The 60974-nt window shown below is 52.4% G+C and overlaps 2 protein-coding genes across 2 annotated transcripts; both read right to left on the bottom strand.

Annotated features, from left to right (window-relative positions):
* Positions 1 to 10787: 10787 nt before the first annotated feature.
* Positions 10788 to 16100, bottom strand: BCDIN3D (BCDIN3 domain containing RNA methyltransferase). Its single transcript, XM_063147828.1, has 2 exons — positions 15882 to 16100; positions 10788 to 13312 (listed from the first exon to the last, which is right to left on the bottom strand). Exons 1-2 carry the CDS (start codon positions 16065 to 16067, stop codon positions 12716 to 12718), a joined length of 783 nt encoding a protein of 260 aa, XP_063003898.1. The 5' UTR covers positions 16068 to 16100; the 3' UTR covers positions 10788 to 12715.
* Positions 16101 to 23153: 7053 nt separating this feature from the next.
* On the bottom strand, positions 23154 to 52284 carry FAIM2 (Fas apoptotic inhibitory molecule 2). Its single transcript, XM_063147865.1, has 12 exons — positions 52101 to 52284; positions 48501 to 48681; positions 42360 to 42463; positions 42183 to 42247; positions 41370 to 41423; positions 36756 to 36806; positions 35640 to 35679; positions 34771 to 34808; positions 33323 to 33410; positions 29628 to 29723; positions 28509 to 28562; positions 23154 to 26614 (listed from the first exon to the last, which is right to left on the bottom strand). The coding sequence occupies exons 1-12, from the start codon at positions 52113 to 52115 to the stop codon at positions 26465 to 26467; spliced, it is 936 nt and encodes a 311-aa protein (XP_063003935.1). The 5' UTR covers positions 52116 to 52284; the 3' UTR covers positions 23154 to 26464.
* Between the last annotated feature and the right edge of the window lie 8690 nt (positions 52285 to 60974).

Raw genomic sequence — 60974 nt, 5'->3', positions numbered from 1 at the left:
AGGGGAACCAGCCCAGCTCCACCACGGAGCCCAGCTCCTCCAACTCCTTACAAAGCCTTTCCTGGCCGAGCCTGCCCTGTGTGAGTCAGCTCTGCACAACGCCCGAGTCAGCACTTCCCACAAAGCAGCTGGAGCTGGGCCTGGAAAAACGGAGCCACATCCCCAGGAGGGACTGGCTGGGACCTGCTGGGCTGGCACGGGGCACGGGGAATGTGCTGGTGACAGCAGCAGCCAGAAACGCCCAGCAGGACAGAACAGGGAGCAGCTCTGCCTCACCCCCAGGCACAGCGCCCTGCCTGCGACATGGCAGAGCCTCCTGGGAAAGCTGAGCCAGCCCAGCCTTGCCCAGGCTCCTCTGGGATCCCCCGGGTCAGGTCTGGGAACCCAGGACATCCCTTTGGCTCCAGCCCCTGCCAGGGGGCTCAGAGACCCTGGCACAGAGCCCAAGACCCCTGTCTTGGGTGGGAAGGGACGTTAAAGCCCATCAAGTGCCACCCCTGCCATGGCAGGGACACCTTGCACTGTCCCAGGTGCTCCAAGCCCAGCACCATCTCACACAGATCCACGGAATGGTTTGGGTGGGAAGGGACATTAAAGGGACATTAAAACTCATCAAGTGCCACCCCTGCCATGGCAGGGACACCTCCCACTGTCCCAGGGGTTTTTAGAATGGGGGCTCGGGGTGCCAAGATGGAGGAATGTGGGTGTGCCTTGTCCTTCTTTCTCTTTCTTCCCAGCCTCCATCTTCTAGGGGATGGTGGCACTTTTGGATTGGGTTAGGGTAGAGACAGACTGTCTAACATAGGTGACAGGTATTGGAAAATAACCGTAAATAAAGTTCATGTAGTTTTTAGTATAAAATACAGGTTGCTTCAAGCCCTGTCCAGCGTGGCCTTGGGCACTGCCAGGGATGCAGGGGCAGCCACACCTGCTCTGGGAAATCCATTCCAGCCCCTCCCCACCCTCACAACCAGGAATTCTCCCTCATCCTGGCACTCCAGGCCATTGTTTCCAGTCCCTCTCCAGCTCTCCTGGCGCCCCTTCAGGCCCTGGAAGGGGCTCCAAGCCTTTGATTTTGATCCATGGAAAAAATGACCAACCTTATATGAGGATTTACAAGCCACGAAAGTTTAAGTAGAATGATAGTTAGTTTGTCACAGAGCGAAAATGTAGAATTTTGGGGTTTTTAGAATGGGGGTTCAGAGGCCAAGATGAAGGGATTTGGGCGTGTCCTGTCCTTCTTTCTCCTTCTTCCCAGCCTGCATCTTCTGGGTGATGCTGGCACTTTTGGATTTGTTAAGGGTAGGAACACACTGTCTAACATAGGTGATAGGTATTGGAAAATAACTGTAAATAAAGTGCACGTAGTTTTTAGTATAAAAAGACAACACTGCCCTGAGGGCAGTCAGTGTTCCCCAAAGTGACCTGCTGAAGGGACCTCAGCAGGAGAGAAAGAATGTGATAGATAAGAGAAAATAAACAACCCTGAAAACCACAGCTGAGGAATCCTGACTCCTTCCTCGGTTGCCAGGCTGGGAAAGAGACTCTGACACATCTTGGGGTCATCCTGACCACAGAGACCCCTGAGAGTTACCCAGGCCAGGAGAGATCCCAGCCCCAGCACCCACAGCAGGCCTCTGTGAGGGGGAGAAGGAGCTCAGCAGGGCACGCCCAGCAGGAACCCCAAGAATTCCTAGTTCCATTCCCAACCTCAACCAGGCTTAGCCAAGCTCAGGTGAGATTCCCACGTCCAGCCTCGATCTTCAGGAGAATGGAGCTCCTGAACACAAGACCCAGCAGGCACTGCAGGAATACCTGATTCCTAATCCTCATCCACACTCAGAGCTCAGGAGATACTCCAGGAATGTCTGATTTGATTCCCAATTCTCATCCAGTCACTCTCCTTTCTGTCCTCTCTGCTTTGCCAAGCAGCTCCCAGGCTCACAAATCCCGCGGGATCCCTGTTCCTCTCCCTAATCACCTTTTCCATTCAGACCTTCCCTGCTCGTTCCTGTGCTCTCTCCTGGCTTTTCCATGGAAACCTGGACACCTTTCCCACCTGCCCTGGGCCCTGAACAAGCTGTCCTGGGAGAAGCCCAACCAGGTGGGATGAGACTGAGTGGAAATGGAGCCTTCCAGGTCCCTGTGGTTGCTGGATCCAAGGACAAGGCTGCCAACAGCTGGGATCCACAATGGGACTGGGGCAAAGCAAAGGCAGCTCCCAGGGGTTCATCCTGTGGGAATTCTGAGGAAAGGACCAAGCCCCACCTGTGTCAGCAGTGGGGCAGGGGTGGAGGCAAAGCCCCACCTGAGGAATGGGCTGCAGGTCCTGGGATCTGCCCCAGTTATCCCCCAGGAGCTGGCGCTGGTCAGGCTGGGAACGTCCAGCCAGACAAAACAGCCGCCACTCCCTCAGATCATCCCCAGGAGATCCACGAGCCCTGGAGAGAAGCCACCACACATTCCAGAGGAGCCTCCACAACTTCCACGTTCCCCTGTGTCCACGCACTGGCCATCCTGGGAGACACCTACAGAGGATGTTCCTGCCCAGGGGGATGGATCTTCTCCAGGTGGATCTTCTCCAGGTGGACACGGAGCCAGAGCAGCTCCCGGGGCCTTTGGAGGAGATATTCCATATTTGCACACATTTATTAGAGATTTGGGGAAAAATCCTTCACAGAAGGGTTGTCCAGCCCTAAAAGGCTGCCCCAGGGCAAGGGCAGAGTCCCCATCCCAGAAAGTGTCCCAGAAATGTGTGGATGTGGCACGGTCAGTGGTGACCTTGCTGGTGCTAGGTAGGACTTTATCTCTGAGGGCTTTTCCAACCTGAACAATTCCATGGCTCAGGCTGTGTCACCTGCTCTGAGGGACACCAGGACTGGCTGGATTAGAGGAGTTTTTCTCATAAAACCTTCATCACCCTCCTGCGTGTTTTCCTCACACAGGGAACAGGAATTCTGCCCAAAATGCCAGCAAGGATCCCTTCACTGAGCTTTTCCCAGCACCATCTCACACAGATCCATGGAATGGTTTGGGTGGGAAGGGACATTAAAGGGACATTAAAACCCATCCAGTGCCACCCCTGCCATGGCAGGGACACCTTCCCCTGTCCCAGGGGTTTTTAGAATGGGGGCTCGGGGTCCAAAATGGAGGAATTTGGGCGTGCCTTGTCCTTCTTTCTCTTTCTTCCCAGCTCCATCTTCTGGGGGATGCTGGCATTTTGGAATGGTTTAGGGTAGGAACACGCTGTCTAACATAGGTGATAGGTATTGGAAAATAATTGCAAATAAAGCGCACGTAGTTTTTAGTATAAAAAGACAGGTTGCTCCAAGGCCTGTGCAGCCTGGCCTTGGGCACTGCCAGGATGCAGGGGCAGCCACAGCTGCTCTAGGAAATCCATCCCAGCCCTCCCCACCCTCACAGGAAGGAATTCCCCCTTGTCCTGGCACTCCATCCCTTGTCCCCAGCTCCTCTCCAGCTCTCCTGGAGCCCCTTCAGGCCCTGTTAGGGGCTCCAGGGTCTCCTTTCCCTTCTCCTCCCCAGCTGAGCACCCCCAGCTCTCCCAGCCTGGCTCCAGAGGGGCTCCAGCCTTTGAATCCACGCTGGGAGTGCCTGGAGCAGGGGTGTCCAGCAGGGACGTTTCCAGAGTTAATGGAGATGCAGAGACAGAGCTGAGCCATTGCAGGGCTGGCAGGTTTGGGAGCCTCCCTGTTCCCTCCCTGTTCCCTCTGTTTGATCCATGCAGGAGCCCAGGAGCTGCTTTGATGTGTCAGCCTGGCAGCAGGGCCTGTTCCAGCACGACTCTGCCAGATTCCTGCGGGAACAAAGCTGCACCTCAGCAGCTTCCAGAGGCTGGGACAGGCCCTGGGGCAGAGCAGGGACACCGAGGGACACAGAAGGACCCCCTCAGCATCAGAGGGAGCCCCTCAGCATCAGAGACACCCCCTGAGCATCAGAGACCCCCTCAGCATCAGAGACCCCTCAGCATCAGAGAGACCCCTTGGTATCAGAGAGACCCCCTCAGCATCAGAGGGAGCCCCTCAGCATCAGAGACACCCCCTGAGCATCAGAGACCCCTCAGCATCAGAGACCCCTCAGCATCAGAGAGACCCCTTGGTATCAGAGAGACCCCCTCAGCATCAGAGACCCCCTCAGCATCAGAGAGCCCCTCAGGTACAGAGAGACCCCTCAGCATCAGAGAGACCCCCTCAGCATCAGAGACCCCCTCAGCATCAGAGACCCCTCAGCATCAGAGAGACCCCTCCGCATCAGAGACCCCTCAGCATCAGAGACCCCTCGGCATCAGAGACCCCTCAGCATCAGAGGGAGCCCCTCAGCATCAGAGACACCCCCTCAGCATGAGACACCCCCTCAGCATCAGTTCCCCTGTCTTTCCCAGCAGTTCCAACCCAACCATCCAGCAGAATGGGTCATTCTGGGATGCTGGTGCCACCTCACAGGGCTGGCTCTGACCCCTGACCAACATGATGGGGGTTTGATCAATGATCCCATGTGCGTCCTGCCATGGAAACGTGGATCAGATCCCTCCTGAGCTCCCCTGCTCCACAGCAGGGTCCCCACACGAGTTTAGGCATCTCTGGCCTCAGAACTTCCTCACTCCCAATAAAACTGGCTCGGGGAGGATCCAAGGACGGAGCAGCTTTGTTAAACATCAGGATGGAATTCCAGGGGGCTGATAAGGAGCCTTTTATGATCTTGATTGAACTGGGATTGTCAGGTCAGAAGAGATAAGGTCTGAGAGCATTTTATATTCCCTGGAATCAGATCCCCACCCTGCATCACAACTCCAGCCCCTTCAAGTGGGCCCAGCTCCACAGGAACAAGGGTGCTCCACATCGACTCATTCCAAGGAAATTGAGCCATAAGAAACGGTGGCAAAGATTATGCCCATAATGATCCAGGGACTTCTGTGCAAGGGGGAAAACAAACCTGCCTCAGTTTGTTCCATAAGTGAATAAAATGGGAAACCTGAGGTGTTGAAATGAAATCCCAGAGAGGGATGAAGGAGCTCAATGAGAAGCTTCTCCACCAGAACCATCAGGGATAAAGCCTTGGGGACTCCAAGGAACCCTTCCCAGCTGGAATTTAAACCTGAGGGCCCATGGCCAAGGCACTTCCAGCGCTGACAGCCCAAGGAAGGGAACAGCCAAACTCTCCCTGTTTGTAACCCAACGGAGCAGGACCTGCCTGCAGCACATCAGGGAATCCTGGAATGGTTCGGGTGGGAAGGGAACTTAAAATCCATCCCATGCCAGCCCTGCCATGGCAGGGACACCTCCCACTGCCCCATGGGGCAGCCACAGCTGCTCTGGGTGATGCCCAGAGTGACCCCAGCCTCACCCTTGGCTCTGTGCTGGGACCCCAGCCTCACCCTTGGCTCTGTGCTGGGACCCCAGCCTCATCCTTGGCTCTGTGCTGGGACCCCAGCCTCACCCTTGGCTCTGTGGTTGAACCCCAGCCTCACCCTTGGCTCTGTGCTGGGACCCCAGCCTCACCCTTGGCTCTGTGGTTGGACCCCAGCCTCACCCTTGGCTCTGTGGTTGGACCCCAGCCTCACCCTTGGCTCTGTGCTGGGACCCCAGCCTCACCCTTGGCTCTGTGGTTGGACCCCAGCCTCACCCTTGGCTCTGTGGTTGGACCCCAGCCTCACCCTTGGCTCTGTGCTGGGACCCCAGCCTCACCCTTGGATCTGTGGTTGGACCCCAGCCTCACCCTTGGCTCTGTGCTTGGTTTTCCCACCAGGGCTCTGCTGCCCTCCCAGTTCACCTCCCCAGTCCAACCTTTGCCCCAGAACAGGCGACACTGGGAGGGAAGAGCCAAACTCGCAGAGTGTGTTTGGGCTGGGGCTGCTCTTTTCCCAGCTCCCCACAATCAGATTCCCAGGTGCCCACAGGTTGCCACCTCTCCCTTTTCGGCTGTAATTCCAAAGTGACAGGAGGAGCAAGAAGGAACCTGCCCTGAGCTGAGCCAAGGGAGCCCAAAGCTCTGCCCTGGGACCTGCAGGGACAAGTTCCCGGGCCCTGCTGCCAACTCCCAGCTCCTGAGGTGGGTCCCTGCACTCCTGGGCTGCTTGGATTAAACTGGAAATTGAAATAATCCATTTTTTGCCATGTCCCCAGTCCCAGGGTGGGCTTTAATGTCCCCAGGGACATTTTCCACAATCCCAAGGCGCTCCAAGCCCTGTCCAGCTTGGCCCTGAACACCTCCCAGGATGGAGCAGCCATGATTTAACACTGACAGAATTATCCTCCATTTTCCCAGCCAGGAATTGCCAGGGGTGGGAGCTGTCCATGCCTCAGCACCAAAGCCAAACACAGCTGAACAAACTCGGAGAAAGCCTTTTATGGACATGATCCAGCTGTGGTTTAGAGAGTCCCTTTGAGGAAATGCAACTCCATTTGCTGAAGTCCAGCCCAGTTCTAGGAAGGGGGAAGTCACGGAAACTTCTAAATGTGGTAAATTGGGGAAGCAGAGAATGAAATCCTGGATGAGCTGCTGGGGGGACTCATCCCTTCCAGGGCCAGGGCTGGGAATGGAAAGGAATCCCAGCTGAGCTGAGGAGTCTGAAGAATTCCTTCTGCTCCAAGGGCTCAGGAAAAGCAGCCATGGAAATGGCACAATGACACAGAATCATGGAATGGCTTGGGTTGGAAAAGCCCTCTGAGACCATGGAGTCCACCCATGCCCCAGCACAGCCAAGGCCACCCCTGGCCTGTCCCCAGGTGCCACACCCACACAGATGTGACATCCCCCCAGGGCTGGGACTCCCTCTCCAGCTGTGTCAGGAGGTTCTGGATGGGGAAGGGAGCAGCTCCAGGGCATTTGGTGCTCTCAGGTTGTTTCCTCTGGCCACTCTCCAGTTCCTGCCTGGGCCCAGAGTTCCACTTTTCCCAGGGATTGTGTCATTTGTGCTCACTCAGCACAGGAAACTGGGAGACAGCAAAGTGTCCCTTAGAGGAAGTGACATCGAGTGCCACAGGAGTGACAGTAAAGAGAAATCCAAAATAAAAATAAAAAAGGATCTCATTGATTCCAACCCAATTCCACTTCCCCCAAGGGCTGGAAGCAGCTGCAGAACCACCTGGAAAGTGGGAGCTCCAACATCTGAATTTTGATGCTTCAGCTCCCCTGCCTCAATTCCTCCATGCAAGGAAGGGGAGGGGGAGTCTTAATGAGCCCCAGCACTTGGCAGGGCACTAATTAATCCCTGCAGGGATTATTGGGAACAGGGCACAGCGCTGAGCCCAGGCTCCAGATCAGCTCCTCAGGTTCTCCCTCTCAAAAGCGCTGTGCAATCACACAGCCAGGATTCCCCATCAGGGAATCAAACCCATTCTGGGGATGGAAAAACTGAGGAAAGCTGGGCTGGAGGCTGGGAACAATCCCACAGTTTAGGAACAATCCCAAAGCTTGGGAACAATCCCAGAGCTCTGAGCTCAGGAACAATCCCAAAGCTTGGAGCTCGGGAACAATCCCAAAGCTTGGGAACAATCCCAAAACTCGGGAGCAATCCCAAAGCTCAGGAACAATCCCAAAGCTCAGGAACAATCCCAAAGCTCAAGAACAATTCCAGAGCTCAGGAACAATCCCAAAGGTCAGGGACAATCTCAAAGCTTGGGAAAAATCCCAAGGTTTGGGAACAAGCCCAAAGCTTAGGAACCATTCCAAAGCTCAGAGCTTGGGAACAATCCCAAAGCTTAGGAACCATTCCAAAGCTCAGGAACCATCCCAAAGCTCAGAGCTTGGGAATAATCCCAAAGCTCAGGTACAATCCCAAAGCTCAGGAACCACCCCCAAGCTCAGAGCTCAGGAACCATTCCAAAGCTCAGGAACCATCCCAAAGCTCAGAGCTCAGGAACTACCCCAAAGCTTGGAAATAATCCCAAAGCTCAAGAACAATCCCAAAGCTCAGGAACAATCCCAAATCTTGGGGACAATCCCAAAACTCGAAACTCGGGAGCAATTCCCAAGCACAGGCAGATGCTCCAGGGCAGCTCTGCACTCCCAGGGAAGCTCCTGCTCCCTCAGCAGCAGCAGACAGCCCTGGCAGGTCCATCCTGGGACCAGGGACATCCCTCTCCTGCCCTGCTCCAGGTGTCCTGGAGGCCCAAGGGAACCGAGTCAGGTTCCCCAGGGCAGCTGGGGCTGCCCCTGGATCCCCGAAGTGCCCAGGCCAGGCTGGATGGGGCTGGGAGCAGCCTGGGACAGGGGGAGGTGTCCCATGCCAGGGGTGGGGTGGCAATATCAGGAGTCCCTTCCCAGCCAAACCCTTCCCCGAGTCCAGGTCCTCCATCTCCCCATGACCATTCCTTCTCCATGAGGAGCCAGCACAGAGCTTTGCTGCTGTCCAAGGAGCAGGTGTGGGCTTCACCCCCAGCTGGAACTTCCCTCTGTCCCACCCTCAGGAAAACTGGGAGCACATTTTGGGGATATGGGAAATGCAGAGTGTTAAACACAGAATTCTCCAGCTCCTTGCTGCAGCTGGGATCTCCTCCAGGCTCTGCCATGGCTGCATCCCAGAGCTGTTCCCACCTCTCCAGTCCCAACACCTCCCTGAACAGCAGGAGCTGAAAGGAAAATCAAAGTGATCTTTCCTCCTCTTTGCTGAAGGACTGGCTCCATGCTGAGCTCTGCAGTATCCTGGGATCACAGATCCAGCTGGAAAAGCCCTCAGAGATGACTGAGTCCAACCATCAGCACAGCACCACCTTGGTCATCCCTGACCATGTCCCCAAGTGCCACCTCCCCACTTTTCTTGGGCATTCCCAGGGATGGGGACTCCCCACTGCCCTGGGCAGCCCCTTCCACTGCTTTACAACCCTTTCCAGGAAGGAATTTTCTCAATATCCAACCCAAACTTCCCCTGGTACAACTTGAGGCTGTTTTTCCCTTGTTCCCTGGTAGCAGATCCCAAATCCCCCCTGGCTCTGCTCTCAGGGAATTGGGGAGAGGGAGAGGGTCCCCCCTGAACCTCCTTTTCTCCAGGCTGAGCACAGGGACTCGTTTTGACCATTCTGAGCTGTATTTGTGGCAAAACCCAAAGGATTTGGCTGTGCCAAAGCCAAGCCAAGCAGAGCAAATTCTGGAGCCGGGCCACTCCTGAGCCTTATCAGCAATTCCAAAGTCCAGGAATGAGAGATAAGGAACCACTGTGCAGTTACAGACACACCAGACATGGACAGCATGGAAAAGCTGGAAAAAGAGGAAGTATAAAGTCCATAAAAATAAAATAGAAATTAGCAACTCCATAAAAATGAAATAGGAATTATCCACTCCAACCCACACTGCTCCCTCAAAGAGCAGCCCAGGAGGATTCCCCAGGCACATCCTGGGGGGATTCCCAGGAAATAAGGAAATAAGGAACATGAACCAGGGTCTCTCTGAAGGAGAAGATCCTTCCAGCTAGGTGCAGGGACAATTTGGGAGGCACCTTCCTAGCAACTCTTCCTAGAATTTTTCACAGGGAAGCACGAAAATCCCCAAAGGAAAAAGAAAGGCAGAAATTCTTCCCCCTTTAAGAGCAGGGACAGTGCTGGGCTTAGTTCAGAAACGTTTCAAAGGTGAAAGAAAAACAGCACCAAATATTGACACAAGGGAAGGGAAACATTCCAGGGGGGAAGGGTGTGGGATGCACGATCCTCCAGTGCCCCCAGCTGGGAAAGAGCAGCTGAGCAGGAGCAAAGGCAGGAAAACAGGGTGTGAGTGACAGCCTGGAGTCAGCAGAGCTTCCCCAGAGCTCCTGGGATGCCAGGGAGCTGCTCAGTTCCCAAAGGGATTCACGTACTGGAGAAGCTGCAGGATCCCTGGGCAAGTTGCATTTATGGAAACAGCCTCAAAGTTTTCCTGCAATCCTGCTCAGGATCATGGAATGGTTTGGGTGGGAAGGGACCTTAAAATCCATCCCATGAATCCCATCCCATCCCATCCCATCCCATCCCATCCCATCCCATCCCATCCCATCCCATCCCATCCCATCCCATCCCATCCCATCCCATCCCATCCCAGGGACACCTTGCACTGTCCCAGGCCGCTCCAAGCCCTGTCCAGCCTGGCCTTGGGCACTTCCAGGGATCCAGGGGCAGCCACAGCTGCTCTGGGAAACCCATCCCAGGGCCTCCCCACCCTCACAGCCAATTCCATCACAATCTCCCATCCATCCCTGCCCTCTGGCAGTGAGAAGCCATTCCCTGTGTCCTATTCCTCCACCCCTTGTCCCCAGTTCATCTCCAGCTCTCGTGAAGCCCCTTTAGGCACCAGAAGGGGCTTCAAGATTTCCTTTTCCCTTTCCTTTTCCCTTTCCTTTTCCCTTTCCTTTTCCCTTTCCTTTTCCCTTTCCTTTTCCCTTTCCTTTTCCCTTCCCTTCCCTTCCCTTCCCTTCCCTTCCCTTCCCTTCCCTTCCCTTCCCTTCCCTTCCCTTCCCTTCCCTTCCCTTCCCTTCCCTTCCCTTCCCTTCCCTTCCCTTCCCTTCCCTTCCCTTCCCTTCCCTCTCCCCACAGAGGAACCAAGGAATTCCCAGTAAGGACAAGGCCAAATCCACCCAGGTGTTCCCCTGCTCACCTGGGCAGCAGCAGTGACACTCGAGCACCACCTCCTGGAGGTGCCACCTCCTTCCCTCGGGAATGGAGCTCACCTGGAACAAGGCTCAGGACACCCCCGGCCTTCCCTCGCTCCCACTGCAGCAAGGAAAAGTGGAAGTACAACAGAATTACCAGCTCAGGTGCTGAAAGGGATGGGAATAAAAACGGGATTGAAAACGCCAACACAGATTTTGGGATAAAATTCAGTGATTTTTATTCCAGGATATCATTCCCAAGAGCACTCACTGTTAGGGATGAACCCCTGTCCTGGAGAGTTCAGCCAGGGCTGCTGGGGCCAGGGAGGGGATTGGGGATTGTCCTGCAGGTGCCTCAGCCCAGCCCTGGGGGAGCTTTGGGTGCATTTTGGGAAATGTTCCTCGTCCAGAGGGGAACAGGTCCCCAGGGAATGATGACAGCCCCAGGAAAGCAGAGCTCAGAGTGCTGGGATTTTGGGATCAGGGGGAGTTTTGGGTTGGTCCCTTCCAACTCAGGGTACTCCATGACTCTGTGATCCTTGTGGGTCTCTTCCAACTCTGATTATTCCATAATTCTGGAGGTCAGGGAGTGCTTGGACAACACTCTCAGGCACTGGGTGGGATTCTGGGATGTCCTGTGCGGGGCCAGGAGTTGGAGTTGATGATCCAGGTGGGTCCCTTCCAACTCTGGATGTTCCATGACTCTGAGATCCTCACAGGTCCCCTTCAGCTCTGGATATTCCATGATTCTGGAGGTCTGGCAATGTCTGGATAACTTGGGCATCGGGATTTTAGGATTTTTTTTGCGATGTCCTGTGCAGGGCCAGGAGCTGGACTGGAGGATCCTTGTGAGGCTGCTCCAGTCAGGACATTCTACATTCCCTAGGGCCTGTTCCCTGGCATTCCAGGAACAGCAGCACTGTCTGGCAGGGTGGGTTTCAGGTGGGATCAATAATTCACCTTGGCTGGGCCAGGTGAGGCCACACCTGGATCCAGGGCATGCCTCTGAGGGACTGGAATCCCAGGGAATATTCTTGATACAAGTGGAAAGCATATATAGGAACTTGGATTCCAGGAACACTTCCTTGAACAACCTCCCACCCCACAAAATTGGTGCTCCCTGAGCACCTGGAGTGGATCCCCCATGTGGCAGCAGCTCTGTGGCCACAGAGAGAGGCACAACCTTGCCAGGCACGGCTCTGGGGAAGGCTGTGAGAAGATAAGAATGAGAAACAACTCTTATCTCCACCCGCTGCACCCGCTGTTGTGAACATATGGAACGGTTTGGATGGGAAGGGACCTTAAAATCCATCCCATGCCATCCCCAGGGACACCTTCCACTCTCCCAGGCTGCTCCATGTGGAATGTGTTGTGGAGATCTGTTTATCAAATGGCGCTTTCTTAACCAACCATCCCAAAAATTCACTCCCAGACATTCCTTGGCCCAGATTCCCACAGGAAGCCAAGGTGCAGTCTCAGCAGGGATTTGGTGTGGGATCTCAGCACCTCAGGACTGATGTGCAGAGTAGCCGAGACCACCCTTGGGGGGCTCGGGAGTCCTGGAACGTTGCCAGAAGTGTCTGGTGGCAGGACTTTGATCCTACACAGGAGACGACACCTGTATGAGGATGGGAGGATTTCACTGGGGTGAATGGTGAAGGGATAAGTTAATTAGAGTGTAAAACACAGGGTTTAGGATTTCTGTACAGGGGGGTCTAAAGAAGTAAGATAGAGGAATTGGGGCGTGTCCTGTTCTTCTTCTTCTTCTTCTTGGCCTCCATCTTCTGTGGTGATGGTGGCACTTTGGGATTGGTTATTACTAGAAGTGCACCGGTTAATAAGGGTAGAAGGTATTGGGGAAAAATGATAAATATTGTATACGTAACTTCGAGTATAAAGATAAGTGACCGCCCCGGGGGCTCGCAGTGTGCCCATGGCTGACTTGCTGTGCAGACCTCTGTCGGGCTGAAAGAAAATCTTTTAGATAAACAATTAATAAACACCGAGACCGAGAAAAGATCAGAAGTCTCTCCTCGTCCTTTGAAGCGCCGGGCTGTCCAAGGCCCCCCTGGGCCTTTCCAGGTCACCCAAACAGCCGAGAAACCGACAATTTGGGATTTCCCAGCTCTGCCCCGCAGCTCCTCAGTCAGAGCCCTGGGCACGGGCAGCCGTGGACCTGAAGAGCAGCAGGCTCCTGTCCCAGGAGGTGCTGCCGAAGGAGCGGACGAGCTCCATGGCGCACTCCTGGGTCAGGATGCGGGTGACGCTCTCGGCCATGTCCCCGTTGATCCGCAGCGACCGGAAGTGCTCGAAGTCGCGGCGGCCCAGCCTGCGCAGCCGGCGCGCGGCCGCCCGGTAGCACCTCCAGGGCTGGGGCTCCACCAGCAGGAAGGTGCAGAGCGAGGCCAGCAGGGCCAGGAAGTCCAGCAGGCCCCGGTCGCCGTGGTTCAGGTGGATCCACATGGTCACGGACATGCAGAAGCCGATGTCGAAGGAGGAGCGGCCGAAGCGCTGCAGGAAGGAGCTCAGGAAGGGCTCCCTGGCCCCCGGGTCCATGATGTCCAGGCTGGCAAAGGAGATGGAGGCAGGGAAGGGGCTGCTCTGCTGGGCCCTCCGGATCAGCTCGGGGTCGATGTCACAGCACAGCAGCTTCAGCTCCTTGTCGGCTCCTGGTGGCTCCGGGCTGGAACTGCTGTCCTGGAGCCCCAGCAGGTGCTGGTACAGAGCCACGCTGAGCTCCTGCAGGAGGAAAACAGGAGTTCAGGGAGCTCCCCAGAGCTTCTTCTCAGGGGTGTCCAAAGGAAAATCTGACCAAGATCAGCAAAAGGTCTGTCCTGGGAGCCCTGAGCACCTGGAGTGAATCCCCCATGGGGCAGCAGCACAGAGAGAGGCACAAGCTTGCCAGGCATGGTTGTGGGAAAGGCTGTAGGTGAGCTCCTGCAGGAGGAAAACAGGGGTTCAGGGAGCTCCCCAGAGCTTCTTCTCATGGGTGGCCAAAGGAAAATCTGACCAAGATGTGCCCTGGGAGCCCTGAGCATCAAGAGTGGATCCCCCACGGGGCATCAGCTCTGGCCACAGAGAGAGGCACAAAAGTCTGAGAAGCTGAGAGAACAGAATAAGAAACAATTCTTATCTGTTGTAAATCTGTACAATGTGTTGTGGAGATTTTTTTACCAAAGGGTGGTTTCTTAATTAACCAATGGTGATGGTATTTTAATTAGAGGATCAGTTAGGTACACCTGTAGTGAAGTAGGGTATGAAAAAGCAATGGGTTTCTTAATAAAGAAATAAATGAATATATAAATAAATGAATATATATATAAATGTATATGTAGATAAATGTACATATAAAGAAATGAATATATAAAGAAATGGATCTTTAACCTTCTGTGAGTGCATGGAGTCTGTGTAACTTATCACAGTTATTATTACAGGGGATGCCCCAGTGCTGACACCCCCACAGTGGGGCCCTGCTCCAAAAACAAAATCCTGGGATGCTCTGGGCTGAGGAACCCAGCTCATCCCCTCCAGCCCTGCCATGGGACACCTTCCATAGAGCAGCAGGCTCCAAGCCCCTGGAATGTCCAGGCCCCCAGCCTGGAATCTCTTTGCATAGTGCATACTGATGGAAAATTAATTAATCCTTAATTAAAGGAGATCCCATGGAGCTCCTGGAGCTGCAGGCCTCCAGGAATGTCCTCTGCCGGTGGCAGGTGCCTCTCACTGACCTGCTCCACCTGCTCACCCAGAATGGGATCTGGAACTGTCCCTGGCAATGCCTCAGGGAATTCCAAGCCCCGGGAGCAGCAGCACTGTCCCAGCAGGGTGGGATCAATAATTCACCTTGGCTGGGCCAGGTGAGGCCACACCCGGATGCAGGGCAGGCCTGCAATGCGTGTGGAGCTGGGAACGGAGCTGGGAAAGGGCTGCAGCACCAGTCAGAGCTGGAGATCCCTGAGGGGAGCTGGGCTCTCATGTGGGACCTCCTCACCCTCCAGCCTGAGCAGGAGGTGGAGCAGGAGGGGTCAGGAGCTGCTCCCAGGAGAGAATGAGAGGAGGCAGAGCCCAGGGGAGGTTTGGGTTCGATTTTAGGGGAAATTCCTCATGGAAAGGGCTGGGCAGGGGAGGAGCCCCCATTCCCAGAGGGAATTACACACCCAGGACAAGGATTCTTCCCAGTCTGCCCCACTCCTCCCAGTGACTGTCCCAGTGCTCCCAATCCTCCCACACGCTGGGCACAGTGCTCCCCATCCCTCCCAGTGCTCCCAGTACTCCTCACCAGTGCTCCCAGTACTCCCCACCAGTGCCCCCATCCCTCCCAGTGCTCCCAGTACTCCCCACCAGTGCCCCCATCCCTCCCAGTGCTCCCAGCACTCCCCACCAGTGCCTCCCCACCATTCCCGTCTGCCTCCCTGGGCTCCTCCATTTCCCCCAGTCTCTGCCTTTCCCTGCATTCCCAGTTTGGCCCATTGCCCTCCCTCATTCCCCACCAGTGTTCCCAGTCTGCCCCAGACCAGACCAGTGCCTCATCCCAGCCTTTCCCATGGTTACACTGGGGGTGCCCAGGACCCCCACAGGCTGCAGCTCAGAGAGGTTTTAGAGCAAAAAAAAAAATGCAAGTTCCCAGTTCAAGGGGGGGTTAAGAGGAGGGGAGGTTCAGGTTGAAGGCCCTGGTGCAGGTTTGGGGTTGGCACAGCAACTGGATTGTCCCCCAGTGCCCCCCAGTCTGTCCCAGTGCCCTCCAGTCTGTCCCAGTGCCAATTTGTGTCCCCCAGCAGTGCCTCCCCAGTGCATCCCAGTGCCCCCAGTACAACCCCCAGTCTGTCCCAGTGCCAACTCGTGCCTCCCCAGTGTGTCCCAGTGCCCCCAGTACCCCGCAGTCTGTCCCAGTGCCACCAATGCCTCCCAGTGTGTCCTAGTGCCCCCAGTGTGTCCCAGTGCCCCCAGTGCCCCCAGTGTGTCCCAGTGCCCCCAGTGCCCCCCAGTGTGTCCCAGTGCCAACTCGTGCCTCCCCAGTGTGTCCCAGTGCCCCCCAGTGCCTCCAATGCCTCCCAGTGTGTCCCAGTGCCAACTCGTGCCCCCCAGCAGGGCCATCCCAGTGCCCCCAGTACCAGGGGACTGCCAGTCTGCCCCAGTGCCCCCACCAGTGCCTCCCAGTACCCCACACCAGTCTGTACCAGCGTCCCCCAGGACCCCACGACACGATTTCCCAGTCTGTCCCAGTGTCCCCAACACCCCAAACTGGGCTGCTGTCCCCACCCCGTTCCCCCCGGGGCGCCCCAAACCCGGCTGCGTGTGGCGCCCTCACCCCGGAGTTGCAGCCCACATCGAGCCCGAGCAGCGGGCGGGTGGCCGCGGGGAAGAGGCTGCGCAGGAGCCCTTGGGGCAGGAGGCTGATGCGGCCCTCGGGCGGGTGGAAGCGGGAATAGTTCGGGAAGTTCCCGTACGGAGCCGCGCCGGGCTCGGGGCCGCCCCGGCTGATGGGCGCCGCCATCTTGGCACCGCTCCCCGCGCCCGGCGGGAACCGCAACCGGAGAGAAACGTTCCGGGGCAGAAACGTTCCGGGGCTGAAATGTCCGGAGTTGGGACAGGGACAGGGGACACAGGGACAGGGACAGGGACAGGGACAGGGACAGGGACAGGGGACACAGGGACAGGGACAGGGACAGGGACAGGGACAGGGACAGGGGACACAGGGACAGGGACGGGGACAGGGACAGGGACAGGGACAGGGGACACAGGGACAGGGACAGGGACAGGGACAGGGACAGGGACAGGGACAGAGGACGCAGGGACAGGGACGGGGACAGGGACAGGGACGGGGAGAGGGACAGGGACGGGGACACGGGGTGGGGATGGGGATGGGGACAGGGACAGGGACAGGGACGGGGACAGGGACAGGGGACAGGGGCAGGGGACAAGGACAGGGGACAAGGACAGGGACAGGGGACAGGGACAAGGACAGGGACAGGGACAGGGACAGGGGATGGGGCAGGGACAGGGGATGGGATAGGGACAAGGGACAGGGGCAGGGGACAAGGACAGGGACAGGGGACAGGGGACACGGGACAGCGCCACCAGGGCAGCCACAGCCCCTTGGGGGGAAAAGGAGAGACTTTTGACATTTTGTGTAAAGAACCCTGTGAAAAAAGCCACTCATTTGTTTTTAAAAATGTAAAAGTTTAATAGTAATAAAATGGTTATAAAAATAGTAATATAATTAGAGTAATAATAATTTGGACAATTTGAATTGGGACAATATGAGACAATAGAGACAAAGAGTTACAGACAGTACCCGGACTGGCTATTTTTTCTGGACAAAATAAGCCCAAAAAGGACCCACGTTAACAGAGGATTAACCCTTAAATGCAACAGCCTGTTGCATATTCATACACCTCATCCGTGATGCATAAATTCCACCCAAACACAGGATTCTGTCTGGGCAGTGTCAGCTTCTTCCTCTGAATCCTGACAGCACCTTCGAGTCTGAGCAAGGTGGGAAGAAGTTCGTTTCTCCTGATAATGGAGCAATAAATTCTCTTTCTCTGAAAGATTTTAGTGTGCTGTGGTTGCTATCTCGCTGCGAGTTCTCTCTTTAGAAAAAAAGTATCTTACATAGCATAGTTTCTATTTTAACAAGATGTTATAACCTAAAACTATGTTTAACACAGTACTTAAGAGAATTAATACAGCATCACTTTCCAGCACAACACGTATAATATTCAATTTAATATTTGCAAAAAGCCAATCATGAAATATATGCATTTTTCACAACCCTGTGAAAAACGACCAGATAATATTGGCTTTCACATTTACATATTAGCCTATGCATGCTGTTAGTGATTGTAACTATTTAGAAATAGTATCAATTTTTAGCTGCATGTTAGTGTAATATAATCTATCAGCTGACGTGTGCTTTGTATTGCTCATGGACATAGTAATGTAATGAAGTCTGTGTATCACTTGTGGAAATAATAGTGTGATGAACGTGCTGTGTTACAGGCCCTAGCAAAACATAAGATGTTGTGAAAAATGTGTATTTTATGATTGGCTTTTGGAAATATTAAATCGAATATTATATGTGTTAGAAAGTGATGTCCTATTAATTCTCTTAAGTAGTGTGTTAAATATTGTTTTAGGTTATAACAAAATGTTAAAATAGAAACTGTGCTATGCAAGATATTTTTTTTTAAAGAAAGGACCTGCAGCGAGATAGCAGCCACAGGACACCTGAATCTTTCAGAGAAAGAGAATTTATTGCTCCATTATCAGGAGAAACGAACTTCTTCCCGCCTTGCTCAGGCTCGAAGGTGCTGTCAGGATTCAGAGGCAGAAGCTGACACTGCCCAGACAGAATCCTGTGTTTGAATGGAATTTATGCACCACGGATGAGGTGTATGAGTATGCAACAGGCTGTTGCATTTAAGGGTTAATCCTCTGTTAACGTGGGTCCTTTTTGGGCTTATTTTGCCCAGAAAAGGTACCCAGACATCCATAACTCTTTGTTTTTGTTGTCTCATTTTCTCCTAATTCAAATAGTCCAAATTATTATTACTCTAAATGTATTACTATGTTTCATAACCATTGTACTGCTATTAAAATTTGTTACTATTTTACTAATAAAATTTATTACTATTTTAAAATTTTAAAAAGAAGTGATTGGCGTTTTTCACAATGTGGAAAAGGCTTTTGTGTAACTAAACCAGTGTAAGATCATCCACTGACCAACCTGTCCAAGTGATAAGATAACCATGACACAAACTAGAGCACTGGAGGACAATTAGAGAATACCATGCTAAAATTAAGGAGAAAATACTAAATCCTTACCAGAGGATGTGAAACAGCAGGATGGAGACATAAAAGAAATAAAATATATTGACCCGGCACCCAGGATGTCATGCAGATAAACCAGAGTGTGAAGAAGTCGAACAAAGGAGTTCCCAAAACATCAGAAAGTTCAAAAGAACGTTTGAATAATGCATGAAACACATGAATATGCATTTACCTCAGCAATGTGACCCTATAAAGATAACACTGGCTGTGTACACCGGGGTGTTCTTTGCTCTTGGTCAGCAGCACCCCAGCGCTGGAAATTTTGTCCTTAGTTATTGTTATTGTTATTTACTTTTATTATTTTATTTTATTTTATTTTATTTTATTTTATTTTATTTTAATCATTTTTATTTTTATTCATTTTTAAATTAATATAATATAATATAATATAATATAATATAATATAATATAATATAATATAATATAATATTATATTATATTATATTATATTATATTATATTATATTATATTATATTATATTATATTATATTATATTATATTATATTATATTATATTATATTATATTATATTATATTATATTATACTATAATTTTGTTCTTTTTTATTATTATTTATTATTTTTATTAATTTTAAAATTTATTTTATTTTATTTTTTATTTTATTTTCAGTTTTAGACTTTTATAAACTCTAAGCAGTGAGTTCTGTTATTCAGAGCCCTGTCTGGCCCTGCCAGGCTGCAGAGGGACAGCGACAGCCACCCTGTGTCCCCTGTGAACCTCACCCTGCATTGCCATGGCGATGGTATCAGGCCTTGGCGGAGTTTGGGGTTTAAATGACACGTACATGTTAAATAGTTACTATAAAAATCATATTTTATCAGATAAAACATACGAATTTTGTTCAAATAAATAGCGTGTAAATGCTACTTATGGCAGCATTATTGAAAGCATAATTGAATAATATAAACTGATGTTATAAAATAAATACTGTATAGATATACTATATATAATAATTGATAGAATAGAATAGAATAGAATAGAATAGAATAGAATAGAATAGAATATACCGTATAATATAGTAATATAGTAATATACTAATAAAGTAATATAGTAATATACTAATATAGTAATATAGTGATATAGTAATATAATAATATAGTAATAAAATAATAATACAGTAATATAATAATAAATGAAATAATGATAAATAAAATAAAAATAAATAAAAATAATAAATGAAAAATAAAAATAAATAAACTTAATAATAAATAAAATAAAAATAAGAAAATAATGAGATGAAAATATTAAATAATAACTAAATTTTAAAAGAAATAAATATTATTATAAATAAAAACAAGAAATATAATTTAAAAATATAAAACAATAATATAATAATATAGTACTATAATAATATACCGTATACACATCAATAACAAATTCAAGTTATTTAAATCACAATTAAAGACATGATTGAGCTGGGGGTGGCCGGGACCCCACAGGCTGCAGCTGAGAGAAGTTTTAAAACAGAAGAAAATGAAAGCTCCCAGTTAAAGGGGGGTTTAAGAGGAGGGGAGGTCCAGGTTAAGGGCTCTGGTGCAGGTTTGGGGTTAATATGACAAATGCATATTTTATGATTGGCTTTTTGCAAATATTAAATTGAATATTATATGTGTTGTGTTAGAAAAGTGTGCTGTATTAATTCTCTTAAGTAGTGTGTTAAATATAGTTTTAGGTTACAACAAAATGTTAAAATAGAAACTATGCTATGTAAGACAATTTGTTTTTTAAGAGAGGAATGAGGTACTCGCACTGAGATAGCAGCCACAGCACACTAAAATCTTTCAGAGAAAGAGAATTTATTGCTCCATTATCAGGAGAAATAAACTTCTTCCTGCCTTGCTCAGGCTCGAAGGTGCTGTCAGGATTCAGAGGAAGAAGCTGACACTGCCCAGACAGAATCCTGTGTTTGAATGGAATTTATGCATCATGGATGAGGTGAATGAATATGCAACGGGCTGTTGCTTTTAAGGGTTAATCCTCTGTTAACGTGGGTCCTTTTTCGGGCTTATTTTGCCCAGAAAAGGTACCCGGACTGTCTGTAACTCTTTATTTCTATTGTCTCATATTGTCCTAAATCTCAATTGTCCAAATTATTATTACTCTAATGATATTACTATTTTTATAACCATTTTATTACTATTAAACTTTTAACATTTTAAAAACAAGCGATTGGCGTTTTTCACGGTTAAGCTGGCACAGCAGGCTGGGTTTCACTTGCTGCTGGTTTCAAGCACAGCGTGAGGAGCAGAGGGCGCCTGCAGCTCACAAATGCAGGTGAAAGGCTCCAGCTCCCTGCATCGGCCCTTCTGTGTTTTCATGGGAATGGTTTGGGTGGGAACGGACCTTGAAATCCATCCCATAAATCGCATCCCATCCCATCTCATCCATCCCGTAAATCCCATCCCATCCCACCCCTGCCATGCAGGGACACCTCCCACTGTCCCAGGCTGCTCCCAGCCCTGTCCAACCTGGCCTGGGCACTGCCAGGGATCCAGGGGCAGCCCCAGCTGCTCTGGGAAACCCATCCCAGCCCTTCCCACCCTCCCAAGGAACAATTCCCAATTCCCAATCTCCCATCCATCCCTGCCCTCTGGCACTGGGAGCCATTCCCTGCGTCCTGTCCCTCCATCCTGTGGAATTTGCAGGCAACCTCGACAAGGGAAGAGATGAGAATCTGAACTCCATGTTTCAGAAGTCTGATTTATTATTTTATTATATATATTATATTAAAAATGCTATACTAAATCTACACTAAAGAAAGAGAAAGGATTTCATCAGAAGGCTAGCAAAGAAAGGAATAATAAATTCTTGTGACTGCTCAAGAACAAACAAAAAGTATAGATTGTAATTTCACTTGAAATTGAAATGCCACCATATACTTGGCTTTTGGCAAGGATAATGGGGCCATGGCTTTAAAAGGTTTTATTAAATTAACAGAAGTTCTAATTGCAATCATAACCTCCCTGCCTGGACTGCTCACAGCCTCCACACAGCTGGCTGTCATTGGTCAAGTAAAGACAATTCACATGCTGGCTAAACAATTCTCCACATCACATTCCAAAGTAGCAAAACATGGAGAAGCTGAAGCTTGCCAGCTTCTCATGAGAAAAGATCCTAGTGAAAGGGTTTTTTCAGAAAATATGTCTGTGACTGTGTCCCCAGTCCCTCTCCAGCTCTCCTGGAGCCCCCTTAGGCCTGGAATGGGTTCCCAGGTCTCCTTTCCCTTCTCCTCCCCAGGTGAGCACCCCCAGCTCTCCCAGCCTGGCTCCAGAGGGGCTCCAGCCCTGGAGCATCTCCACGGCCTCCTCTGGGCTCATCCAGCTCCTCCTCATCCTCCCTGTGTGGGACCCCTGGCCACAGAAGAAAGACAGAAAAAAGTGCAAAAATAAATACAATTTCCCCCCTCCTCCAAGCAATGGAATTCAGGGGTTTGAAGTCTCCTCTGACTCTCTCTGGCTGGATTTAGGACTCTCAAATTTCTGTTTTCAACAGGCATGGGAAGCAGCTCCATCCCTTCCTCCCTCCAGCATCCCCCACACCCTGACCCATCTTCCCCTTATCCTGCATCCCTCCATCCTTCCTTTCATCGTTCCAGCCTGATTAATCCAAATTTTTGCCTGAACAACCAAAAGCCCAGAGCTGAAATTTGATGGAATCATCAGCCTTTCATCACGTCTGTGGTAATTCCAGGGAACCCTGATGATGCCTCATCCACCTGCTCTTGGACATCTCATTATCTGTGTGAAAATGTTCCAGAATAATTCAGTCCAGAATTTGGACACCTGATTATCTGTGTGGGAACGTTCCAGAATAATTCAGTCCAGAATTTGGACACCTCATTATCTGTGTGGGAATATTCCTGAATAATTCTACAGAAAATGCAGGGAAATCCCTCCTGGGTGTTCAGCATCACTTCCCAGGAACCAAATTTCCCACATTTTGGGTTTGACTCCTTCCCAAAAGCACAGACTGCTTTTGGGAAGGATCCAATCCCTGCTGCACTGGGATTTCTGTCCTGGACAACCATCCCTTCAGAGCTGAGGGAGTGAGATGGAGTTTGCCTCTCCCAGTGCAGTTTGCAGTTTACCTCTCCCAGATGGGAGTTTACCTCTCATTTTAGGTGGTGAATTGTCCCTGGAGGATTTTTTTTTCCTCCATTTACCTTTGGGAAAGCTCCAGCACAGCAGAAAATTCCCTTGCAGCTGGAGCTCTCTCCCACTCACTGAATTTTGAATCCTGTGGCCGCATAAATGGAGTGGGAAAGGGAGCAAATCCCTCATTCCAGACTTTTTTCCCCTCAGTTCCCAGCTGTTCCTCACCCATGACACCTGTTCCAGATCCTTGTGCTTTTATTGCTCTGTGGTGGTGAATTGTCCCTGGAGGAATTTTTTTTCCCTCCATTTACCCTTGGGAAAGCTCCAGCACAGCAGAAAATTCCCTTGGAGCTGGAGTCCTCTCACAGCTTATCCCCACTCACTGAATTTTGAATCCTGTGGGAAAGGGAGCAAATCCCTCATTCCAGGAGCCCTTTTTTCCCTCAGTTCCTCACCCATGACACCTGTTCCAGATCCTTGTGCTTTTATTGCTGTGTGTGGGATGCTCTCCTTACTCATAACCAGGGAAGAGGTGACTCGGGCTCCGTTAAACCTCTGGGCCATGCCAGGGCCTTGTTTACATCTGAAGGGGTGAAGCAGCACCTGCACAACCAGAGCAGCAACAGGCACGGGAAGAGTTTTGCAACCATTTATTAGCAATAGTCAGAGAAGATACAAAATCCTATTTACAGTGAAATCACAGCAACAACCTCTCCGAAGGACTGGGATTTGGAGCTGGATGAGGACTTGGGGTGGAGGACACAGGAGGAGGGGGAGCAGCCTCCACATCCCACCCCAAATCCTGCATCCCTGACCCTCCTGAGGAGCTCCAGCTCCACGAGCAGGACAGTGCTCAGCATCCACCAGGACTGGCGTGGAAAAGGGACCAGGAATTGTGCAAGGGATGCAGGAGGGTGGAAATCCCCCCCAGCCAGGTGCCTGGAGCGGGGTCATGCCAGGTGTTCCCAATAGGAGCAGAAAAGCCAGGATATACCAGCAGCAAAGCCAGGATATATTAGCAGGAAAGCCAGCATATTTCAGCAGGAAATCCAGGATATACCTGCAGAAAGCCAGGATATATCAGCAGCAAAGCCAGGATATATATCAGCAGCAAAGCCAGGATATTTCAGCAGCAAAGCCAGGATGCAGCAGCAGCAGCAAAGTTTCTCCACAGCAGAAGGAACAAGAACAATTCCAGAGGGGGCTGCAGGTCCCTGTGTTCCTCCCCAGCTTCCAGCAGGGCATTTTGGAGGAGTTTTGGGACTATTTCAGAGCCAGAGCTCATCATGGAGCTCCACACTCCTCCCTCCAAGCCTGGAAAGCACCAATCCCTACAGGAAATCACTGTGAGCAAGGAAAGGCTGCTGAGGGCTGGGAAACTCCCTCCTGGAACTCCAATTCCATCAATTTTTAGGGTTCCTCCCGTGCCATTCCCAGCCCTGCCTGCTCAGCAATCCAAGGGTTTGGGTCTCCTCAGCAGGAACCAGCAGGGCATGAACTCCCTGCTGCCATCACCTCGTGCTGTCCTTCATCCCAAAAAGAATTCAGTTTTGGTTGTGGGGTTTTGGTCTGGTTGGGTTTTTTTGTCTGGTTTGGGGTTTTTTTTTGGTTTTTTTTGGTTTTTTGGTTTTTTTGTCTGGTTGGGGTTTTATGTCCACTCAGAGATTTTCTGGTCTGGTTGTGGGGCTTTTGTCTGGCTGGGGGTTTTTATGTCTGACTGGGGTTTTTTGGTCTGGTTGGGGTTTCTTTGATCTGGTTGAGATTTTTTGGTCTGGTTGGGTTTTTTTTGTGTCTGACTGGGGATTTTTGGTCTGATTGGGGTGTTTTTTTGATCTGGATGAGAATTTTTTGGTCTGGCTGGGGTTTCTTTGATCTGGTTGAGATTTTTTGGTCTGGTTGGAGTCTTTTAGTCTGACTGGGGGTTTTTTTGTCTGTTTGGGGCTTTTTGTGTCTGACTGGGGATTTTTGTTCTGGTTGGGTTTTTTTTTAGCTGGATGAGATTTTTTGGTCTAGTTGGGGGTTTTTTTGATCTGGTTGAGATTTTTTGGTCTGGTTGGGGTTTTTTGTGTCTGACTGGAGATTTTTGGTCTGATTGGGGTGTTTTTTGATCTGGGTGAGAATTTTTTGGTCTGGTTGGGGATTTTTTTGCCTGGTCAGAGATTTTCTGGTTTGGTTGTAGGGCTTTTTGTCTGTTGGGGTTTTTTTAGCTGGATGAGATTTTTTGGTCTAGTTGGGGGGTTTTTTGATCTGGTTGAGATTTTTTGGTCTGGTTGGGGTTTTTTGTGTCTGACTGGGTTTTTTGGTCTGGTTGGGGTTTCTTTGATCTGGTTGAGATTTTTTGGTCTGGTCGGAGTCTTTTAGTCTGACTGGGGGTTTTTTTGTCTGTTTGGGGTTTTTTGTGTCTGACTGGGGATTTTTGTTCTGGTTGGGTTTTTTTGGGGGTTGTTTTAGAAAAGAAGGAAGACAAGGGGAAGGCATCACTTCTGCTCATCACTGCAGCCGCAGAGGGGCCAGAGCGTTTCCCTTCCCTGCCCAGTAACTTTCCCTGGGCACGTGGGGCAGGAGGACAGCACATGTGTGGGGTAAAACCCAGGGCAGAAGGAGCAGGAACGTTCCAGCGCTCTGGCAGAGCCCCTGTGCAGCAGGAATTGCTGGAGGCAGCTCCTGACGCAGCACTCGCGGCATTCCCAGCGAGATGGGAGATACCAGCTCCTATCTGCAGCACGGATCACTCTTGGAATGAGAGCAAAAGGGCCCTTATCTCCCTGGGGAGCTTTACAGCCCCAGATCAGCCAGCTGAGCCCCGGACAGGGAATGTGAGCGGGGACGGTGGAAATTTACCTGAGCACATCCAGAGCCCGCGCTGACATTCCCCTTTGGGAGAGGAGAAATGGAAAACAGCCAGGGAGGGCGACCTTGCTGCTCCAATGGCCTCAGCCCCTGCAAAGAACCCCTTAGGAACCCAAATTTGGATCAACCAGGACGGTTCTGTGAGGGTGTCACAGCCTCAGGGTGGGTCACAGGATCCCACATGGAATGGCATTTCCCAGCATGGAAACTCAGCCTCCTCCAGCCCTTCTCTGCCATTTCCTGAAATGTTCCTTCCCTGGGATCCCAAATCCCCCCGTGAGGAGCCACAGTCCAAAAAGAACCAGCACAGTCCCCTGGGGGGGAGCCATGGATCAGGGAAGGGAAGGGAAGGGAAGGGAAGGGAAGGGAAGGGAAGGGAAGGGAAGGGAAGGGAAGGGAAGGGAAGGGAAGGGAAGGGAAGGGAAGGGAAGGGAAGGGAAGGGAAGGGAAGGGAAGGGAAGGGAAGGGAAGGGCACTCAGCCAGATGCAAGGGATCCAGGGGAATTTTCCCTGCAGTGGCACCAGGGATGACCTCAGAGAGCTGCACGTCCTGAACAAACAGGTTCCCTGTGCCTGGAGCACTGAAATCCAGCTACGTGATCCCACACTCCACCTTTCCAACAGCAGGAGTCACCAGGAATAGCACAGAGGCCACCGAGCTCCAATGGATTGTGGGGAACAGGGCAATGCCAGGATTCCCCAAGGCTTTTCCTGCCAGGATCTCACCAAACTCCCTGCTCTGCTGCCCTCTCTGCTGCTTGGTCACAGCTCTCACCCCGTGATGGGCAGCACTCAGAGGGCACCTCCAGCAGCCCCTGGGGCTGGGAAGGTCCCAGTCTCTGCCCCAGCCTCTGCACTGGGCTGGGCGGGACTGGGGGGAGCAGAAGGGACACGACACTGAAGCCCTGCTTTGCTCTCTGGGTCACAAAGGCCTGGCAGCAAATGTACAAAGCTGCAGGAGGGGCCTGGGGCCCCTCAGATGGACCAGAAAGGGAGGGATTGGGTCAGGCTGGCGGGTTTGAACCCTTTCACCTCTGCTTTTCCATTTAACCCCTCACATTTGCCAGCACGGGGAGCATCCTGCCCCGCTGCCCTCACTCCTGGCTGGAGCCAAAGAACTGCAGGAAGAAGGAGAAGATGTAGATGATGTCCAGGTAGATGTTGAGGGCTCCAAAGATGTATTCCTCGGGGCTCAGCGAGTAGCGGCGGTTCCCCATCAGCATCTGCGTGTCCAGGGCCAGGAACTGGAAGGGAAGGGAGGAAACTCCGGGACAGTGACAGGGAGCTTTGACCCAGGGAGGCAAGAAGGGCTCTGATGACAGGAGAAATCCCCTGGATTGGGGTGCAGCCCTTTTTATGTGCTGTAGCCACAACTTAGGAGCTCAGAACACGGCACTGAATGAGCTGCAACTTTCCCCTTCCCTCATTTCCCTCCCGACAATCAAACCCCGAGTGCAGATCCCACCCCAGGCCCTTTTCCCTCAGGCTTCCTCCATCCCAGGACCAGCTCTGGAGCCACCCTCCCTCCTCCTCCTCCTCATCCCAGAGCCCATAAATTGTTAATCCCACACTTCCCTCGGGTGGGAAACAGCAGCCAGGGAACGAGATGGTCACAGGGTGGCCTGGCCCCAACAGGATACGGAGCAGCACTGCCAGAAATCCCAGGTGTGACTGAAATCCACCATTTTCTCCTCCCTCCCTCTCCTCCTTCTGCCATCCTGCAGAAGCTCTCCAGGGCTGCACCATCCTCCAGAGCTGCTCTTTTATCCCCCCAGAACAAATCCCAGCCCAGCTGCCCCGGCAGGGCCAGGCCCAGGCTCTGACTGATGTTTACGGGGTAATTATCAGATGTTGAAGCCTCCTTGTATTTTACAGAGGGATCTTGAGCCATGAATCAGCGCCGAGCTCCCCGCGCTCCCTCGGAGTGACTTTTATGGGTGATAAAGGCAATTGCTCAACTGCTCCCATTCCCAACGTGCCCAATGGGCACCGCCTCGGAGCCAGGGCAGCACCGGGAGCACCGGGCACCTCCACAGGCACTGCCCCAGCTCCAGGAGCACCGGGCACTCTGCGGGCACCGTCCCAGGAGCACCGGGCATCTCTCCACGCACTGCCTCAGCTCTGGGAGCACCGGGCACCGGTGGCACCTGCACTGGCTGGACCCCAGCGCAGGGACCGGGACTCGCTCGGGAAGGAGCTCTGGGGATGGACCCCTGGGAGCTGCCCAGGCCTCTCCTTGGAGGAGCTGCCCAGCTCTGGGCTTTTCCCGCCTGTGTAAACCCTCCTAATGCCTCCTAATCCCCAGTCTCAGCCTTCCCTGGTTTTCTGCACCTCTGTGAGCCAAACTTATCCCGAACCTTGGCTCGCTCTCACCCAACCAGCCCCGACTCGACCGTGCAGCCTCATCCCTGCATCCCCTCACTCCTGGGGCTCTGCGAGCTCAGCTGTGCCTGCTCCACTCCAGAGGCACCTCTGGCCTGTCCCTGATCTCTGCAGAGCAACCCAGCCAGGACTACTCACCCCGCACAGCTTGGCACTCACACCATGCCCTGCGCTGGCACCGGCATGGGCACCGGCACGTCTGCGGCACCTTCTGCTGGGATTGCTGCTCCGGGGCCACCCCGAGCTCTGCAATCCCGGCCCCAGCTCCCTGCGAGGCTTCAGACCCTGCCCTGGCTCCCGGCCAGGCTCCAGCTCCTTTCCCTGGTTCCCTGCGAGGCTCCAATCCCTGCCCCGGCTCCATCCCTGCCCCAGCTCCATCCCTGCCCCGGCTCCAATCCCTGCCCCGGCTCCAATCCCTGCCCCGGCTCCCGGCCAGGTTCCAGCTCCTTTCCCCGCTGTTTTCCCCACCAGGCTCAGCTCCTTTCCCTGATGTTTTCCCTGCCAGGCTCAGCTCCTTTCCCCGCTGTTTTCCCCACCAGGTTCCAGCTCCTTTCCCCGCTGTTTTCCCCACCAGGTTCCAGCTCCTTTCCCTGATGTTTTCCCCACCAGGCTCAGCTCCTTTCCCTGATGTTTTCCCTGCCAGGCTCAGCTCCTTTCTCCGCTGTGTTCACCCCAGGTTCCAGCTCCTTTCCCCGATGTTTTCTCGGCTCCTTTCCCCGCTGTTTTCCCCACTGGGCCCCAGGAGCAGGCACTCACCATGGTGAAGATCCCAGCCCCGAGCAGAGCGTAGATCGCGTGGAGCCACGGGACCTGCAGGACACGGACACACGGACACGGGGACGGGGATACACAGACATAGGGACACAGGGACACGGACACATGGACACACGGACACGGGGACACATGGACACACGGACACGGGGACGGGGATACACCGACATAGGGACACAGGGACACGGACATGGACACACGGACATGGACACATGGACACACGGACATGGACAGGGACACAGGCATGGACAGGGACACAGACACAGACAGGGACACACAGACATGGACACATGGACAGGCACACACGGACACAGGGACGCAGACAGGGACACACAGACATGGACACATGGACAGGGACACGCGGACACAGGGACACAGACAGGGACACACAGACATGGACACATGGACAGGCACACACGGACACAGGGACACAGACAGGGACACACAGACATGGACACATGGACAGGCACACACGGACACAGGGACGCAGACAGGGACACACAGACATGGACACATGGACAGGGACACGCGGACACAGCTGTCAGAGCCGCACAGAATGGGCTGTGCAGGATTTCCCTCCCCAGGCACTCGGCTCCCAGCGGGAGGGGGAAGGTGGGAGAGGCCCCAAAAGCCCAGGCTGGGTTTGCAGCACCTCCAGCTGGTGCAGTGCTTGGGAATGTTTGTGTGGCACAGAGCAGGACACGGGGGCTTGGACCTTCCCTCCCTGAGCCCTTTCTGTCCATTTAGCTCCTGAACTTCTCCATCAGCTGTGGCCCCAGCACCTGTCCTGTGGAAATCATGGGATCCTGGAATGGTTTGGGTGGGAAGCAACCTTAGAGCCCATCCCATCTCACCTCCCACTGTGTCCCTTCTTGAGGTCCCTTCCAACCAATATCATTCCACGATTCCACCACCAGGAACAGCAGGAAACATCCCCAGCCCCGGGCCAGCTCCATCCTTGTATCCCACGATCCATCCCAGGGAATGACCCTGCTCTCCCACCCCTCCATGGGGGTTCCCACCCATTGTCAGGGAGCTGGGCCTCCCCTCCCAGCACGCCCAGTTTGGCCCAGTTTGGCCCGGTTTGGCGCGGTTATCACTCACGTATTGGTAGGGCAGGATGACAGCCAGGACCAGCCCCCCCAGGAACAGCACCATGAGCAGCACGAAGAGAACGCCCTGGTACGAGGTGAAGTCGAACTGCAGAGGGGAGGGAGGGAGGGAGGGGGTTCTGTACCAGGGGCTGCACCAGGAGAGCCCCAAATGGCACCCTTGAGCTGTGCCCAGACCCTGAGGAAGGATTTCTCTTTCCCTGGAAAACGGCCTCCAGCTGCGGCCACTCGCACTCGCCAATAATACAGTGCCAAGCTAGAAACGGGAAAACTTTGCTGGATTGCTCCAAAACTAAAGCTGCCAGCAACGAGGACCCTGCAAGTCCTTCGAGCCCCAAATGCCACCTTTCATCTGATACCCAGATCCTGGGGAAATGACTTCTCTTTCCCTGGAAAATGGCCTCCAATTATGGCCACTCGCACTGTCAGACTGTGTGGTGCCAAGCTAGAAATCGCCAAACTTTGCTGGATTTCTCCAAAACTAAAGCTGCGACCAAGGAGGACCCTGCAAGTCCTTGGAGCCCTAAATGCCACCTCTGAGCTGATACCCAGACCCTGGGGAAATGACTTCTTTTCCCCATGGAAAACGGCCTCCGTTTGTGCCACTCGTACTTGCCAATAATACAGTGCCAAGCTAGAAATCGCCAAACTTTGCTGGATTGCTCCAAAACTAAACCTGCCAGCAACGAGGACCCTGCAAGTCCTTTGAGCCCTAAAGGCCACTTTCATCTGATACCCAGACCCTGGCAAAATGACTTCTTTTTCTCATAGAAAATGGTGATTATTCCCACACATCAGCATCTTCCAGTCCCATGTGCACCTACCTCAATCCACAAAAAAAAATCCCATTTTATTCCCATTTATCAGCATCTTCTAGCCCTCACCCCAATCTATAACAAAATCTCACTTTATTCTCATATATCACCATCTTCTAGCCCCCCACCTCAATCTACAAAAAAAAAATCTCATTTTATTCTCATATATCACCATATTCTAGCCCCTAATCCACAAAAAAACTCTCATTTTATTCCTATATATCACCACCTTCTAACCTCCAATCCACAAAAATCCCATTTTATTCCCGTATGTCAGCATCTTCTAGCTCCCACCTCAATCTATAACAAAATTTCATCTTATTCTCATATATCACCATCTTCTAGCCCCCAATCCACAAAAAATCTCATTCCCATAAATCAGCATCTTCTAGCCCCCACCCCAATAAAAAAAAATCTCATTTTATTCCTATAAATCAGCATCTTCAAGCCCCCAATCCACAAAAAAATGTCATTTAATTCCCATATATCACCATATTCCAGACCTCACCCCAATCTACAAAAGAATCTTATTTTATACACATATCAGCATCTTCTAGCCCCCACTCCAATCCACAAAAAAATCACAATTTATTCCCATAAATCATTATCTTCTATCCTCTAATCCACAAAAAACTCTCTCCTTTTATTCCTGTATATCACCATCTTCTAGCCCCCACTCCAATCCACAAAAAATCCCATTTTATTCCCATATATCAGCACGTTCTAGCCCCCACCCCAATCCACAAAAAACCCCCTCATTTAATTCCCATTTATCACCATCTTCTAGCTCCCACTCCAATCCACAAAAAACATCTTGTGTTATTCCCATATATCACCATCTATTCTAGTCCCCAGTCCACAAAAATAATCTCATTTTATTCCCATAAACAACCATCTTCTAGCCCCCACCCCAATCCACAAAAAATCTTTTTTTTCCATTTATCAGCATCTTCTAGCCCCCACCCGAATCCATTAAAAAAAATCTCATTTTATTCCTATATATTCCCATCTTCTAGCCCCCACCCCAATCCATAAAAAATCTCATTTTATTCCTATATATCACCATCTTTACCCCCTCCACAATCCATTAAAAGAAATCTCATTTTATTCCCATTTATCAGCATCTTCTAGCCCTCACCCCAATCTACAAAAAAAATCTCATTTTTTCCCACACATCGGCATCTTCTAGCATCAATCCACAAAAAAAATCCCATTTTATTCCTATATATCACCATCTTCTAGCCCCTAATCCACAAAAAAAAATTCTCATTTTATTCCCATAAATCAGACATTTCTAGCCCCTACCCCAATCTACAAAATCTCATTTTATTCCTATATATCACCATCTTCTAGCCCCCACCCCAATCCACAAAAAAAATCCCATTTTCTTCCCATAAATAACCATCTTCTAGCCCCCAATTCACAAAAAAAAAATATCTCATTTTCTTCCCATAAATCAGACACTTCTAGCCCCCACCCCAATCTACAAAAACAAAATCTCATTTTTCCCACACATCAGCATCTTCTAGCATCAATCCACAAAAAAATCCCATTTTATTCCTATATATCACCATCTTCTAGCCCCTAATCCACAAAAAAATCTCATTTTATTCCCATAAATCAGACACTTCTAGCCCCCACCCCAATCTACAAAATCTCATTTTATTCCTATATATCACCATCTTCTAGCCCCCACCCCAATCCATAAAAAATCTCATTCCCATAAATCAGCATCTTCTAGCCCTCACCCTGATCCATTAAAAAAAAAAATCTCATTTTATTCCTATATAACAACATCTTCTAGCTCCCACCCCAATCCACCAAAAAATCCCATTTTATTCCCATAAATAACCATCTTCTAGCCCCTAATCCACAAAAAAAATTTCTCATTTTATTCCCATAAATCAGACATTTCTAGCCCCTACCCCAATCTACAAAATCTCATTTTATTCCTATATATCACCATCTTCTAGCCCCCACCCCAATCCACAAAAAAAATCCCATTTTCCTCCCATAAATAACCATCTTCTAGCCCCCAATTCACAAAAAAAAAAAATCTCATTTTCTTCCCATAAATCAGCATCTTCTAGCCCCCACCCCAATCTACAAAAACAAAATCTCATTTTTCCCACACATCAGCATCTTCTAGCATCAATCCACAAAAAAATCCCATTTTATTCCTATATATCACCATCTTCTAGCCCCTAATCCACAAAAAAATCTCATTTTATTCCCATAAATCAGACACTTCTAGCCCCCACCCCAATCTACAAAATCTCATTTTATTCCTATATATCACCATCTTCTAGCCCCCACCCCAATCCATAAAAAATCTCATTCCCATAAATCAGCATCTTCTAGCCCTCACCCTGATCCATTAAAAAAAAAAATCTCATTTTATTCCTATATAACAACATCTTCTAGCTCCCATCCCAATCCACCAAAAAATCCCACTTTATTCCCATAAATAACCATCTTCTAGCCCCCAATCCACAAAAAAAAAAAAATCTCATTTTCTTCCCATAAATCAGCATCTTCTAGCCCCCACCCCAATCTACAAAACCTCATTTTATTCCTATATATCACCATCTTCTAGCCCCCACCCCAATCCACAAAAGAATCCCATTTTCTTCCCATAAATCAGACACTTCTAGCCCCCGCCCCAATCTACAAAAACAAAATCCCACTTTATTCCCATATATCCCCATTTTCTAGCCCCACTTCCATCCCACCCCCGTCCCTCCCTCGCACGCGTCCTGATCCACTCCAACCTCCTGGTGCCATCCCCACATCCCCGGGGCCGGCCCCGCTCCCAGACACCCCCAGGTCCCCCTGTCCTGCCCCAGGGTCCCCTCCCCAGGGATGTCCCCACCTTGCTCTGGAAGCTGAAGATGGTGACAGACAGACAGACCAGGGCCGTGATCCCCAGGCACAGCAGCACCGACTTGGTGTTGTAGTAGCTGCAAAACGACCAGGAAAAGCAAACCAGGGTCATTCCCAGGGATGGGAAAGGGGATTCAGCTGGGCAAGGAACCCTGCAGGCACAAACGGCGCTGGAATTGTCAACATTCCACACTAAGGGTGGAAAAGGAAGGATGGAAAAAAGCTTGGATGGGTTTTCTGTCACAGACATCTTTTATGGAAAATCCTTTCCTTAAGATTTTCCCTCCTGAGAAGCTGAGAGGCCTCAGGAACAAAACGTAAACGATGATTATCTGCTGCTGTGGAATGCAACAAGCAGATCTTTAATTAGTCTCATAGTAGTTGTTCCTAATTAATGGCCAATCACAGCCCAGCTGGCTCGGACAGAGAGTCCAAACCACAAACCTTTGTTATCATTCTTTGCTATTCTATTCTTAGCTAGCCTTCTCATAAAACCTTTTCTTCTATTCTTTTGGTATAGTTTTAATGTAATATGTATCATAAAATAATAAATCAAGCCTTCTGAAACACGGAGTCAGATCCTCATCTCTTCCCCAATCCAAGAACCCCTGTGAACACCGTCACAGTTCTTCTGCTCTTTTGAAGGATGGAGGGAAGGCAGGAGGATCCATCTGGGCCTCCCGGAGCAGCTCCAAGTTCACCAATCCCACTGTCCACGGACAGACAGGGAATGGAGAAGGTCCTGACTGGGAGGTGGCAAAACCAGGGTGACAAAAGTGCCCCCAGCATGGGGGGAAAGCAAAGGAGCAGCCCCGGGCTCCTGCCCAGCGTGGCTGTGGGAAAAGGAGGGGCTGGAGCAGGGACAGGGGCTGCAGGCTCAGGAATGGTTTCCAGGCTGGATCGGGGTTCTGGCTGCAGCGCCAGGCTCAGCCCTTGGGAAAGCCAGCCCTGCTCTCCCTGGGGGATTTGTGTGGAGTTTTCCCCTGAAGCTGCTGAGGCCAGGGATTTCTTTGTCCCCATGCATCCATCCCTCACCCAGCCTGGATCATGGCTCTCTCTCCAGGCTCCCACGTGATTTAGGAGCACATTTCAGATTTCCTGGTGTGAATGAGCAGAAGGGAACAGGCTGGGGGATACAAACTCCTGAAACTGCTGGAACAAATCCCTTGGTCCCCCCTGCCCGGGACCTGCCCAGTGAGAAATGGGGGATCTCTGAGTGGTCACCTGCAGCCCCTCCAGGTGCTGCCCCTCCAGGGCTCTCCTGCAGGATTTGGGATGTGGGATCCCCCAGTGCTGCCTCCCTTGGCACAGGCACAGCCCTGGGAACCTTCCTTGTGAAGTTTCACAGGGAAGCTCCAGCTTTGTGTGGCTGCTGGGAGCTCAGGAAGAGGGAATGCTTTCAGGAAGAGACAGGACACAGGGCAGTGCCCAACCCACCTGGAGAGCATGGCAGTGAGATAGGCCATGGACAGGGTCTGGGGGAGAACACAGACTGGTTAGTGCCCCAAGCAGACAGCAGGAAATCCCACAGGAAATCCCTCAGTCCCAGAGAAAGGGGCACGGGAGCCTCCCAGGCTCTCAGGAGAAGGAGCCTGGGCAGCATTTGGAACCCTCCAGTGACTGATGGGCACAGGAGAGGGCAGAGGGAGGGCAAATGGCACTGGAGGAGCCCCTGCTCCTGCATCCCTCCCACACAGGAGCCAGCTCCCATCCCAGCTTCCCTTCCACATCCCTGCTCCCATCCCACATTCCAGCTCCCATCCCAGCTCACATCGCAGCTCCCACCCCAGTTCCCATCCCAGTTCTCCTCCCCAGTTCCCATCCCAGTTCCCACCTGAGTTCCCATCCATGTTCCCATCTCTGTTCCCATCCCAGTTCTCATCCCAGTTCTCCCCCCAGTTCCCATCCCAGCTCCAATCCCACTTCCCACCCCAGTTCCCACCCCAACTCCCATCCCAGTTCTCCTCCCAGCTCCAATCCCAGTTCCCATCCCAGCTCTCCCAGCTCCCACCCCAGTTCCCACCCCAGTTCCCATCCCAGTTCTCCCCCCAGCTCCAATCCCAGTTCCCATCCCTGCTCCCACCCCAGTTCCCACCAGACCCCACAGATTATTTTTTGCAGTTTTTTAACAAACAGAGGCTCCCTTTTTATCCAGCTCCTCCCATCCCAGTGCAACCCCAGCTCCTCAGCCCAAGCCCAGGACAAGAAGGGGATGAAATTCCCACTTTTCCCCAGGAATTCCAGCCTTGTGCTGGGAGCCACCCTGACCCCAGGGCAGATGTTGGCCAGATGTTGGCCAGACTCACAAAGATGCTGAGCAGGATCAGGTTCCATGGGAAGTATCTCCTGCAAAGCAAACAGGGGTTAGTCAGCTGGGGCTGTGCCAGGGAACCCCTGACCATGGGGTAATTAGTGATTGTGAGGGTAATTAATGGCCATTAATGGGTAATGAGTGTCCATGCTGGTAATTAGTGCCCTGTGCACAAGTGCTGGGGCAGTGCAGGACACAGTCACCAGGGGCATCTGGGGCCCTGCTGGGCCAGCAGGACAGAGGTCCCCAGGATATTCCTGCTCCCCTGGGAGCTGGACAAGAGCATCCTCTGGAACGGTTCATTCCCAGAACCCAGCAAGAGCATCCTCTGGAACGGTGCATTCCCAGAACCCAGAGCTGCAAACGGGGCGGTGCTGCCACATTTCTCTGCACAGAGAAAAGCAAGGCACAATTCTTCCCAAGGATTTCTGGGTTTCACATTCTCTGAAGCTCAGAGAAAGGGGAAACACAACTCTTATCACTTGCTGTGCCTGTGTAGAATGCAATATGGAGATTGTTTACCCAAAGTGAGGATGCTTTGTTCCCTTGTCGTGTCAGGGCCAGGTGTGTGTGTGACTGTGACAGTCATGGGATTCTGTGCAGTGTGTGCAGAGTGAGTGCTTGGCAGATCCAGTTTAGATGAAATGTACATAGTACAGTATAATAAAGTCATTAATATGTACATAGTACAGTACAATAAAGTCATTAATTAGCTGTCCATGGAGTCAGATGCACCATTCCTCCTCCATCAGGGCCCTCACAGCATTGCTGCAGGGCAGTTTCTGCTGAAGCCACAGCTGCAATTGGACTCCTGAGCTGCAGCAAGCCAAGGCCTGGAACAGCTGTTTGCAGCATCCGGAACAGGTTCCCAGAGCAGCTGTGGGTCCCTGGCAGTGTCCAAGGCCAGGACAGTGCAGCACCCTGGGACAGTGGGGGGTGTCCCTGCCATGGCACGGGCTGGGATTTAAGGTCCTTTCCAACCCAAACCATTCCATGATCCCATGGAAACACAGCAGCTGCATCCCTGCCCCACAGCAGGGCAGGAAACCTGAGGAGAACATTCCTGCTGCCTTCCCAGGCTGTCCCAGACCCCAAAGCATCCCCTCCTCACCTGGGCCCGGAGCAGCAGGCGAGGATCAGGTAGGTGACGAAGAAAACGGCGCTGCAAGGGGGGAGAGAGAGAGAGGGAGAGTCTGGGGGGGAAAAACAGCCTGGGAGGGGGGTGCAGGGGGGGGATCCCTAGGATGGAATTGCCTGGAAAACCAGCCTGGGATGGTGGTGCAGGGGGTAGGATGGAATTGCCTGGAAAAAATCTTGGGATGGTGGAGCATGGAAGAATTCTCTGGGATGGAATTCCCTGGAAAAGCAGCCTGGGATGGAATTCCTTGGAAAATCAGTGTGGGATGGTGGAATTCCCTGGAAAAGCAGCCTGAGAGGGTGGAATTCCCTGGGATGGAATTCCCTGGAAAACCAGCGTGGAATGGTGGTGCAGGGGGGAATTCCTTGGGATGGAACTCCCTGGAAAAGCAGCCTGGGATGGTGGAGCAGGGGGGAATTGCCTGGGATGGAAGTGCCTGGAAAAGCAGCCTGGGATGGGGATGTTGGACATGCAAGCACCCAGCAGGTCGGATCAGGCTGGTTCCCACCCCTGGTCCCTCTCACTGAGCTCCTTCCTGCCCTAAGGAGCCTCCTCTGCCTGTGCTCATCCCCAGGGTGGCACAAAACATCCCTGGGGAAGCTGAGGGCAGGATGTGGAGCAGAGCACCCAAATGCGTGAGTGACAAACACAAATCCACTGAGTTTGTGCTGGCTCTGGGGAAATGTTCCTTCATGGAAAGGGAGCTCGGGCTCTGGGAGGGGCTGCCCAGGCAGTGGTGCAATCCCATCCTTGGAAGTGTCCAAAAAGCCTTTGGAAGTAGCACTGGGGGACATCCAGATCTGAGCACTGACTGGTTTGACCAAAACCTCCCAAAAAACTCGCTTATCAACCCAGGACACTTGGTCAGTGGTGAGGGGAGGGTTGGTGGTTGGACTCCATGGTCTCCAGGGGCTTTTCCCACCTTCATGATTCCAGGATTCCTTGGTTCTGGGAGTTTCTCACATGGAGGTGCCAGGTTTGTTATCATTTCCAGGTTTGTTATCATTTCCAGGTTTGCCCCTCATTACCAAACCCTTTCCAGCCTGGGGGTGTCAAGGCTGGAGGTTCTTAAACCAAGGGCTGGCAAAGTGACCAGGCTCAGGCAGGAAGGGCTGTGCTGGAGGAGGGAGCTACTCCCATGGCACATCCCCCCAGGAATGGGAATTTTTGGGCTTTCCATTCCTGGAAGTGCACAAGGCCAGGCTGGAGGCTGGACAGGGATTGGAGAAACCTGGGACGGTGGGAGGTGTCCCTGCCCATGGCAGGGGTGGCACTGGGGGGACTTGAAGGTTCCTCCAACACAACCCATTCCAGGATTCCACTGAAGAAGAGCCCAGGGCAGGGAAGGGCTCAGGGCAGGAGGAGCTGCTCAAGGACAAGCCCAGGGCAGGAGGATCCATTCATAAAAGGGCTCAGAACAAACCCAGAGCAGGAGGATCCATTCAGAGCAGGGCTCAGGGACAAGGGCAAGAGGATCCATCCAGAACAAGCCCAGGGCAGGAGGATCCATCCAGAACAAGCCCAGGGCAGGAGGATCCCTTCAGAACAAGCCCAGGGCAGGAGGATCCATCCAGAACAGGGCCCAGGGCAGGAGGATCCATCCAGAACAGGGCCCAGGGCAGAAGGATCCATCCAGAACAGGGCCCAGGGCAGGAGGATCCATCCAGAACAGGGCCCAGGGCAGAAGGATCCATCCAGAACAAGCCCAGGGCAGGAGGATCCATTCAGAACAAGCCCAGGGCAGGAGGATCCATTCAGAGCAGGGCTCAGGGACAAGGGCAGGAGGATCCATCCAGAACAAGCCCAGGGCAGGAGGATCCCTTCAGAACAAGCCCAGGGCAGGAGGATCCCTTCAGAAAAGGCCCAGGGCAGGAGCATCCCTTCAGAAAAGGCCCAGGGACAAGCCCAGGGCAGGAGGATCCATCCAGAACAGGGCCCAGGGCAGGAGGATCCATCCAGAACAAGCCCAGGGCAGGAGCATTCCTTCAGAAAAGGCCCAGGAACAAGCCCAGGGCAGGAGGATCCCCTCAGAAAAGGCCCAGGGACAAGCCCAGGGCAGGAGGATCCATTCAGAACAAGCCCAGGGCAGAAGGATCCATCCAGAACAAGCCCAGGGCAGGAGGATCCCCTCAGAAAAGGCCCAGGGACAAGCCCAGGGCAGGAGGACCCTCCTGGCTCAGCAGAGCCCACGGTGCAGTGGCTGCCCGGCCCCACCCAGGTCCTGGCAGGTTTTGGGTTTTACCTGCCAGCATTTGAGGCTCCCCAAGCACAGCAGCCCCGGAGCTGCAGGAGGCAGGGCTGGGGGAGGCTCTGCTGCCCTCCTGCCCGTGGCTGGGTGTTTTTCCAGGCTCTGCTCCCTGCTCCCCCCAGGGCAGCAGTGCCGATGGCTCCGATAGCCACTGACCCTCGGCCAGGGCAGGGAGGGGACGGCAGAGCCCAGGGCACAGAGATAAAGGCAGGCACAGCTCTCCCACTGGGAAAGCAGGAAAGCCCAGTGGGAGCAGCCTGGACACGGCTGAGCAGCTGGGCAGGGACTGTCAGAGCACAGAGCCAGCAGGGCCCTCCATCCCTGGCTGCTCTGGGTTTATTTATTCCCACTGAGGGGCCATCCCAGCAGTGGGAAAACGTCCTGGGGCTCCCAGGTTTTATTACAGAGGTGTCTGGTGGGGAAGGAGACCCAGGCACAGAGCTGGAAAAACATTTGGAGGCACTGGGATGAAGGGAAGTGCTTGGCTCACTGAGCAGTGAAAAAACACAAAATTAAAGTCATGGAATGGCCTGGGAGGGAAGGGACCTTAAAATCCACCCCATTCCATTCCATTCCATTCCATTCCATTCCATTCCATTCCATTCCATTCCATTCCATTCCATTCCATTCCATTCCATTCCATTCCATCCCATCCCATCCCATCCCATCCCATCCCATCCCATCCCATCCCATCCCATCCCATCCCATCCCTGCTGTGGGCAGGGACATCTCCCACTGTCCCAGGTGCTCCAGCCTGGCCTTGGGCACTGCCAGGGATCCAGGGGCAGCCCCAGCTGCTCTGGGACATCCATCCCAGCCCCTCCTCACCCTCACAGGGAGCAATTCCTGCCCGATCTCCCATCCATCATTGCCCTCTGGAAGCCATTCCCTGTGTCCTGTCCCTCCATCCCTGTCCCCAGTTCCTCTCCAGCTCTCCCGGAGCCCCTTTGGGCCCTGGCAGGGCTCTGAGCTCTCCCTGCAGCGGGGTGGGCACCCCCAGCTCTCCCAGCCTGGCTCCAGAGGGGCTCCAGCCCTGCAGCAGCTCCGTGACCCCCTCTGGGCTCCCTCCTCATCCTCCCTGTGAGGACCCCAGGGCTGGAGCAGCTCTGCAGGTAGGGTCTCACCTGGGCACAGGGGGACAATGACCAGGGGGAATTCCTGCAGGACAGAACCCCCCCAGCTGCCCCAGGGGTGTTTCTAGTGGGAAACAGCAGGGAATGAACCCCATCTGGGCAGGGAGATGGAGAGGGTTCCCCAGAGGCCAAGGTGGGCACCTGAGCAGGGCTGGGGCTCCTCCCCCTGTCCCCTGGGAGGTGACAGTGCCTCCCCAAGCCCAGCTGCCCTCTGGAGCACCTTTGGTTCCCTCCTGGTGCCCCGGAGCTCCCACTGCTGCTGTTTGGAGGGTTCTCCCCGGTTACATAAGCCGTGTCTCATCTGCTGATTTGGGTGTGAACTCATTAAAGCTGAGTTCACCTCACACTCAATGAGCAGCACTGACCCCGCCAGCAGCCTGGAAACCACGGAGCCAGGAGGTGCCAGCACCTGGGAGCCCCACTCTGGGCTGGGTGAACCAAGGAGTGGAATCCCAGCTTCAGGGCTCTGGGATGGAGCCCCAGGAGTGGCAGCCCCACCCAGGAACATCCCAACACCTCCAAATCCACCCCACTGGGTATTATGTAATGGAAACGCCAACAAACACCTGGCTTCCAACGGGAAAATCCCAAAGCTCAGCACCCATGGTCCTCTGAGCATCCTCCCAGGTGTCAGATATGGGGCTCTGCAGTGTTTTCCTGAATGCTCTGCAAGGAGGCCTCTGGAGCTTTCCAGAGGACCTTCCCAAAGTGAGCCCTCTAAGGTACCCTGGACATCCCTCCAGGTCTCACTAGGAGTTTCTGTTTCCCTGGAAACTCCCCAGTTTTATATGGCCTTCTGCAGGAAATACTCGGGTATTTATTTCGACCCTGGTTTCTAGAGCCATTTTTGGGGAAGTGTTTGGGGTCTCTTGCTCATTCAGGTGAGATTTCCCACCTCAGGCTCAGCCATGGATTGGTGCCCGAGGCAGTGCCCAAGGCCAGGCTGGACACTGGGAGCAGCTGGGATGGTGGGAGGGGTCCCTGCCATGGCAAGGGTGGCACTGGATGGGCTTTGAGGTCCCTCCCAACCCAACCCAACCCAACCCAACCCATTCCATGATTCCATGACCTTCCCCAGCTGCCTCTGGACTCTTTGGAGGGATGCTTCACATGCAGGACAGTGTTGGAGACCCTTCCCACATCACCACATCCCCACCCAGGCTGTGTGGAGCACACAAGGCCGCAGGAAAAGCCAGGGATACTCACTAGGAAGCCCAGTACCAGGCAGAGTGGGTCTGGATGTAGCCCTTGACTGGTTCACTGCAAGACAAGGAAAGATCCTGAGCAGGGAGAGCCCAGTCCCTCAGAGCTCCCTGCTCAATGAACCCAGGAACAGCCCAAGCAGGGGATTAAAGCCCAGCCCTGGGTGAATCCTCAGGCAGCCTGAGCCTGTGGAGAGGAATTCCAGCTCCAGGTGGGAAGGGCAGTGCTGCTCCCCCAGTTCCACACCGGAGCTGGCTGGGAATGGCTCCCACAGGGGATTAGGGAGCCCAAATCCTCAGGCTGGCACTGATCCATTATTTATTCTGGAGGCAACATGAGCCACACACACCCAGAGCGCTCGGTCATCCGAGCTGGAGAGGGGGATGAGCAGGGGAGGGAAGGCAGCCCCTGGAGCTGGGATCTGGTGACTCCCACAGGGAAAACCCAGCAGCCACTGCCAGGGGCAGCAGCCCTGGGTGGGTCCAGGATGGGGGATCCAAACCTGAGCGTGGGTGGCAACAGGGGCAAAAGGAACCTCTGGGTGTTCCCTCAGCTTTGTTTTTCTATTGGAATAGCCAGAAAGAATCCACAGGGAAAACCCAGCAGCCACTGCCAGGGGCAGCAGCCCTGGGGATCACCTGGGATGGGAGATCCAAACCTGAGCGTGGGTGGGAATGGGGGCAAAAGGAACCTCTGGGTGTTCCCTCATCTTTGCTTTTCTATTGGAACAGTCAGAAAGGATCCAGGTGTGACACAACTCCCAGGAACCTGCCCAGAGCCCTGTCCCAGGTGGCCCAGGACACACCCAGCACCCACCAGAAGGTGAAGAAAGCCACGATGACAACGGTGACCAGGAGCTGGACCATCAGGATGGCGTACACCTGTGGGAAGAGGTGTGATCCATGGATCCCAGAATCCAGCAGAGCCAGGCCCTCCAGGGGTGGGGGTCCAGCTCTGCCAGCCCCGAGGGCGAGGGACGCGTCCCTGCCTCACCTTCCTGATGAACACCCTGCGCACGTTGCGGTCGTCCCAGCTGAAGGTGGTGAGCAGCTCCGTGTCCCCCGGGTACCCTCCGCTGCCGTAGCTGGGGCTGCTGCCTGCAGGGAGGCCAAAGGAGCAGCTGCCACCCCAAAACTCCCCCCAGCCATGGGACCTGGGCCCAGGGAGCCACCACAGTTCAGTTTGGAGCCCCAAATCCCCAGAGGTTCCTTGTGGCCAAATTCCAAATCCTCCCCAGCTGTGGGACCTGAGCCCAGGGAGCCATCACAGCAGTTTGGTGCCCCAAATACCCAGTGGCTCCTTGTGGCATTCATGTTCTCTGAAAAAATCCCTTCACCCCGGATTTTCCTCCTGGGAAGATGTGAAGCCTCAGAGAAAAGGAAAACAATTCTGATCTCATTTGCTTCTCCTGTGTTGTACTCATGTGGAATGTGTTTGGAGACTGTTTACCACAGGGGATTGTTTGACTGGATTCTGCTCTGAGTTGTTTTGACTCTTTGGCCAATCAGGGCCAAGCTGTGTCGAGACTCTGGAGAGAGTCGCAAGTTTTCATTATTATCTTTTTACCATTTAGTAAGTATCCTTTGTGTATTCTTTAGTATAGTTATATTATATATAATATAATATAATATAATATAACTAGAGTATTCTTTAATATAATATATTAAATAATATTATTATAAGAATAATAATATTAAAGAATATTAAATACATTATTCTTTAGTGTAGTTATAGTATATAAAATTATAGTATTCTTTAATATATTAATATATATTATTAATATATATAATATATAATATATAATATATAATATATAATATATAATATATAATATATAATATAAAATATATAATATATCATATATCATATATTATATATTATATATTATATATTATATAATATATATTATATATTATATATATTATATATATTATATATATTATATATATATAATATATTATATATATTATATATTAAAGAATATTATATATATTAAAGAAATTTATTATTGTATATTAAAGAACATTAATATAAGGATATTAATATTAAAGAATGTTAAAGATATTATTCTTTAGTATAGGTTTATTATGTATTATATTAAATTATAATAGTCTTTAATATAATATATTAAAGGATATTAATATAAGGATATTAATATGAAAGAGTATTAAATATATTATTCTTTAGTATAGGTATATTATATTAAAGTATAGTATTAATTAATATAATATAGTATTATAAAGTAACAAATTAGCCTTCTGAGAACATGGAGTCAGATTCATCATTCCTGCCTTCACTGGGACATTTCCCTGCAAATACAAAAGTTCTGCTCTCTTCCCACTCCTGCTGCTCCTTAGGACCATCCCTGGGAGCAGAGGGGGAACATTCCCACAAACCATCCCAACACCAGGGGACACTTCTGAGTGTTCCCTCAGCTTTGCTTTATCCTTGTCTGAGGAAACACCAAAGCTTTCACAGCAATGGGAGGGCTGCAATCATCCCTTGCTCTCCTGTCATTGGATGTTAAAGCACCCCCAGAGCAGCTGTGCCTCAGCATTCCCAGGGGAGCAGCTGTGATTCAGCATTCCCAGCGGAGCAGGAGGAGTCCCTCGCTGCTCTCCTGAGCTGTGTTTGCATCCTGGCTTTGTCAACAACGCCTCAGCTCTGAGAGCAGCTCCTGGCAGCTCCCTGAGTCCATCCCTCAGCCCCATTTCCATGCAGGGACTCAGGGAACAGTTAAGCACCAAGCCTAAAAAAGGAGGAAACAGCTCCAATGCTCCCAGTGAGAAAAACCTTCCCCCAAGCCCTCAAATCCCTGCACAAGTCATCTCTGCTGAGCCAAAACTGGAACAGCAGCTCCTGTTGCTGGTTTTCCTTTCCCCATCCCCAGCAGTGTCCCAGGCCAGGCTGGATGGGCTTGGAGCAGCCTGGGACAGTGGGAGGGGTCCCTGCCATGGCAGGGGTGGCACTGGATGGGCTTAAAGGTTCCGTCCCACCCAAACCATTCCATGGCTCCATGACCATTCTGTGCCCTCTGTGCTTCCCTCCTGTGTCACTGAAGTCCCTCCTGCTGGGTTTCACAGAAGGATTTTTGTGTGATTTTCTTGCTTTACATTCTTGTCCCTGCCTGGTCCACAGACATCCCCCCTCCTCATAAAGCTTCAGAGCTCAGGGATGCCCAAATCCTTCAGAAAATGGAGCAAAGACCCTCTCAATCCCAGAGCAGACACAAGGAGAGCCAAACTCAAGGTCCTGATCCTGATTTTCTCCTGTTCTCCTGGTTAAAGTTGCTCATTCAAAATGCAGGAGCCTCACTCAGGTGCCCCCCGCAGGAAACAAGTCCCTGGTGCTGTTCTGTTATCAGTAAATCCCTTGGTCCTTCCTTCCTTCCTGCCCCACTGGAGCTGAACCTCCTGTGTGTTGTCCTGGATCTCTCATCGGTCCCACAGTACCTGGGCAGGGAGAATTCCTGGGAATTCCAGGCCTCCTGCACCAAAGCAGTCCCAGCTCCTAAACAACACCCAAGCTGACCCCTAAACACCAAATTGGCCCCTAAACACCAAGTTGGCTCCTAAACACCCAACTGGCCCCTAAACACCAAATTTGCCCCTAAACACCAAGTTGGCTCCTAAACACCCAACTGCCCCCTGAACAGCAAATTGGCCCCTAAACTCCCAGCTCACCTCTAAACACCAAATTGTCCTCTAAACACCCAACTGGCCTCTAAACACCCAATTGGCCCCTAAACACCCAACTGCCCCCTAAACAGCAAATTGGCCCCTAAACACCCAGCTGGCACTCAAACACCAAATTGTCCTCTAAACACCAAATTGCCCCCTAAACACCAAATTTGCCCCTAAACACCAAGTCGGCTTCTAAACACCCAACTGTTTCTTAAACACCCAAGCTGGCCCCTAAACACCCAATTGTCCCCTAAACACCAAACTGGCATCTCAGTGCCCCGAGGAACTGAAGGGTTTTACCCTCCTCCCTCCCTCCATGCCTCCCTCCCTCCCTGCCAGCATCCAGAGGGTTCCATCCTCCTCCTTCCTGGCGTCCCCACATCCGTCCCCCCATCCAAGGCCACAGCAGGACAGTGTGTCCTGAGTTCATGGTCACAGAAACAACCCCAAACCCACATCCCTTCTCTCCAGGCGCTCCCAGTCAGGTGTGAGACATCCCATAGAGTGGGATTGGCTTCCCACCTGGAGCCCCCAAATACCCCATCCCACCCCTAAACCCAAATACCCCATCCCACTCCATAAACCCCAAATACCCCATCCCACTCCATAAACCCCAAATACCCCAGAGACCCCCTAAACCCCAAATAATCCATCCCACCCCCTAAACCCAAATACCCCATCCCACTCCATAAAACCCAAATACCCCATCCCACCCCCTAAACCCCAAACACCCCATCCCACTCCATAAACCCCAAATACCCCATCCCATCCCTAAACTCTAAATATCCCATCCCACCCCCTAAACCCCAAACACCCCATCCCACTCCATAAACCCCAAATACCCCAGAGACCCCCTAAACCCCAAATAATCCATCCCACTCCATAAAACCCAAATATCCCACCCCACTCCATAAACCCCAAATACCCCATCCCACCCCTAAACCCCAAATACCCCATCCCACCCCTAAACCCAAATACCCCATCCCACCCCTAAACCCCAAATACCTCATCCCACCCCTAAACCCAAATACCCCATCCCACCCCAAACCCCAAACAACCCCTATACCCAAATATCCCATCCCACTCCATAAACCCCAAATACCCCATCCCACCCCTAAACCCAAATACCCCATTCTCACCCCTTAAACCCCAAATGCCCCATCCCACCCCTAAACCCCAAATACCCCATTCCATCTCTAAACCCCAAACACACCATCCCACCCTCTAAAACCCAAATACCCCATCCCACTCCAAATACCCCATCCCACCCCCTAAATCCCAAATATCCCCTATACCCCAAATACCCCATCCCACCCCTAAACCCAAATACCCCATCCTACCCCCTAAACTCCAAATACCCCATCCCACCCTCTAAACCCCAAATACCCCATCCCACCCCTAAACCCAAATACCCCATCCCACCCCAAACCCCAAACAACCCCTATACCCAAATATCCCATCCCACTCCATAAACTCCAAATACCCCATCCCATCCCTAAACCCCAAACACACCATCCCACCCCCTAAATCCCAAACATCCCCTATACCCCAAATACCCCATCCCACCCCTAAACCCAAATACGCCATCCCACCCCTAAACCCAAATACCCCATCCTACCCCTAAACCCCAAATACCCCATCCCACTTCATAAACCCTAAATACGCCATCCTACCCTCTAAACCCCAAATACCCCATCCCACCCCTAAACCCCAAATACCCCATCCCACTCCATAAACCCCAAATACCCCATCCCACCCCTAAACCCCAAATACCCCATCCCACTCCATAAACCCCAAATACCGCATCCCACCCCTAAACCCCAAATACCCCATCCCACTCCATAAACCCCAAATACCCCATCCCACCCCCTAAACCCCAAATACCCCATCCCACCCCATTTAGGCCTCACCCCCCCTAATTCATTGCAAGAGAAGAAAATCCCAGATGATGCCCAGAGGCTCCTGGGGGCATTTGTCCTGTTGCTCAGGGCAAAGGCTGAGAAACCATCACAATGTGCAGCACAGACACAGCAGGGGAGGTTCTCACTCCTTCCCCCTCCCCAAGCTTCCCATCCCCGCAGCTGGACAGAACAGGCAGCAAAGGATGGAGCAGGGCAAGAGCTCAGGAGGCCCTAAATCCCATCATCCCAGCGTTTTCTCTGGCTGGAGCTGTGCTGAGTGAGCACTTGGCCACCCTCAGGGTCACTCCCCAGGCTCCAGCCCCATTTCCAAGCCTGCAGCCATTCCCTGGGCTCTGTCCTTTGCTGCAGCCCAGCAGCAGCTCCAGGAAGCTTCTGGGTGTTGGGAAAACTGCTGGTTTGCCCAGGAATGGCCACGAGGATGCTGGAACAATCCAGCCTTTGGCCCCAGCCGTGTCGCAGCCTCCCTGGCTCTGCCAGCAGCTGCCAACAGCCACACTGGGGGCTGTGACACCACTTGTGACACCAATTGTGCCACCTCAGCTGCTCTGGGAGCTGAGCAGGAGCTGCAGGAGGGGGTGGGGGATCCCTGCAGCCGAACCAGGACTTTCCCTCCAGCCCCAGGAGCTGGGATCTCCCAGGACAGCAAGTTGGGAATGGGGATTTCTCCCGCATGGGACTGGGAAGGAGTTTAGTCCCTTGTGAGGTTTCTGGGATGGCTGGAATGGCTTTTATTCACAGATTTAGACTTTTATCTGCAGATGGAGACTTTTATGTGTAGATAGAGACTTTTACACGTTGAGAGGCTCTCCTGTGCAGACAGAGGCTCACAGCTCATGGCTGCAGCTCTGCTGTGGGCCAAATTGGGCACCACATCCCCGCTTCTCCTCTTAACCCTGCTGCTCCTCTTATCCAGATCCCCCTCTTATCCCTGCTCCTCCTCTTATCCCTGGTCTTCCTCTTATCCCTGCTCCTCTTCTCATCCCTGGCTCCCCTCTTATCCCTGCTCCTCCTATTATCCCTAGTCCCGCCTCTCATTCCTGCTCCTCCTCTTATCCTGGTTCTCCCTCTTGTCCCTGCTCCCCCTCTTGTCCCTGCTCTCTCTCTTATCCAGATCCCCCTCTTATCCCTGCTCCCCATCTTTTCCTGGTTCCTCCTCTTATCCTTGCTCTTCCTCTTATCCTGGTCGCCCCCTCTTGTCTCTGCTCCTCCTCTTATCCCTGCTCTTCCTCTTATTCTGGTTCCCTCTCTCATCCCTTGTCCCCCCTCTTGTCCCTGTTCCTCCTCTTATCCTGCTCCCCATCTTATCCCTGCTCCCCCTCTTCTCCCTGCTCCTCCTCTCATCCCTTCTCACCCTCTTAACCTTGTTCCCTTCTCATCCCTGGTCCCCCTCTCATCCTTGCTCCCCCTCTTATCCTGCTCCCCCTCTCATCCTTGCTCCCCCTCTCATCCCGGCTCCCCCTCTCCTCTCCATCCCGGAGGATCCCTGCCCTTCTCCCAGGGCTCCCCCAGTCCATCCAGGCAGGACTTACTGGGATCCACGTATGCCCAGCTGGGGTGGAGCGGGGCCGCGGGCGGGGCAGGGAAAGCCCCGGCTTTGATCCCTTCTCCCGCCGTGGCCTCCTCGTAGGACGGGGGCGCCGGGGGGGCTGAGCCATTGTCCTTCTTGTCCCCCTGCCCCTCAGAGCTGGGGGGTTTGCTGTTCACAGAGAGCTGCACAGAGAGGGGCAAACAGAGAGAGAGCGGTGAGTAAAAGCATCCCAGAAACTGCCCTGGAGGAGAAACTGCACGGATGGGCTCTGGAAAAGGAGTCAGGAACTGGGAGACACTGGAACTGGGAGACACTGGAACTGGGAGCCAAAGGAACTGGAAGCCCTGGGAATTGGGAGCCACGGGAACTGGGAGCCCTGGGAACTGGGAGCCATGGGAACTGGGAGCCACGGGAACTGGGAGCCATGGGAACTGGGAGCCACGGGAACTGGGAGCCATGGGAAATGGGAGCCACAGAACTGGGAGCCATGGGAACTGGGAGCCACGGGAACTGGGAGCCATGGGAAGTGGGAGCCATGGGAACTGGGAGCCCTGGGAACTGGGAGCTAAAGGAACTGGGAGCAATGGGAACTGGGAGCAATGGGAACTGGGAGCCATGGGAAGTGGGAGCTAAAGGAACTGGGAGCAATGGGAAGTGGGAGCTAAAGGAACTGGGAGCAATGGGAATTGGGAGCTAAAGGAACTGGGAGCAATGGGAATTGGGAGCCCTGGGAACTGGGAGCCACGGGAACTGGGAGCAATGGGAAGTGGGAGCTAAAGGAACTGGGAGCAATGGGAATTGGGAGCCCTGGGAACTGGGAGCCACAGAACTGGGAGCCACGGGAACTGGGAGCAATGGGAATTGGGAGCCCTGGGAACTGGGAGCCACAGGAACTGGGAGTTAAAGGAACTGGGAGCAATGGGAACTGGGAGCCAAAGGAACTGGGAGCCACAGAACTGGGAGCCACTGGAACTGGGAGCCACGGGAACTGGGAGCCCTGGGAACTGGGAGCTAAAGGAACTGGGAGCCATGGGAACAGGGAGCCATGGGAACTGGGAGCAATGGGAACTGGGAGCCATGGGAATTGGGAGCAATGGGAACTGGGAGCCACAGAACTGGGAGCCCTGGGAACTGGGAGCCACAGAACTGGGAGCCATGGGAACTGGGAGCCATGGGAACTGGGAGCCACGGGAACTGGGAGCCACAGAACTGGGAGCCATGGGAACTGGGAGCCCTGGGAACTGGGAGCTAAAGGAACTGGGAGCAATGGGAACTGGGAGCAATGGGAACTGGGAGCCATGGGAAGTGGGAGCTAAAGGAACTGGGAGCAATGGGAAGTGGGAGCTAAAGGAACTGGGAGCAATGGGAATTGGGAGCTAAAGGAACTGGGAGCAATGGGAATTGGGAGCCCTGGGAACTGGGAGCCACGGGAACTGGGAGCAATGGGAAGTGGGAGCTAAAGGAACTGGGAGCAATGGGAATTGGGAGCCCTGGGAACTGGGAGCCACAGAACTGGGAGCCACGGGAACTGGGAGCAATGGGAATTGGGAGCCCTGGGAACTGGGAGCCACAGGAACTGGGAGTTAAAGGAACTGGGAGCAATGGGAACTGGGAGCCAAAGGAACTGGGAGCCACAGAACTGGGAGCCACTGGAACTGGGAGCCACGGGAACTGGGAGCCCTGGGAACTGGGAGCTAAAGGAACTGGGAGCCATGGGAACAGGGAGCCATGGGAACTGGGAGCAATGGGAACTGGGAGCCATGGGAATTGGGAGCAATGGGAACTGGGAGCCACAGAACTGGGAGCCCTGGGAACTGGGAGCCACAGAACTGGGAGCCATGGGAACTGGGAGCCATGGGAACTGGGAGCCACGGGAACTGGGAGCCACAGAACTGGGAGCCATGGGAACTGGGAGCCCTGGGAACTGGGAGCTAAAGGAACTGGGAGCCCTGGGAACTGGGAGCCACAGAACTGGGAGCCATGGGAACTGGGAGCCATGGGAACTGGGAGCCACGGGAACTGGGAGCCACAGAACTGGGAGCAATGGGAACTGGGAGCAATGGGAACTGGGAGCCAAAGGAACTGGGAGCCAGGGGAACTGGGAGCAATGGGAACTGGGAGCCAAAGGACCTGGGAGCCAGGGGAACTGGGATCCCTGGGATCCCCCCAGCCATTCCTGGGGCTGGGCATGGGCCCATCCCTGCACCCCAGGAAGGGCATCCATGGCTGAGGGGAGATGGGAAAGCCCTGGAGGCGCTCGTTGGGATGAGAAGTTCCAGACAGGGAGGTCTGAGGGCAGACCCGGAGATCCCACGGTGCCTCGGTGCCTCGGGCTCAACGTGACACCAAAAACATCCAAGGAATTCCCTGTTTCTCATCAAACTTCCTACATTGCTCCTTAAAAAGAGCTTTCAGCTCCTGGGCAGAAAATCCTGAACTCTTCATTCCCATTTACCCCATTGGGATCAGCTGCTCCCAGGAATGCTCTGGCTTGGCCCTCCAGAATTTTCTCCCCTGTGCCCGTGAGGAGGCTCAGCTCTGCTGCTTCCCAGCGTTCCAAGGAGCCGGGACTGCAGCAAGGAGCCAACCTGGGGCCACCTGAGCACTCTCCTCTCCTTGGGAACCTGATCCCTTTAACCTCCCAGCTGGGCTGGGGTGGATAAAGTGCCAGGATAACTCTGCTGCCTTGGAGGAGCCAGCTCAGCCCAGGAGCGGCGTCCCCACAGCCCGGGGGGCTGCAGAGGCAATGAACCCCAAAACAGAGGGGGGCGTTAACAGAGCAGAGTGAGGAGGAATGCAGCTGAAGGGGCCACGGGCCCTGAAAACCCAGCAGGGCCGGGCTGGGATGAATCCCACGGGCAGATCGGCTGTGCCACCTCCCCTGGCAGCCCCAGGGACTGCCCTTCCCTGCCCTTCCCTGCCCTTCCGTGTCCTTCCGTGTCCTTCCCTGCCCTTCCCTGTCCCTTGGGTTTAGGGGGCTGGGATCCTGCGAGCCCCCTCCCCACCCCACCCCCCCCCCCCCCCCCCGATATCCAAGGAGATCCAGAGGGATGGAGCTGCATCCAGAGCGTTGCCATGGCGATGGTGCATGAGCTGGCAGAGGATCCATAACCCCCCCTCCTCGGTCTGAGAGCATCGGAGAGCCCCAAAACCCCCAAAATACCAAAAATCCCCAAAATCCTGAGTCCCCGGACCGGGCAGGAGGCGCTGCCAGGTCGGGACGGGGATGGGACAGCACGAACAGCTCACAGAGCCCCCTGGCACCCGGGATGTGGGGGGCACAGGGGGGTAAAACGGCCACAGGTCCGGTCCAACGGGGCTCGAGCTGTGCATCCATCACCCCTAAACCAGCCCGACCCCAAACCAATCCCAAACCAGCCTCCAATCCCAAAACCATCCCAAAACCAGCCCCCAACCCCCAGACCAGCCCCCCAGCCCCTTCCACCCTCATGGCCGGTTCCGTGCACGGGTACCCCGCTCCCCTTGCACCCATCGCTCCGTTCCTAAATCCCCTCCTGTTCCCAAACCCCTTCCCTGCGCTCTTCCCCCGCCGTTACGCAACAGGGACGGGCCGGCCCTGCCCGCCCGGCCTCGCTCGTACCTTCCCCTGGGTCATGGCTGCAGCCTGCCCCGGGCTCGGATCGGGATGGGGATGCACCTGGGGGCGCTTCCAGCCCTTGTCCCGCGGGTGTGGGGCCGGACGCGGCCGCCGCAGCCCCCGCAGCGCCGCCAGCAGCGTCCCCGAGCAGCGGGCGATGCAGGCGGGGAGGCAGGGAGGCAGGGATGTACCACTGGCAGCCCGGAGAGCAGGGGAGCCGGGAGGGGAGACAGGGAGGGATGGAAAGGGATGGGGAGAGGGATGGGATGGAGAGAGGGATGCAGAGAGGGTCGGGATGGGGGAATGGAGAGAGCGTTGGGATGGAGAAAGGATCAGGATGGGAGGAGTGGAGAGAGGGTTGGGATGGGGAGAGAGTCGGGATGGAGAGAGGGTCGGGATGGGGGAATGGAGAGAGGGTTGAGATGGAGAGAACGTCAGGATGGGAAGGATGGAGAGAGGGTTGGGATGGATGGGGGGGATGGAGAGAGAAGGTCGGGATAGAGACAGAGTCGGGATGGGGAGATGGAGAGAAGGGTCGGGATGGGAGGGATGGAGAGACAGTGAAGGAATGGAGAGAGGGTTGGGATGGAGAAAGGATCAGGATGGGAGGGATGGGAGAGAGGGTTGGGATGGGGGGAGTGAGGGTCAGGATGGGAGAGGGCCGGGATGGAGACAGAGTCAGGATGGAGAGAGGGTCAGGATGGGGAGGATGGAGAGAGGCTTGGGATGGAGAGACGGTCAGGATAGGGGAATTAAGGCAGGGTCAGGATGGAGAGAGGGTCGGGATGGAGAGAGGGTCGGGATGGAGAGAGGAGCGGGATGGAGTGATGCAGGGATGGGCTCAGGGATGGGGAGTGTACAGAGGGGTGACAAGGAGGATGCAGGGATGGGATGGGATGGGATGGGATGGGATGGGATGGGATGGGATGGGATGGGATGGGATGGGATGGGATGGGATGGGATGGGATGGGATGGGATGGGATGGGATGGGATGGGATGGCATGGGATGGCATGGGATGGCATGGGATGGCATGGGATGGGATGGCATGGCATGGGATGGGATGGCATGGGATGGGATGGCATGGGGAGAATGCAGGGTTGGGGTGTTGAAGAGGATGCAGAGTTAGGGAGGATGCAGGGTTGGGATGGGGAGGATGCAGGGTTAGGGAGGATGCAGGGATGCAGAGCCTGGGAGGATGGGATAGGGAGGATGCAGGGTCGGATGGGGAGGATGGACAGACACAGCATCCAGGAGGGTGAGGGGTTGGGGCCAGGAATGGGGAGGGTGCAGGGATGGGGAGGATGTGGAGATTCAGGAACAGGGATAATCCAGGGTTAGGGAGGATGTGGAGATCCAAGAATGGGGATGATCCGGGTTTGGGGAGGATGCAGGGACAGAGTCCCACTCCAGAGCGGGGGTCAGCTGCCCCAGAGCTTCTGAACCTCAGGACTGGGATTTGCAAAGGGAGGGAGGCTCTGAGGAACCTTTTTCTGCTGCAGCCTCAAACCCAGCAGCTCCCAAATATCCTGGGGGTGCTCTGGGGGCTGGAGGCTCCAGCGGGACAAGAGGGGACGGCACAGGGCAGGAGGGAGGAACCCCACACCGGGATTCCAGGGGGGAACCCCACACTGGAGGCTCCTGTGCTCCACCCTTGTCCCCTCGGGCCGCTGCAGCCCCAGGGGGGCACAGGGAGGGGCTGGAGCAGCCCCAGTCCCAGAGCAGATTATTGATCAATGTTATTGATCCAAGTCATTGATCGGTGTTATTGATCCATGGGCATGGGCAGCCCCACCCCCAGGGCAGATTATTGATCAGTTATTGATCCAAGTTATTGATCAGTTATTGATCCAAGCCCACGGGCAGGAGGACAATGGGGATCTCCCAGCCCAGGTAAAGGGGCACTGAGGGAATCACTGAGGGTTTTCACTGCTCTGACAGAGCCTGGGGGGGAAATACAACCTCAGGGCACAGAGAGATGGGGACATCTGCTCTTGTGCCACAGGACATGCTGGAAAGTTGTCTCTTTTGAAGGATGAAGGGGTTCCCATGGGCCCAGGACAGAGGAAACACAGCCCAGGCTCCACCTGCAGCCCAGGAGAGGGGCTGGGGAGGAATGGGAGCTCTCAGCAGAGCAGCCGCACGCTCTGTTCCCCCAAAATGAGAACAATTTGGAGCAGAGTGCCTCCACCCCCGTCCTGTCCCTCCCCAGCCCCTTCCAGTCATTCCTGAGTGTTCCAGGTCGATAACAGAGGTACAAACAATAAATCAGCTGTTCTGAGCAATCTGCCGGAAAAAAAAAAAAAATTAAAAAAACCCAAACCAACACACACACAAAAAAAAAAAAAAAAAAAAAAAACCCAAAAAAAAAAAAAAAACCAAAAAAAAAAAACAACACCAAAAAACCAAACTAAAACCCCAGCAAAAAAAACCCCACCAAAAACCGTGACAAACTGCAGGCCTAGCGCAGAGAAGGTGAGGAATCTTTGCAGGGAAACGGTGGGAAAACCCTCCCCGCTCCTGGATTCTGCGGAGAAGTCGGGAAAGGAAGGGTTAAGAGGAAAGCACGAGCTGGAAGGGCAGGAATGCAGCCAAGCAAAGCAGCCTTGGCATCCGCACGGACCCAGCCCGAGCCATTCAGTCGGAAAGGGGCGATTCCGCAGGACCTGTCAGGATTATTCCGAGTCAGTTCAGGGCCACTTCACCCGCGGCTCCTCAAGGGCTCCCCGGGGCTGGGCAGGGCCCACGGGAGGGAGAGAAACCGAGCCAGGGCTGGTGCCCCGATTGTGCTGCCCTGCCAGGATGAGCATGGACTGAGACCGCGCTCACAGGGGTCTGAGGGTGAGGGAAGAGATGAGGATCTGACTCCATGTTTCAGAAGGCTTGATTTATTATTTTATTATCTATATTATATTAAAATTATACTAAAACAATAGAAGAAAGGATTTCCTCAGAAGACTAGCTAAGAATAGAATAGCAAAGAATGATAACAAAGGTTCATGTCTCAGACAGAGTCTGAGCCAGCTCACTGTGATTGGCCATTAATTAGAAACAACCAACATGGGCCAATCCCAGATGCACCTGTTGCATTCCACGGCAGCAGATAATCATTGTTTACATTTTGTTCCTGAGGCCTCTCAGCTTCTCAGGAGGAAAAATCTTAAAGAAGATTTTAAAAAAAGCTGTCTGTGACAGATGGACAAACAGCTGAGAATGAGGATGGATAACAAACACGGGTAAATTACTGAGCACAAGGATGGGTAAAGAACCTGCAACACTCTCCAGGCAGGGCTCCAGGGGCTTGGGAACAGGAGCTCAGGTGCTTTGTGAGCCCAGTTCCTCAGGGAGCCCCAGTGTCACAGACACCTTTTATGAAAAATCCTTTCCTTAAGATTTTCCCTCCTGAGAAGCTGAGAGGCCTCAGGAACAAAATGTAAACATTGATTATCTGCTGCCGTGGAATGCAACAGGTGCATCTGGGATTGGCCCATGTTGGTTGTTTCTAATTAATGGCCAATCACAGTGAGCTGGCTCAGACAGAGAACCCGAGCCACAGACCTTTGTTATCATTCTTTGCTTTTCTATTCTTAGCTAGCCTTCTGATGAAATCCTTTCTTCTATTCTTTTAGTATATTTTTAATGTAACATATATCATAAAATAATAAATCAAGCCTTCTGAAACATGGAGTCAGATCCTCATCTCTTCCCTCACCCTCAGACCCCTGTGAACACGGTCACAGCACAGGGCTCTGCTGCTCAGCCAGGGCAGGAGCCTTGGAGCCTGAACTCCAGATCCCACAGCTCCATCCCAGCCTAGAAAGGCTCCAAGAGGGGAAATGTTTGCTCTGGGAGAGGCAAAACTCCCAGCAAAGCCACAACCCCAGCAGCTCCTCCTGGATAAAACAGCAGGGAAGAGACTCCAGCCCCTGCCCTGCTCTTCTCAGGGAACACCCTCAGTGAGAAGGTGTTGTTGGAACTCAGTGCATCCCTCTGGGTGTCCAGAGTCCACCGGGGGGCTCGGAGACCTTGACATGCTGCCCAGAACACCTGGGGATTTGATTGTGACCCCTGGAGCAAGTTACCAGCTTTGTATGAGGACCTGAAAGTCACAGAAGTTAAAATAGTATAATAATAAAATTATCACAGGGTGAAAATGTAGATTTTAGGATTTTTGGTATGAGGGTTGTGGGGACAAGATGGAGGAACTTGGGTGTGTCCAGCCTTTCTTCTTCTTCTTCTTGGTCTCCATTTTCTTGGTGATCTTGACACTTTGGGATTGGTTTAGAGTAGAAGTGCACTGTCTAACACAGGTGATAGGTATTGAGAATTAAGTGTAAATATTGTACACGTAGCTTTTAGTATAAAAAACTGACACCACCTCAAGGGCTGGAAACAATCACCAGCTTTGTGTGAGGAGTTACAAGCCACGAGAGTTTGAGTAGAATGATAGTGAATTTGTCACAGGGTGAAAATGTAGAATTTTGGGGTTTTTAGAACGGGAGTTCAGGAGGCAAGATGGAGGAATGTGGGCATGTCCTGTCCTTCTTCTCCTTCTTCTTGTTCTCCATTTTCTGCTGTGATGGTGGCACTTTGGGATTGGTTTAGAGTAGAAGTGCACTGTCTAACATAGGTGATAGATATTGGGAATTAAGTGTAAATGTGTTATACGTACTTTGCAGTATAAAAAGACAACACAGAGTGCCTGTGGCTGCCCTGCTGAGCAGATCTTGGCTGCGCAGAAAGAAAATTTTATAGATAAGAATTAATAAACAACCTCAAGACCGAAAAGTGAAGAGTCCAAACTCGTTCTTCAGCTCCGAAACAGAGACATCCTGCACATCTCGGGGCAGCAATTAACAACAGCAACCTGAGTAGGTGTCATTAGATGACACAAAATAACATGACACAGACATACTGTTGTTTTCAAGGTAAAAAAGGGAAGTTTATTTTTTGACTTCAATATTTATAGATTTCCCAAAGTGACAGTGGATTGGAGGGGGAAAGTGCCACCTCTCCAATGACACTGGATAAACTAGCAGTCTATTAAATTTCTCTTTTCCCATAAAAGAATGCAAAACAATAAGTTATTTACAAAAAAAAAAAAAATATGTGAGAAAGTTCGTTACAAAAATGTAAACATCAGAAGGCTTAAAAAAATCTTAAAAACTCAGGGTGACAGGAAGGGACCCCAGGATCATCCAGTCCAACCCCTTGCCCTGCACAGACACCCCAGATCCCACCCTGTGCCTGAGAGGGATGTCCAAAGGCTCCAGGGGCTCTGGCAGCCTTGGGGCCACGACCAATCCCTGGGGAAGCTGTTCAGCACCCAGCACCCTCTGGGGACAGCCCTGCCCTGATCCCAGCCTGATCCCCCTGGCCCAGCTCCAGGAGTGGCCAAGGTCCATCCCTGTCACAGACATCTTTTAATGAAAAATCCTTTCCTTAGAATTTTTCCTCCTGAGAAGCTGAGAAGCCTCAGGAACAAAATGTAAACAATGGTTATCTGCTGCTGTGGAATGCAACAGGTGCATCTGGGATTGGTCTCATGTGGTTGTTTCTAATTAATGGCAAATCACAGCCCAGCTGGCTCGGACTCTGTCTGAGACACAAACCTTTGTTATCATTCTTTCCTATTCTATTCTTAGCTAGCCTTCTGATGAAACCTTTTCTTCTATTCTTTTAGTATAGTTTTAATGTAATATATATATTACATTAATATTAATATATTACATATATATATTATTATTATTACATATATATTATTACACTATTATATATTATATATTGTGTATATATACAATATTATATATTATTATTATTACATATATATCATTACAACATATTAATATATATTATATATTATATATACATAAAATAATAAATCAAGCCTTCTGAAACATGGAGTCAGGTCCTCGTCTCTTCCCCAATCCAAGAACCCCTGTGAACACCGTCACACATCCCCACCCAGGGCAGCTCGGCCTCCCCTCCTGGCCCAGCCTGGCACCCAATCCAGCCCCACCAGGCACCAGCCCCGTGGGGCTCTGAGGAGCCACCAGGACCTTACAGAGCCAGGAAAAGCATCTGGGAGAGCCCTCAGGGCTCTGCCTGCTCCTGGAGAGGAGGAGGATGAATCTGCCCAGCCTGCAGGGATGGAGAGCAGATCCCTCAGGCTGGCAGGGACCCCCAAACCCTGCTCCAAACCTCGATCCTTGTTCTGTTTGAGCTGAGTGATGGAGAGCAGATCCCTCAGGCTGGCAGGGACCCTTCCTCCCCAAAACCCTGCCCCAAGCCTGGATCCTTGTTCTCCTGTTTGAGCTGAGCAGTGTAGAGCAGATCCCTTAGGTTTTCAGGGATCATCCCTCCCCTCAAAAAGCTGCCCCAAGCCTGGATCGCTGTTCTGTTTGAGCTGAGCAATAGAGAGCAGATCCCTCAGGGACCTGCAGGGACCCCCAAACTCTGCTCCAAGCCTGGATCACTATTCTGTTTGAGCTGATGGAGAGCAGATCCCTCAGGCTGGCAGGGACCCCCCAAACCCTGCCCCAAGCCTGGATCCCTGTTCTGTTTGAGCAATGGAGAGCAGATCCCTCAGGGACCTGCAGGGACCCCCAAACCCTGCCCCAAGCCTGGATCCCTGTTCTGTTTGAGCAATGGAGAGCAGATCCGTCAGGCTGGCAGGGACCCTTCCTCTCCCCAAACCCTGCCCCTACTACAATTGGCAAGAATCGTGAGAATGAACTACATGGCAAGTAGCTGTGGATTTCTGTCCTAGAAAAAGCAGTCACAGGCAAGTCAGTAAAAGAAATTGGTTGAGAGAAAGGAAGGAGAACGACAATGATTTTAACTAACACCAGTCAGCAGAGGAGCTGGCTTGAGAAACGCCTCAAAGAATGCAGTGAGTGTCCACCTCTATATTTCTATCTCCCACTGATGGGCTTGTGTAAGGTTTTGTTGGATCCTCGTTCTCCTGGTTGAGCTGCCAGCTCCCAAAGGTGCCAGAGTCTTCCCAAGGTGTTGATTGTCCCCAGGGCCCATCCCACAGGGAGAAGATCCCAGGTGCAGGTGTCTGGCACACCCATCCAGCTCCAGCCCTGGCCATTCCCCTCCTCACTCTTCCCTTCAACACTCAGACTGAGAAATAATGGCAATAAAAAACCTCTGTCCAGGCCACACCCAGCCAAATCCACCGGGGATTTTGCAGGATTAAAACAACTTTGCTGAACACTCAATCACATCAAAAAGAAAGGAAAGGGAACCTGATGGGATAATTAAGGGATTTGCTGCACCAACATCCATAGTGGCACACCCAGAAGCCCTCAGCAAATACTCTCTCCCCCATCTCAAGAGGGAAAAAAAATATCCCTGGTAGTGAAAGCTGTGCTGTGGGCTTGAAAATAAAACATTAAAAATTCAGGAATTTACCCCAGGCCGCTGAATTATCCACAGATTATTAATGCTAAATCCCTGGTCCCTGGGTGGGAGATTAACCTGCAGGCTGGGAACATCAGGGAATGCATAGGGAGGGGTTTGCAGAATAAAATAAATGAAAACCTCCTTATCCTTGAGGGGCCCAGCCCTGCCAACACCCCAGGAAGCTTCCCAGGGCTGCCAGCCTTGGAGCTTCACCTCCATGGGAGATGGAAACCTGGACAGGACAAGAGAGAAAGGTTTTAAACTAAAGCAGGAAAGATTTAGAGTGGATGTGAGGAAGGGATTCCTCCCTGGGTAGGTGGGCAGGCCCTGGAATGGATTTCCACATCCCTGGAAGTGCCCAAGGACAGCTTGGAGGGGCTTGGAGCAGCCTGGGACAGTGGGAGGTGTCCCTGCCCTGGGACTGGATGGGATTTAAGGTCTTTCCCACCCAACCATTCCATGATTCCCAGCCAGCTCCTGCATCCTGACACCCACCCAGCCTCTTCCAGCTGAAATGTCCCCTCCCTCCTCCCCAGGATGTTCCTGTGGGATGGGACAACATCCCCTGAACACGTGGGGGAAGGAGCTGGATGAGCCTGGACCCTTTGAGGTGGGAATGTCCTCCTGGCTTTCTGCACTCGGGCCTGGAGAGCTCCTGCTGACCCCAAACCCCCTTTGTGCCTCAGTTTTCCATTTCCTGCAGGAAAATCCCACAAACTAAGCTGTCCCCCTGCTCCTGGGCTCTCAGGAAACATTAATTAATAACCCTGAGCAGCCACTTTAATTAATGAGTCTTGGCCGGCCATGGTGGGCAGCACCTGTGAGGGGCAGCAGCTGAGGGAGCTCCTGCTTCATCCCTGCCTTGGGACCAAGGCAATTGGGGTGTTTGGAGAAATTTGGGCCTGGAAATAAGAAATTTTCACCTGTTTAGAGAAATTTTCGGCTGGTTTATTTCTTTGAACACCTCCAGGGCTGTGGTGTGAGATGTCCATGGGTCACAGGGGACAGTGTTGAGAGGAATGAGTGATTTGTCTTTCCAATCTCTGGGTCTGCTGGGGGATAAAACCAGCACTGAGAGACAAAAGAAACAATGGGAAGGATTGCACTGATTGATGAATGGAAAAGGATATTTGCTTTTACAAATAAACTTTAAGTTTGCTGATGAATGAAATTTGATATTGAGAGATGAAAGAAACAATGGGAAAGAAAAACCCCTAAATTCCATAAGAATTAAAGGGCGGGGTTATACATTAGAGGGAAATCTTTGGTATCAGGCATTTTGTGGAGTCTGAGCCTCTCAAGGACCTCAGAAATTGAGAAAAACCCCTAAATTACATAAGAATTAAAAATTAAAGGGCAGGGTTGTACATTAGAAGGAAATCTTTGGTATCAGGCATTTTGGGGAGTCTGAACCTCTCAAGCACCTCAGAAACGGAGAAAACCCCTAAATTCCATAAGAATTAAAGGGC

Source organism: Melospiza melodia, unplaced genomic scaffold (genome assembly GCF_035770615.1).
Source record: "Melospiza melodia melodia isolate bMelMel2 unplaced genomic scaffold, bMelMel2.pri scaffold_51, whole genome shotgun sequence".
In the NCBI taxonomy this organism is placed as follows: Eukaryota; Metazoa; Chordata; class Aves; order Passeriformes; family Passerellidae; genus Melospiza; species Melospiza melodia.
Note: the sequence above shows the minus strand (reverse complement) of the source record. Positions and strands in the feature narration are given on the sequence as shown.

What these genes read in the sequence shown, in the direction of transcription:
- BCDIN3D (XM_063147828.1), bottom strand. Translation starts at nt 16,067, where the DNA reads ATGGCGGCGCCCATCAGCCGGGGCGGCCCCGAGCCCGGCGCGGCTCCG. An exon ending in ATGTGGGCTGCAACTCCGGG is followed by an intron (nt 13,313 to 15,881) that starts GTGAGGGCGCCA and finishes TTCCTCCTGCAG; the next exon opens with GAGCTCAGCGTGGCTCTGTA.
- FAIM2 (XM_063147865.1), bottom strand. An exon ending in GCAGGGTGTTCATCAGGAAG is followed by an intron (nt 42,248 to 42,359) that starts GTGAGGCAGGGA and finishes CTCTTCCCACAG; the next exon opens with GTGTACGCCATCCTGATGGT. An exon ending in GCCTGCTGCTCCGGGCCCAG is followed by an intron (nt 35,680 to 36,755) that starts GTGAGGAGGGGA and finishes TTTGCTTTGCAG; the next exon opens with GAGATACTTCCCATGGAACC.